Source organism: Phascolarctos cinereus, unplaced genomic scaffold, assembly GCF_003287225.1.
Source record: "Phascolarctos cinereus isolate Bilbo 61053 unplaced genomic scaffold, phaCin_HiC Scaffold_4;HRSCAF=312, whole genome shotgun sequence".
Classification (NCBI taxonomy): domain Eukaryota; kingdom Metazoa; phylum Chordata; class Mammalia; order Diprotodontia; family Phascolarctidae; genus Phascolarctos; species Phascolarctos cinereus.
Genome location: NW_027555847.1, coordinates 270,975,112 through 271,031,436, shown reverse-complemented (window position 1 = coordinate 271,031,436; position 56,325 = coordinate 270,975,112). Strand labels below are relative to the sequence as shown.

At 37.6% G+C, this 56,325-nt stretch overlaps 6 protein-coding genes across 6 annotated transcripts; all 6 read left to right on the top strand.

The window, feature by feature from the left end:
* The first annotated feature begins 7,561 nt into the window (after positions 1-7,561).
* LOC110199254 (interferon tau-2-like) lies at positions 7,562-8,113 on the top strand. The gene has a single exon (XM_020974012.1). It carries the CDS (start codon positions 7,562-7,564, stop codon positions 8,111-8,113), a length of 552 nt encoding a protein of 183 aa, XP_020829671.1.
* Positions 8,114-25,749: 17,636 nt separating this feature from the next.
* Positions 25,750-26,334, top strand: LOC110199213 (interferon beta-like). Its single transcript, XM_020973953.1, has one exon. It carries the CDS (start codon positions 25,774-25,776, stop codon positions 26,332-26,334), a length of 561 nt encoding a protein of 186 aa, XP_020829612.1. The 5' UTR covers positions 25,750-25,773.
* Positions 26,335-34,203: 7,869 nt separating this feature from the next.
* Positions 34,204-34,755, top strand: LOC110199255 (interferon tau-2-like). The gene has a single exon (XM_020974013.1). It carries the CDS (start codon positions 34,204-34,206, stop codon positions 34,753-34,755), a length of 552 nt encoding a protein of 183 aa, XP_020829672.1.
* A 4,922-nt stretch (positions 34,756-39,677) lies between these two features.
* Positions 39,678-40,262, top strand: LOC110199216 (interferon beta-like). Its single transcript, XM_020973954.1, has one exon. The coding sequence runs from the start codon at positions 39,702-39,704 to the stop codon at positions 40,260-40,262; it is 561 nt and encodes a 186-aa protein (XP_020829613.1). The 5' UTR covers positions 39,678-39,701.
* An 8,742-nt stretch (positions 40,263-49,004) lies between these two features.
* Positions 49,005-49,556, top strand: LOC110199253 (interferon tau-2-like). The gene has a single exon (XM_020974011.1). The coding sequence runs from the start codon at positions 49,005-49,007 to the stop codon at positions 49,554-49,556; it is 552 nt and encodes a 183-aa protein (XP_020829670.1).
* Positions 49,557-54,468: 4,912 nt separating this feature from the next.
* Positions 54,469-55,053, top strand: LOC110199211 (interferon beta-like). The gene has a single exon (XM_020973951.1). It carries the CDS (start codon positions 54,493-54,495, stop codon positions 55,051-55,053), a length of 561 nt encoding a protein of 186 aa, XP_020829610.1. The 5' UTR covers positions 54,469-54,492.
* Positions 55,054-56,325: the final 1,272 nt, after the last annotated feature.

Here is a 56,325-nt window from a genome sequence, read left to right as displayed (position 1 = left end):
ATTAAGTTTAAAAATTTAGTTTAGCAACTATTGTGCACTAGGTATAATGCCTCCATACATTTTTTCTAATTCAGAAATTTCTTATTCATTAAGTTTCTTTTTCTAGAGTTTTCTGGAGCTCTTCATTTTATCTTTGTGTTCTCAGAAAAAAGAGAGGAGCCATGAATTTAGAAAGCAAAGTCAGAGGAATTCCTTTCTGGACTTTCCTGCCATATTTAGGCTTAGACACCTCTAAAATATGTATTTATATTTTAAAATATAAGACATGGCCCTTGTCTTTAAGGAGCTTACAGTCAAGGGAAACCCTCTCTACTCCCCAAGCACTCCTCCCCCTTCCCACACATGCTTCTTACCAATTGAAAATAGAGTACATGTGGGAAAGATGCCAAGAAAAGACAGAGTTATTATAGTAAAGGGGAAGCTTGAGGTAGAAAGCTCCTTCACTGTCATTTTTGCCTCTGTGTCATGCCTATTACCTTCCATGGCATCCAGTTTTAGATTTTATGTAGTCATTTTTTCCTGTTTCATAAATTTTCAGTTTAAAATCTACTTTTACTTTTGTGTATTTTTCTTTCCTCACCAAATTTCAGTATAAAATATTCTGTGCTAACATCTACTTCAGGTAACAGAGTAAGCCATCCCCCTAAAAGTGCTGATTTTTCCTGTTACCTTTCTGTGTTTCTCAAAATCTGCATTTCCACATTTACCTTCTAATGAGCTATTTCCCTGTTGTGTTTGCAGGTACACATAAAAGGTTCATTAGTAATTCAATGTGTTAAGAAACCTTTGGTTCTTGCAAGTTATACCTGAGTGCTGTGCTGTGGTATAAGAAAAAGCAAAATCTTGTCCAGCTGACCCAGCATTGAATTAGGAGAGAGAGGATCTGGGTTAGAGATCCAGACAACAATACAGCCAGCTGCTTGACTCATTACATTTATACTCATCATCTTGAATCCTAGGAGAATTTGGGGGAGGGGATGATCAAATATTTTCTTATTATTAAAATTACAACCTTCGTAAATTCATCAATTACTTTAGAGGACCCATTCTAGCTTTTCCCCATAATATATATATATATATACATAAGACATATGAACATATATATATCTTACATATGTATAAGATATGTCCATAAGATTTGTGTGTCCATATCAGTGTATGTGTGTGTGCATGTGTATTTTCAAACCAAGTCTCCCAAGTTGAAATAAATATCAAAGCTATGGGCTCTAAAATTTATTAACAATGTAACAAAACATAAAAAAATTATTTACCATGTTTTAGCTGTGAAAAAGCTGATAGTGAGAACCATTCCGGACTATCACTGTAATAGCAGATGACTTCTGATCACTTTCAAGAACGTAGTCCCACCATTTAATTCACTTAGGATACCAATTAAAGCCTCTTATCAAGAATTCACTTCATCCTCTTCAAGAGATGCTATTGTAGTTACATCAGGAAAGATCTCTTCATCCTCTTTCTCTTTGTCCTCTACAGCTTCTCTCAAGCCATAACTCACCAGTTTCTCCAAAATGACAGGGACATTACCAATAACTGAAGATGTCATCTGGTTCTTAAAGTTACAACAACTCTAGCCTCTTCAGATTCCCTCTCCCATCCTTCATCAGGCCAGTCAGGGCTGGTGATCACTACCACCTTTTATATTAACAGGAATCAATTTATAAGCAGGGAAATGACAGGAACTGATCAGAGAAGGAGTTCATTTGAGAACTGGCTTGAGCTGCCAGTGATAGGGACAGTGATAGGCCCCTTCTACACCTTCCCTCTCTGAGAGGAAGGGAAAACAAGAAGTGAAGAGTTTGGAGCGATAATGGTGATTGGCTTCCCCCACCTCTTTGGACAGAGAGGGGAAAAAAGATGTTGTGGCTTGGCTTTTGTGTCTCACCCGCCTCAGCCATTGTCACTTTAGCCTTTCTGTTCTGGCTATGTGTTCTACTTATGCCTGACCTGCATCAGCAAACTATTCCATCTTTACTAAGAATCATCAGCAAAGAGACCTGGAAGGCCCATGCACTATCTGGGCCTCTTCTGGTATCCTGCTCTGCTTCCACAGTAACATCATGGGTATTGGGCACCTCTGGGTTACAATGCCAATTCAGTGACATTGGGATACTTTGTGAACCGTGTATTTCCAAGAAAATTATGAGTGGACGGTTGTAGACATCATCCCCTTTGTACTTAAATTCAACTCAATTTAACCAACTTTGCCCTGAATCTCTGTGTTGTTTGCTTCCCAAAGCCAGCTCATTTCTTTTTCCTTTTAATAATAAAAATGATTTTTATTGGAAAAACAAAACAAAATAATACATCCAACTGTATTTGTACTCTTCTAGGCATACTTATCTTGCCCTCATATAAGACGAAATGCATTACTTCAATTTTTAAAAGAATTGACTCCTTGTAGGAAAGTCCCAAGTTTAGAATTTCTTGCTAAAAATTTTAACCAATCACCCTCTTAATGGAATTCAGTGAGGGAACCAGATCCTGAGAATGTGAGAAGGCATGAGAGATAATAACTTAGAATTATGTTAAAAGCTTAAATTTTGATAGTATTTCACCTTTGAGGTTACAAAAAACCCCACAAACAAACTTCTAAGATCCATTGAGGTGAACTGTTCTTAAGTGACTTCCTCAAGTGAGATCTTTTGCATTAAGAGATGAATGTTATTGACTCAGGAAATCTACTCCCTGGAGTTGAGTTAGGGTCTTTAGATTTTTTTGAAGGCCTGAGGGCATTTGTCTAGTCTCTAAGCAACACATGACAACGTGAACCAGTAGATGGCAGCATCATTTCAATCATGTAAGGACTGATTTTTGTAGAACTTGGCCTCACATGGAATAAGTGACTTTAGGTGGGACCTGGCTTGAACAGCAAGGAACATGTGACCAATTGGAGAGTGAGATGAGTGTTTGAGGTCCACCGTATTCTCATTGTTGATTTGTCTCCAACAAAATGACACCATAGTCTTAAACATTCCCCATGCTATCCATTCTCAGCTCTGGCCTTCTGGGATGCATAGGGCATTGGCTTCTCAGAGCTTACTGATGTGACCAAGACAACCACTCAGGTAGGAAAGCATCCTCCACCTGTCTCCCTCACTTCCATCTATTCCTGCTACAGCAGACACTGCTCAGTGTCTACAGCAATGACCAGTGAGGAAAACCACACACACATTTTCTTTTCCTTTTTCTTTTCTTTTTTTGGTGTGAAAGACTGGACAGGCATGGATAATGATTACATTATCTCTTCCTCCCTCAAGTTCGGCAAACATGCTCCTCTTCTAAACTGCCACACTAGGCCCAAAATTTTGATATGAATCGTTGACATCAATACCTCACTTTCCCCCACACCACATGTCCAATCAGTTGTCAAACCACATCATTTCTAGCCTCACAATATGTCTTATGTATGTCTCCACTCTATTCATCCCGCTTCTTCTAGTCCAAGCTATTACAATAGATTCGTAATTGGTTTCTCTGCTTCTAGTCTTGCTAGTCTGATCCATCCTACACAAGGCTGCCAAAAAGATTTTCCTCAAGCGCAGGCCCAACCATGTCACTGTCTTGCTCTATAAACTTCAGGGACTCTCTAATGTCTCTAGGATGAAATGTCATTTCATCTTTATTTTCCTTTCTTTTATTTGTATTTTTTCTGTTATAAAAATGTATAATTAGCAGTGTAGTAATTTGTGTATATAGCATAAATATATGATATTTGTAATATTGTGGGTAGGTGCCAAAAACATGCTTACTGATAAGAATGCACAATAAAAACGGGAAGACACCATTTTTGTAGAAGAAATGATAAAAGCCTCATGACCCAGCAGTTCACAGCAATTCTCCCTTCTCACTTGAAAGATACCAGGGAAAGACAGCATTTTCCCATTCATTTCAATGATATATATTCAAAATTAATTCTAACACAGTGCCCAGTTAAAAAACTTTTCATCATTGCCCAGTTGCAAATCAGAAAACAGTTACTAAACATCTGAGCAGCCTTTATTTCTGAGAAAGTGACCCTGTATCATGCCTAGAAGCAGACTTTGAATATAATGGCACCTAGCACAACATATTATGCATTTTCAAAGGTCTTTGGTCCTCACGGCCCACTCTACCCAACGTACAAGCACAGTTTATATCACAATTTTTTTTAGGAATTTATACTTTATTTATTTAGTGTTTTATTTTTATTACACATAAAAACAGTTTTTCAAATTGAGTTCCAAATTCTCTCTCTCTCCCTGCTTTCCACCCTCATTGACAAAGCAAGCAATTTGATATAGGTTATACATGTGTAGTCCCATGAAACATATTTCCATATTAGTTGTTGGTAAAATAAAACAGAAACCAAAATGAAAATTCAGGAAAAATAAAGTTTAAAAATGCTTCCATCTGTATTCAGATTCCATCAATTCTTTCTCTAGGGATGGATGGTATTTTTCATCATAAGTCCTTCAGAGTTGTCTTGAATCACTGTAATGCTGAGAATAGCTAAGTCATTCACAATTGTGTATCACAGTTTCTAAGACTCTTTCATGAGCATTTGCATTTCAAGAAAATAAAAGTCTACAAAAATTAATAAAGATGACTCGCTATTTTGTGGTAAAAAAGAATTGGAAACAAAGTAAATGCCCATCAGTCGGGGGAAAGGCTAAATAAATTGAGAGACATGGGTGTTATCAAATACTATTGAGTGTTCACTATGGAGAATACAAATAGGCATGGAAGACATATGAATAGATATAGAATGAAATACACAGAATCAGGCAAACAATATACACAATCACTACAATATAAATGGGAAGAACAACATAAATAGAAAAAAAAATGAGGATTGTAACTTTAAGGATCAAGTTGGCCCCAAAGAACAGAAGAAACTGTAAATATGCTTTTCTTCCTTCTTTGGAGAGGGGAGGAATATGAGTATGGAATGTTATATGTACAATCTGACTCAGTTAACGTGTTGGTAAACCTTGGTAAGCTTTTTTGTCTATTTCTTAGTTATAAAGAAAAAGAATAGCCAGCATTTACATGGCCTCTGCTATGTACCAGACACTGTGCTAAGCATTTTGGACATAGAATTCCATTTTTACCCTCGCAGCCATCCTGGGAAGTAGATAGTAAAGTTATAGTCATTTTACAGATGAAGAAACTGAGGTAAAAGGAGGTTAAGTGACTTGTCCATGGTCATGTAGCTTTCAAGAATCTGAGGACAGATTTGAGCTCAGTTCTTCCTGACTCTGGGCCCAGCATTGCATCCACTATGCCACCTAGCTGCCTTTATTACAAAGGACAGCTCACTAAAGTGAGGGGAGGAAATATATTTTTTTTTCTTCAGAAATTTATATGTACATATATATGTACATGTATATAAATATTATGCACATATATTCACAAATAAAGATGAATAAAACATAACAATAAATGTTTTTAAATTGATGGTTGTAAAGATAGGTACCATTTTGAAATAATGCTAATATTATAATCATACTAATAGTAATAAATACTAAAACTTTAAGGGTTCTGGGTCTGGACCAGCTCTCTGCATCCTCATTATCTAGAGCCCTTTACCTGCTCCAAGTTTCTGTCACTCTTCCTCCATGTCACCCTTAGGCTTCCATAACACCAAAAGACCATATATCATTGCTGTAAAGGTGCCTTTGGGGTCATCCAGTCCAACCCCCTCATTTTAAACATAAGGAAACGAGACTTAGAATGCTAAAATGACTTGCTCATGGTCACCTAGGTAGGAAGTGATAGAGGCAGGATTGGACAGAGATCCTTCAACTCCACAGCCAGTCTTCTTTCCACTGAAACACAGTGAGGCTATAGTGGTGCACATTAAACATGATAAAAAAAAAAAAGAGAGAGAGAGAAAGTAAAAGTAATTTCCCCTCTGACCCTCAACAAAGAAAATCCTCGAAAGCTCAAGTGATGACACGGATCAGAAGGAAACTGAATGCACATTAAACATAATGAAAATGGAAGTAGAAAACGTGGTCTCCCCTCTGAACAAGTGGAAATTCAGCTTGCCAGAAAACAATGCGATGACATCAGCAGCTCAGAATGCAGAGGGAAGCCAAGACAAGAGACAAGCCAAGACTGCAATGTACTACCAAGGGAGAATCAGTGGATTCCAAATGAAAACAAAATTGTCAAATCTGTCCTCTACTACAGTCTAAGGTACCCCAACAGCTAACTCACAGCACTACTTGCACCCTGTTTTCCACATAGCAAGTCTCAAAGGGAAATCTATGGGGCTGAAATTTTCCATTTTACTTCACCATGTAAAGAAAATAAAAATTGAGCCCATCTTATTATTAAAAGTCATCCACGATTCATTGAAGATATAGTCATACCAATCTTATTTTTGATCAAATTTGGTTCTATCTTACCTAACAGGCATGAATCATAGAATACAGGAATGTTAGAAGGGTAAAGTACCTTGGAAATCATATCAGTTCCATTGTTCAGTTAAACAACCTAATCATGGAATATACACACACATACATGCATACCTACATGCATATATATATAGACATACATACATATTTATATGTACATATACATACACACATATTCATACATGCATATGTGAACAAATGTGGGTATGCATGTAAATATACACATGCATATATACACATATACATATACATACATGTGCATAAATCCATATATATATTGCATATATATATCTCATATATATGTATATTATATATATAGCTGACTATTATAGGCAAGGTACCATGAAAGGAAAGACACAGAGATGATATCATGGAGGAAATTACTCTTAAGTTGGGCACTAAACAAGTAAGATGCCGATAGATAGAAAAGTGGACGAAAGCAATTCAGAGACACACAAATACAAGGAAATAGAAGATGGCAGGATGGGACTAAAGTATTCAGATTTGGACAAAGTAAGCTAGAATACTTATCACCTGAGTATTCTTTGAGAAGTCACTGAAATCTGTGAGACTTTTACTTTTTCCTCAATAAAATCAAAATAATATTAGTTTAAACTACCGGGTGTTGACAAGAGTTTGCAGGAAGCATTTTTGAAAACCTTAAATGTCTGCATAAATATAAAGTATTATTATCAATGCAATTATTACAATGGTATAGGCAAAAGTAGATGAGGACAGACACTTTGGTGAATATAATGGGGGTGGAAAGAGCTATTTCATAGGTAACTGATAAGACTTGGTGTTTGTGCTACAATGTGCCAGATGCTGGAGAGATACAAGATTGCCAGGAGGAATTCCTTTTACACACAAAACTTAATCCAGAATATAACTAATGGTAAATTTAGTTGCCTTTTTACAAATAATCCAGATGATGACTTTTTGATGGTGTCTTCTAAAACTGATGTGGAAACTAAGTAAAAGAAAGCAGAAAGTGAAGGGAAATTACATTCTAAGAAGTGAAAACCACACTCAGCACTATTTAAGAGAGAGTGGCTTAGAGGCTAGATAACTCAAGAAGCTGAGACAAAGGCTCACTGGTCTCCCAGCTCAGCCAAACCCAAACCATCCTCAGTGTCATCATGACCTCCGGGACCTTTTTGCCAGTTGCCCTGGTGCTGCTCTGCTCCAGCACCCTCTGCTCCCTGGGCTGTGACCTGACTCAGGGCCTTCTGGAAGACTTCTCACTTCTGAACCAAATGAGCCCATTTTCCTTGGGACCATGTTGGAAGGACAGGACCAACTTCAACTTCCCAAAGGAAGCCACGGAAGGCAGCCAGCTCCAGAGGGAAAATGCCACAGTCATCGTTCATGAGATGCTCCAGCAGATCTTCACCATCTTCAGCCTGAGTGCCACTCCTGCAGCTTGGAATCAGACCCAGCTCATGCAACTGCTCAGTGGCCTGGATCAGCAGCTGGAACAGCTGGAGAGGTGTCTTGGGCAGGATGTGGAGTGGGAAGAGCCTTCCTTGGGAAGTGAGAACCCCAGGCTGGCCCTGAAGAGCTACTTCCAAGGAATAAGCCAGTACCTGCAAGGTAAAGAGTATAGCCACTGTGCCTGGGAAATTGTGAGAGTAGAGATCAGGAAGATCTTTCTGTTCATGAACAAGCTCACAAGAAAATTCAGGGACTGAGGATGAAGAAATGGACTCCAAGAACACATCAGCTCCTTGACCAATATCATGTTTCCTGAAACCCAGCATTTAAGAGTTAAAAAAAGACTGTAATTTCTGCATCAACTGAAAAAACATCTGAATTCATTGAGTTGTTTTTATTTTTTCTTTTGTTTTCTGTGAGGCAATTGGGGTTAAGTGTTTTTTCCAAAAAATATAAGGCCTAAGAATAGAGAGAAGTTTCATCTGTGCTCAGAAGCTGAATAGTAGTAATGTTTTATAATTGATACTGATATTTATTATATTTATATGATTTTTATATTTATATTATATTTATAATTGATATGTATTTATGCTGGTCAAATTAATATTTATTGAAGAGGCATATATTTATACAGTATTAATTATATCCTATTCTTATATTAAATGTAAGTTAAAAAAACCTTGTGCCCCATTATTTTTACTAAATAAACTCTCATTGAAAAGCTGACTATATGTTCCCAAGTGAACGGATAATAGATTCAATGGAACAATTCAATTTAAGCAACATTTATGAAGCACTTACTTTAGAACAAGGCACTAAAGGAGATGCTGGTAACATAGAGAAGAAAAATTATCCAGTTACTTCCCTCAGAAATCTAATAATCTAAAGGAGGGTTTCTTGACTTTGAATTCATAAGGTCTGCGGATAAATTTCAAGATGTTCTGGAATCTGGATAAGGAAAATATTACATTTTCATTTTCTCTAACCTTTAATTCAAATTTGGCATTATCCAGTATAAAAAAAAATTATTCTGAGGCGTCCATAGGCTTCATTGTCCTTTCCAAGGAGCCCAAAACACACACAGAAATAAAGAATCCCTGTTCTAATGGAATTATGCAACACTTACCCAATTACACGTGATCTAAGAGAAGATGAAATCAAGGCAAAAAGCGAGAGGGCCAAAAAAAGAGTGGTCCAATAAAATTTTCTGAAAGAGAGAACACCTTTAGCTGAGAGAGTGAAGGGCAGCTTCCTGGAGGAGGTGGCACTGAAACTGGACCTTAAAAAAAAGAATATTCCAGAACTATTCTTTGTGAGATGCTCCAGCAAATTGTGTGGTTCAAAAACAAACCTCAAAACATAAAAAAAAATAGTTTTTAGGAAAAAATTTATTAAGTTAATTCAGTTAATTTATTAAGTTAATTCAAAGGAGGGAGCCAGAAAAAGTGTGACTCCCTCCCTCAAATCTCTTTTAAATTTCTTATTATGTAGAGTTCAAACAATGGTGCAAATTGGGTCACCTGCATATGGATCGGTTTCTTGAGATATATATCAGAATGTAAGTATAAACATTCAACAAAATTTGGATGAAGCCAAAACACAAGCTATTGGGGAGCCCAAAACACAAGCTTTTGGGGCAGACCCAAAGATTCAGGTGAGCAGATGCAAAAGAAGCATGCTGGCTTCCCTGGACAGTTTCTGAGGTCAGCATGACCTACAGTTTGGGGTTAGACAATTTCTAGACACATAAAGCTAGGTTCAAACAATATTAATAAGTAATCAAGTATTTTTTCCCAACAACCTTTAAGCATTTAAACCAGAATGCTTCTTCTGCTGCTTGGAATATATTGCTCAGCAGATTGGATCAGCAGTTGGAATAGCCAGAGAGGAGTTTTGAGCAGGAGATGAAATGGGAAGAGCCTTCCTTGCAAAGTTAGAACCCCAGCCTGGCCCTGAAGAACTATTTCCAAGGATTAAGTCAGTATTTTAAGATTGAAAAGTACAGATTAAAAAGTACTCCACCTGGGAATTTATCTGAGTCAAAATCAGGGGAGGCATTTTCTGTCATGAGGAAATTAAGGAAGACAAAATTAGCTTTCTGAACATTTCAGTTCCTTAGCTAAGTGAGAAATGAGAGTACAGGAGAGGATGGGTGAATAGTGTGGCTTAGAATCCTTGAAGGGGAACAATGTGAAACAAGATAGATATATGGAGGCAGATTGTTGAAGGCTATAAATGCAAGCACAATAAGTTGATATTCTATCCTGATGGCAATAGGGAGCCATTGAAGGTTTGGGAACAGAGGAATGGCATCATCAAAGCATTGTACTAGGAAGATTGTTTTGGCATATGGGCTATATGAGCTAAGATTGTTGTCAAGAAGAAGACTCAGATTGCTCTTACAATAGGGGAGAACTGATGAGGGCCTCAACTAGGTGGTAGTTGACTTTAAAAGAGGAAGAGGAGAACTTCTGATCAGATGGATGAGTCTCATGCTATTAACCTGGTGTGATTACAGGGAATGGAACTTTGTCAGGAGGTGGGATAACCCCTCACATAGCTAGATATTGCCCTAGTACCTTGCCTTGTATACACTGGACATCCTGCTTGGTCCCCAACAATTGAGGTTACCTTGAAGGTGATTAGAAACTGAAAATCAGGGGAGAAAGGATCTTGTCAATGGAACCTCCCTCCCTCAGTCTCCTCTAGGGTCTGTAAGAGTCAGCAGTAGAAATGACTTCGCCCCCTTCTTATTTTACTCCTATTTTTTCTCTCATGAATTTTTAGGTTGTAGTGCTACAAGAAGGGATGGAGAATTTCTCTTCCTCCCACCAAACCCTGCTAACTCACAGGGAGGCATATAACAGTGGGAGATTCATTTGCTGAGATAACCTTGATACTAGAATCCCTCAACCGCACACTTCTAGCTGTTTTCCTCAGCTTTTATGTTTCTCTTCCTGAATACAGGTGAGAGAATAGCTAATCTCCCATCCACAGCCACCACCAACTATTCCAACTTTGTCATTTCTGTCCTCCATTCTATGATTAACAGGTTTATGAACACAGCACCAACCTCTCCCCTGAGCGTCAATCCTGAATCACCAGTTTCCTATTAGATATTTTAAATTGGATGTAACAGAAACATCTCCAATTCAACCTGTCCAAAAGAGAACTCATTATCTTTTCTCAAATACCTTCTCCCAAAGTTCTCTGTTTTTGTGAAAGACACCTACATTCCCTTAGCTTCACAAGTTCATAACCTCAGCCTTCTTTGACTCCTCAATCTTCCTCACCACACAGATATAAATCAGTTGAAACTTCCTGTTTCTATTTCCACATCTGTTACATCTAATCCCTTCTTTGTTGGTATTGTTGGTGTTTGTCCTTCATTTTCAAAGAGGACCAATGATATCATGGGGTGATGTCTTGACACTGCCTTAATTCATCCCCTCATACCTCTATCTGTGGCAGCTTGGTGGCACAGCGGATACAGCACAGGGCCTGGATTCAGGAGGATCTGCGTTCAAATCTGACCTCAGACCAAATACTTAACACTTACTAGCTGTGTGACCCCGGGCAAGTCACTTAACCCCAACTGCCTAAAAAAAACCCAACCCCCCCCCAAAAACATATCTCTATCCTAGATTGTTGCTAGCAATCCTAATTACTCCCCCTGTCCAGAGTGTTTCTCTACTCCAGGCCAATCTTCAAGGCTGCCAAGAGTGATTTTCCTGAAGTGCAGATCTTACCATGTCATTCATTACTCAATCAACTCCCCTGGCTCTCTATTGCCTGTAGAGTCATATGGAAGACTCCACTATTTAGTTTTTAAAACATTCACAAACTAGCTCCAACCTACATTCCCACCCTCATTTCACATTACTCCCCTTTTCACGGTCTGTGAAGGCCAGACTTGCCTTCTCTTTGTCCCTCACATACCACCTCTGTCTCTATGCCTTTGCACTGGCCACCTACCCTCCATGTCCTTCCTCCTCACCTCTGCCTCATAGAATCCTTCTCTTTAAGACACAGCTCAAATACCATCTTCTATATGAAATCATTCCTAATACCTCCAACTGTGAATGCCCTCCCTTCCAAACTACCTTGTATTTAAAACTGCTTTGTATTCCTTGTATTTATATTTAATCTGTATGTAATTATATACATATTTCTTGTCATGACCACCTGGAAAGAAGAGAATATGTAGAAGATGAGGGTAATTACTATTGTCAAAGACTGAAGAGAGGTCCCAACGGATGAAGACTTAGAAAAGGACATTAGATTTGGAAATTTAGTGTTCACTACAATTTTTAGAAAGAGCAGTTTCATTTGAATCATGAGGTTGGAAGCCAGATTACAAAAGGTTTAGAATCAAGTAAGAGGAGAGGAAATGAAAATAATACTTGTATATGGCTTTCTCCTGTTTACTCAAGTAGAGACAAAGAGCTAGAAGATAGGAAGATAGCTAGAAGATATGGTAGCATTAAAGTTGGGGAGAGTAGTGGACTTATTTGTAGTGAACAAGGAAGGATTCAACATAGAGAGACTGAAGATAAGAAAGGAAATAGAAATGATAGAAAGGAAGGTCTTCTGGACAAGTCAGGAAGAAATGGGACCAAGAGTATTATAGAGGGCTTTGTCTTGGTAAGTAAAAGGGCAACCTTTTCATTTGAGACAGGGCTAAATGGAAGAGATAGTAAGCACCAATATCACTAGGAGATATGGAAGAACAAGGAGTAAAGAAAAGGAAATTGTCATCAAGTGATTTCAAATTTTTTCAGTAAATTAGGTGGCAAGTTTCTGAGCTGAGAAACTGAAGGGAAGGGTGCTACAGGAAGCTTGAGGAAGTATGAAAAGTTTTGGAATAGTTTGTGGGATGAGTAGGAAAGCAAAATCCATTAGTTATTCTGTCCATTTAAGTCTATTACTTCTTAAATTACAATCTTTATTACATTCTGTTCTAAAAGGGATATATGCAGAATTTCTACCCTTTTACATTTGTTTGAAGTAATTTCTTTATGCCCTAACACCTGGTCAATTAATACTAAAATGTGTATTCATTTCTTGTTCCATTTGAAAGGTAACGGACGTTGTTTAACTCTAAATTCTCCAACAATTTGTTCATTTCTATACTTTTCCTTCTACTTATCTTTCTGTTAGATTTGTTCAACTCTGAGAGATATAATTAAGCCTCCTATTATTATGTTTCATATAAATACACATACATATTTGTGGGTACATATATATTTGTAGATGCATACATATATATACATAGATATGTAATTTTTTTTAAAAAGTGCTGTATAAATCCAGATGCTTAGTGATTTGGAACACATAATTTTTAATACAGATATGGAAAAAAATAAACTGAAGAAAACAAGTCCCTAACAATACAATTGGCCAAATGGGGGAAAAAAAGTACACTGAAGAAAAGAACTCCTTAAAAAGAAGAATTGGCCAAATGGGAAAGGAGGCACAAAAACTCACTGAAGAGAAGAATCCTTAAAAAGTAAAATAGGTTAAATGGAAAAGGAGTTACAAAATCTAAAAGGAAAAACTAATTTGTCAAAAATTGGAATTGGGCAAATGGAAGCTAATGATTCTATGAGAGATTAAGAATCAATTAAACAGACACCAAAGAATAAAAATAAAATAAGAAAATGTAAAATACCTCATTGGTAAAGTAACCGACCTGGAAAATAGAAGAGACAATTTAAAAATCATTTGTTTACCTGAAAAAACATGATGAAAAAAAGAGTCTGGACAGCATCTTTCAAAAAATTATCAAGGAAAACTAACCTGATATTCTAGAACCAGAGGGGAAAAAAAAGAAATGGAAAGAATCCACCAATCACCTCCTGAAAGAGATCCCAAATTGGAAATGCCAAGGAATATTATAGCCAAATTCCAAAATTTCCAAGTCAAAGAGAAAATACTGTGAGCAGCAAGAATGAAACAATTTAAATATCATGGAACCTCAGTCAGGATTACGCAGGACCTTGCAGCTTCTAAGTTAAAAGTTTGTAGGGCATGGAATACAATATTCCATAAAGCAAAGGAGCTTGGATTACAACCAAGGACCAACTACTCAGAGAAAATGAGCATAATCTTTCAGGGTAGGATATGGATATTCAATATAATAGGGGACTTCTAAACCTGCCAGATGAAAAGACCAGACCTCAACAGAAAATCTGATCAAATACAAGACTCAAGAGAGGGATAAAAAGGTAAACAGGAAAGAAAAAAAGCAATAACATGTTACTAATAAGAGCAAACTGTTTACATCCCTACAAAAGAAGACAACACTTGTAACTCTTGAGAAATGTATTGTTTCTAAGACATTTAAAAGGAATATATATATATATATATATATATATATGTATACACACACACATATATATATACACATATATATGTACACACATATATATATACACATATATACATATATATACATATATAAACATATATATACATATATATATATATATATATATATATATATATATATATATATATAGGGAGAGGGAGAGAGAGAAGGGGGGGCTTGGGTATAAGCTGACTTTGATGTGATGATAAAAAAATCTAATTAAGTGGTGAAAAGGGATGGTACTGAGAGAAGAGGAAAAGAGGAGGCAGACAAGAGTAATTACATCACATGAAAAGGCACAAAAACCTATTAGAGCAGAGGGAAAGAAGGGAGGGAGATGAACATTGTTGGAACCTTGATCTCATCAGGTTTGGTTCAAAAAGGAAATTACATCCTCAGTTAGGTATATAAATCTAACTTCCCCTATAGGAAGTAGGAGGGGCAAGGGAAAAGAAAAGGGAGGGAGTGAATAGAAGGGAGGGAAGAAGCAATAAGAGTAAAGGAGAAGAAAATGGAGGGGGCAAATAGAAAGGAGGGCCGACTGAGGGAGGCAATGATTGAAAGCAAAACTCTAGTGAGGAGGGAAAGGGAGAAAGGAGAGAGAAAAGCAGAAAAAGGGGGGGGGCAAATAGGGTGCAGAAAAAGACACAGATATTAATCATAACTGTGAATGTGAATGGGATGAACTCTCCCCTAAAACAGAAGGGAATAGCAGAGTGGATTAAGAATCATAATCTTACAATACATTGTTTACAAGAAATACATTTGAAGCAGAGGAATACACACAGAGTAAAGGTAAAAGCCTGGAGTAGAATATATTATGCTTCAGCTGAAGTGAAAAAAGCAGGGATTGCAATCCTGATCTCAGACAAAGCAAAAGCAAAAATAGATCTAAATAAAAGAGATAAGGAAGGAAACTGCATCCTGCTAGAAGGTAACATAGACAATGAAGTAATATCGTTACTAAACATATATTCACTGAGTGGTATAGCATCCTAATTCATAGAGGAGAAGTTAAGGGAGTTGCAGGAAGAAATAGATGACAAAACTATACTAATGTGGGACCTCAACCTCCCCCTCTCTGAACTAGGTAAATCTAATGACAAAATAAACAAGAAAGAAGTTAAGGAGATGAATAGCATTTTAGAAAAGTTAGATATGGTTAACCCCTGGAGAAAATTGAATGAGGATAGAAAGTCTTCCTTAAAATGATAGCTAGAATCATCTAAAACCATCAGCTAGCATTATATGTAATGGGGATAAGCTAGAAGCATTTCCAATGAGATTGGGGGTGAAACAAGGATGTCCATTATCACCACTGTTATTCAATAATTGTACTAGAAATGTTAGCTTTAGCAATGAGAGAAGAAAAAGAAATTGAAGGAATTAGAATAGGCAAAGAAGAAACAAAGCTATCACTCTTTGCAGGTGATATGATGGCATACTTAGAGAATCCTAGAGGATGAAATAGGAAAGTAATTGAAATAATAAACAACTTTAGCAAAGTTGCAGGATACAAAATAAACCCACAAATCAGTGGAATAGGTTAGTTATGGAAGACACAGCAGTGAATGGCTGTAGTATTCTAGTATTTGATAAATCTAAAGACTCCAGTTTCTGGGATAAGAATTCAGTATTTAACAAGAACTACTGGGAAAACTGGAAAATAATATGTGAGAAACTAGGCATAGATCAAGATCTTACACCCTATACCAAGATAAAGTCAAAATAGGTATGTGATGTAGATATAAAGATTGATACTATAAGCAAAGTAGGAGAGCAAGGAATAGTTTACCTATCAGATCTATGGAGAAGGGAAGAATTTATGACAAAACAAGAGAAAGAGAACATTATGAAATGCAAAATGGATGACTTTGATTGTGCTAAATTGAAAAGGTTTTGCACAAACAAAGCCAATGCAACCAAGAATAGAAAGGAAGAAGAAAGCTGGGTAACAATTTTTACAGCCAGTGTCTCCGATAAAGGCCTCACTTCTAAAATATATAGAGAACTGAGTCAAATGTATAAGAATATAAGTCATTCTCCAATTGATAAATGGTCAAAGGATATGAACAGGCAGTTTCCAGATGAAGAAATTAAAGCTATGTATAGGTACATAAAAAATGCTCTGAATCACTATTGTTAGAGAAATGCAAATCAAAACAACTTTGAGGTACCACATCATACCAGGCAGGTTGGCTAATATGACAAAACAGGAAAATGATAAATACCGGAGATGTGGGAAAATTGGAACATTAATGCATTGTTGGTAGAATTGTGAACCAATTCAAACCTTTTGGAGAGCAATTTGGAACTATGCCCAAAGGATTATAAAAATGTGCATGCCCTTTGATCTAGTGATACCACTTCTAAGTCTGTATCCCAAAGGAATTATAAAAATAGGAAAAGTACCCACATGTACAAATGTATTCATAGTAGTTCTTTTTGTGATGGCAAAGAATTGGAAACTGAGGGGATACCCATCAATTGGGAATGGCTGAAGAAGTTGTAGTATAGGAATGTAATGGTATCCTATTGTGCTATAAGAAATGGACTTCAGAAAAACCGGGAAAGACTTATATGGACTGATGCTGAGTGAAATGAGTAGAACCAGGAGAACATTGTGCACAGTAACAGCCACATTGTGCAATGACTGACTTTAATAGACTTAGCTCTTCTCAGCAATACAAGGATCTAAGACAACTCTAAAAGACTCACAATGGAAAATTCTATCCACATCCAGAGAAAGAACTATGGAATCTGAATGCAGACGGAAGCATAGTACTTGCTTTCCTTTTCTTTTGTTGTTCTGTTTTGATTCTTGTTTCTCGTGCTTCCTCCCATTGGTTCTAATTCTGCTTTACATCATGACTAATGTGAAAATATTTTTAATATGAATATATAAGTAGAGCTTATATCAGTTTGCACACCTTCTTTGGGAGGGGCAATGAGAAGGAGAATGAGAAAATTTAAAACTCATACTGAAAACTAAAAATAAATTATTTATGAAAAAACTAAAAGGCAAGAAATGGGGGCTGGAAAAGCAAACAAAGAATAACAAAAAAGAACCTGACCATAAAAAGCTACTATGGTGACAGAGAAATTCAAAGAAGACCATGATGTCAAAAGAGCTACAAGCAAATCCTCTAAGAAAAAAAAACCTGAATTGGACAGAAGCCAAACAAGAATTCCTGAAAGAGCTCAGGAAGGTTTTAAAAAATCAGATAACAGAGGTAGAAGAAAAATTTGTCAAAAGAGAGTCATCAACTTGGTAAAAGAGGCACACAAAAAATTGTAAAGAAAATAACAGCTTAAGAAACCAAAATTGTCTGAATGCTAAAACAGGCACAAAAAATGCATTAAAGAAAATTCTGTAAAAAGCAGAGTTGGTCAAATTTAAAAAGAGGTACAAAAATTTACTGAAGAAAGGAGTTCCCTTAAAGTTGGAATTGGACAAGTGAAAGCTAATGTTTCCATGAGACATCGGGAAACAATAAACAAAATCAAAAAACTGAATAAGTAGAAGGAAATGTGAAGTATTTCATTGTAGAAACAACTGACTCTGAAATTAGATCGAAGAGAAATAATTTTGAAATTTTTGCACTACCTGAAAGCCATAATAAAAAATCATATTTCAAGAAATTATAAAGGAAAACTTATGTAATATCTTAACTCCAGAGGGTAAGAGAGAAATTGAATGAATTCACCAATCACTTACTAAAAAAGATTCCACAATTAAAATTTTGAGGAAACTTATAGCCAAATTCCACAGCTCCCAGGTCAAGGAGACAATATTTCAAGCTGCCAGAAAGAAACAGTTCAATTATAATGGAGCCACAGTCAGAATTGGGGGCAGTTAGGTGGCACAATGAATAGAGTGCCAATCCTGGAATCAGCAGGACCTGAATTAAAATTTGGCATCAAGACACTTACTAGCTATGTGAGCCTGGGTAAGTCATTTAAGCCTATTTGCCTCAGTTTCCTTATATACAAAATGAGCTGGAGAAGGAAATGGCAAACCACTCCAGTATCTTTGCCAAGAAAAGCCCAAATGGGGTCACAAAGGGTTGAAAATGACAAATGGGGGGTGAGTGGAGCCAAGAAGCTGGACCAAAGGCTGGGACTCACTTGAGCTCTCCCCCAAATCCCTCTAAATGCCTGTAAAAATTACTCTAAATAAATTCTAGAGCAGTAGATCCCACAAAAAAGGGAGTGTTAAAAAAAATTTCCAGCCCAAGACAACCTGGATGGTCAACTTGAAAGGTCTGTTATGCTGGGATAGGAGAGGAGCACAGCCCAGCATGGGTCACAGCCGCACAGTAACGGGCTGGGAAAATGAGCAAATAGCAGAAAAAAACTCAGACTATAGAATCTTACTTTGGTGACAAGGAAGATCAAAGCATACATTCAGAAGAAGACAGCAGACTCAAAGTTCCTACATACAAAGCCTCCAAGAAAAAATATAAATTGATCTCAAGCAATGGAAGAGCTCAGAAAGAATTTTGAAAATAAAATAAGAGAAGTAGAGGAAAAATCGGTAAAAAAAAAAATTTGATGCAAAAAAATCACGAAAAATGAATCAACAGCTTGCTAAAGGAGACTCAAAAAAATAGTAAAGAAAATAACACCTTAAAAATAGATTAAATTAAATGGCAAAAGAGGTCCAAAAAGCCAATGGGAAAAAGAATGCCTTAAAAGGCAGAATTGGCTAAATGGAAAAGGAGATCCAAAAGGTCACTGAAAAAAATGATTCCTTAAAAATTAGAATGGAACAAATGGAAGCTAATGACACTATGAGAAATCAAGAAATTGTAAAAACAAAACCAAAAGAATGAAAAAATGGAAAACAATGTGAAATATCTCATTGGAAAAACAACACACCTGGAAAATAGATCCAAGACACATAATTTAAAAATTATTCCACTATCGGAAAGCCATGATCAGGAAAAGTGCCTGGACATCATCTTTCAAGAAATTATCAAGGAAAACTGCCCTGATATTCTAGAACCAGAGGGTAAAATAGAAATTGAAAGAATCCACCAATCACCTCCTGAAAGAGATTTCCCCCCCAAAAAAAAAACACAAAAAAGCCTCACAAGATTTTTATAGCCAAATTCCAGAGTTCCCAGGTCAAGGAGAAAATGTTGCAAGCAGCCAGAAAGAAATAATTCAAGTGTTGTGGAAACACAATCAGCAAAACACAAGATTTAGCAGGCTCTACATTAAGGGATCAGAGGGTTTGGAATATGATATTCCAGATGTCAAAGGAGCTTGGATTAAAACAGAGAATCACCTACCCAGCAAAACTAAGTGTAATCAATGAAAGGGGAAAATTGTCATTCGATGATGTAGGGGAATTTATTTAATGCATCCCTGAGAAAAAACCAGAGCTGAATAGAAAAATTAAATTTCAAATACAGGACTCAAGAGAAGCATGAAAAGGTAAACAGGAAAGAGAAAATGTAAAGGGACTTATTAAAGTAGAAAGGTTTACATTCCTATGTGGAAAGATGATATTTGTAACTCATGAGACCTTTCTCATTATTAGGATAGTTGGAGGGAATATATATAGACAGAAGGCACAGGGTGAATTGAATATGAAGGTATGATATCTAATAAATAAAATTAAGAGGTGAAAGAGCAATATACTGGGAGAAGGAGAAAGGGAGAGGTAAAATGGGGTAAATCATCTCACATAAAAGAGGCAAGAAAAAGCTTATACAGTGGAGGTGAACAGGGGGAGGTAACAGAGAATGAGTAAACCTAACTCTGATTAGATTTGGCTTAAGGAGGGAATAACACACACACTCAAATACATGTTGAAATCTATCTTACCCGACAGGAAAGAAGGGGGAAAGGAGATAAGAGAGGGAAGTTGATAGAAGGAATGGCACATTGGGAGAGAGGGTAATCTGAAGCAAACACTCTTTTTTTCAGCCAAAGACAAAGTTTATTATCATTGTCACATCTGGCAGACTGAGTCACATAGGAGTGTGAACATGAGTAAGCAGTGGCTAGATTTTAAGAATCTGAGCCCGAAGCAAACACTTTTGAGGAGGGAAAAGGTGAAAGGAGAGAATGTAATAAATGGGGAGGATAGGATGGAAAGAAATATAGTTAGTCTTTCACAGCATAACTGTTATGGAAGTGTTTTGTATGACTACATGTGCATAACCTATGTCGAATTGCTTGCCTTCTCAATGAGGTGGGTGGGAAGGGAGAAAAGGAGATAATTTGGAACTCACAGTTTTAAAAACGAATGTAAAAAATTGTTTTTACATGTGACTGGGAAATAAAATACACAGGCAATGGGGTATAGAAATCTATCTTACCCTACAGGAAAATAGAAAAGGAAGGCAACAAGAGGGGGTTAGTGATAGAAGGAGTACACACTGGGGGAATGAGTAATAAGAATACATTAAATCTTGGGGTGGGGAGAAGGCAGAGATGGGGAGAAAATTGGGAACACAAAGTCTCGTGGAAGTGATTGTTGACAGCTAACTAAACAAATAAACATTAGAAAAAGAAAATAACAAAAGAAAATCTAATAGGAGTTCCCCTGTCACATCTGATCCAAACTAAGGGTACCTGTCCTTGTGATTCCCAGGCCAGTGCACAGAAAAGACCAGGTTTTATTAAGCTTATGTGCTTACTTCCTTGAGAACTAAAAGCAGCTCTAGAATGTGAGTTTTTAAATTCATTTAGTTCTACTCAGCATTCTTAGCACTGCGCCAGCGAGTAAGAACTTGCCTTGTCTTTCTGTGTGTGTGTGTCTGTGTGTGTGTCTGTCTCTCTCTCTCTCTGTGTGTGTGTGTGTGTGTGTGTGTGTTTTCCTCCCATTCTGATTCTGCTTCCTTTTCATTTATTGCATCACCTCTTTGGTTATCCTCAGCTTCTGTCTTATATTGAGAGTGGCTGATTATGTAAACCCACATTTTTCTTTTTACTGATTCTATAAAACCCCAGACAGAATTTCCATCTGATGTTCCACTTTACCTTTGGTTGCTTTACTTTTAGGTAATGGCCAGAACCTACTAGAGAGCCGAGAGAAAACTGCACACACATTCAAAAGCTGGGGGATGGGAAACAAGCAAATGACAAGCAGATCACTTCAAAGGGCAGAAGTAATGAAACTATAAAAAGCTAAAGACAACACGTAGAATGAAAAGCTTGAGGAGTCTATTATTATTGGACAGAAATCAACTCTGACTCTGTCCTTCCTCTCATATTTCCTTGAGTCAATCAGTTGAAAAGTCCAGTCCATTCGACTTCATTTTAGAGATGAGAAAATTCAGAGAGGTCTATGGCTTCACTCAAGGTCATACAAATAGGTCTAACAATAGGAAGCACATTTGAGCCCAAGAAGATGAGCCACTGCAGCCAATCTCTTTCTATGATGGGACCCACCTGCTCTGGACCCACACATGTTCTGGGTCGAGTTAAGTCCTGGGAAAGTCTGGCCTCTGATTAGAGAGGTTAAATTCTCTTCCCTCACACTATTAAGTGAATTACACCCTGTTCCTGGGGGTAAATTGTTTAAGGCTTAGATTTTCTATTATTCCTAAGGCCTCCCCAAAGAGAGAAGTAGAAAGGTGCTTAGCATACAACATACACCAAATATGGGACAGGTATTCATTTCCTACACACAAAAGAAATGTTACACCAAAAACACTCAAGTTTTCCAAAATGACTTAAACCCTATTCAGTAACAATTGATAGCTCTGATTACACACTCCCCTGGAAACTGAGGCTTAAACCTTATTAGGAGGTTGTAGAATAAATTGTGGAACTGCCAAATAAGCACTGTCACATTTCACCTAGGCTCTGGACTGTCTCCTTAAAGTCCATGTCTGCTGTCCAGCCAGTACTCCTCCTCTTCTTGTCTGTGGTCATCTTTTTCATCAGCGATGTTTATGCACCAGCAGAAATTCCCCTGACCCATCAGATGGACCCAGCACCTCTGGACCTCTCTAACTGTCAAAGTTGCCTCCCAATGTGGATACGTCTGTCTCAAGATCAATAGTTGATCACCCGTTCAGGAAAGGCATCACAAGAAAGAAAAAATACACAGGAACTCCAGCTGAAGCAAGCCTAGTTGCGTCTGCTTGTTCTAGCAAGTCATGTGGAAGTGGTCACTAGTATAGTTGGGGGGGGGGAAATGAACCATCTCTCTAGGGATAGCTCTGGAAATTTGTTGTTGTTCAGTTATTTCAATCCTGGCCAACATGTTGTGATCCTATTTTGGGTATTCTTGGCAAAGATACTGTAGTGGTTTGCCATTTCCTTGTGTAACTCATTTTATGGATGAGGAAACTGAGTGAAAGAGGGTTAAATGACTTGCCCAAGGTAACACAGCTAATAGGTGTCTAAGATTAGATTTGAACCTGTGGCCTGGAGCTCTATCCACTGTACCATGTAGTTGCTTTGAAAGTAATACTTGTCTTGAGTGATTTAGGGGACCATGAGGAGGCAGGTGAGTGGTGACAATGTGGGCTTAGGGGATCAAATTGAACTCTCACCTTGGAAGCTTATTGGCTACATTAGAGGCTGCATGATGGCCTGAGGATGTGGGTTCAAATCTTGCCTCAAACACTTAGCAGCTGTGTGACCTTAGGCAAATCACTTAACTTCTCTGAGCCTCAGTTTCCTCATCAATAAAATGAGGGAGCTGGATTCAATGGCCTCTGAAGTCCTTTCCAGTTTTAAATCTATAATCTCATTATTTTAATCAGTGGCAAATTACTTACTGGCCAGTACCTCTGTTTCCTCATCTGTAAACATGGGCTGGTTAGACTTGGGAATCTCAAAATGCATCGTATCATAGGATCATGATTTTACAACTTGAAAGATATTAATAGGCAGCATTGTTGTCGTACTTTACAAGCATTGTGCAGTGTGTTTTACCAATATTATCTCATTTAGTAATTGCAACAATTCTGGGAGGTAGGTATGCTTTTATTAATACCATTTTATAGATGAGGAAACTGAGGCAAACAAGATTATGTGACTTGACAAAGGGCACACAGCTCGTAGGTGTCTGAGACCAGACATGAATTCAGAACGATGAGTCCTCCTGACTTCAGGTTCAACGCTCTGCCCACTGGGCCACCTAGCTGGCTTCTTTTCCAGATCATAATATTTTTTGATTCTAAGTGTCTACATGAAACATGTAGTTGCATTAAAAGTGACCTACTCCATATTTAGTTCAAGTAACTAAGCTTCACTTTTTTAATACTTGTAAAATTTCCCAAAAATTTTAAAATATTGTAGAATTTAAAAAAGTTATCCAGCCATCTCATTCCCTGTTAAACTTAATATCCTTAATTTTAGGATCATTTAGAGTAGCGCTTGTTGTTGTTGTTCAGTAATGTCTGACTCATCATGACTTCATTTGGGGTTTTCTTGGCAAAGATGCTGGAGAGGTTTGCCATGTCCTTCTCCAGTTCATTTTATGGAAGAAGAAACTGAAGCAAAGTGACTTGCCCAAGATCACACAGCAGGTAAGTGTCTCAGACTGGATTTGAACTCAGGTCTTCCTCACTCCAGGTTAGGTGATCTATCCACTGGACCACCAAGCTGTCCCTAGGAGCAGCAGTAGGTCGACACACCCAGAATTTGACAACCAGTGAATCACACATCCAAACCAAATCTCCATGTACAGTTTTGCATACTGATGGATTTGAGCAATTGATGTTGCAAACTAAAATTTTCTTAAGTTAAAGTGTTAATATTCAAGTAGAGGAAACAAGATATTTTTACATATCATGTGGGGTATAATATAGATTTCTAGGCTCAAAAAGTACCTTTTAAACATGAGCGATAGAATTGTTTCTAGAGTTACTTTTATTTCATTGCTGTAGGGATTTTGTGACCTGTCGGTCAGTCAGTAAGCATTTCTTAAGCATCTGCTACATGTGCCAGACACTATGCTAGTCGCTGGGAATACAAAGACAGGCAAAAGACAGTCCCTCCCCTTGAGGCACTCTCAATCTAATGGAACAGGCAATACAGAAACAACTATGTAACAAGAAGTAGCATACAGGATAAACAGCTGATAACCAAGAGAGGGAAGGCACTAGAATTAGGAAGGATCAGGAAAGGCTTCCTGCAGAAGGTGGGATTTTAACTGGGACTTAAAGGAAGCCAGGGAAGCCAGCAGGGGGAGATGAGAAGGAACAGCATTCCAGGCATAGGGAACAGCTAGTAAAATGCCTGGAGTGGATGGACAGACTGACTTGCCTGAGGAACAGCAAGGAGGCCAGTGTCACTGACTCCCAGAGGAAATGTGGTGGGAATGGGAAGAGGGGGCAAGAAGAAGGGCAGGTGAGAAATTGAAGAAATTACAATGTAGGTCATTGTAATTAAATTCTCTCTGAATTATTAGAGTCTTAAAGACTTGACTGAGGCACTAAGAAAGTAAATGATTTGCCTAGGAACATATGCAGTAGAGGCAGGATTTGATTCCAGGTCTGCCCTCACTCTGAGATCAGTTGTCCATTCACAAAGCCACGTTTCGTTCAACACAAATGGAAGAAAAGAATAAGAAAGGGAAAAAAAAGAAAATTATATTTATTTCAGAAAGCATGTAATAATAATGGTTGTATGTGTGTGTGTTTTTATCAATTTCACACTCTCTAACCATTTACAACCCATATATTATGCACTCTGGCCTTCCTCCTCTCACAGGAACTTGGACTCTACCATTTCAGATGATCATATTATTAAAAAATAAGTCTGATATACTGAATACCATAAAGTTTTCTTGATGCAAAGGATATTTATTATGAATAGCGACATAGTTAGCATTCATCCAGCCCTTTCAGGTTTGCAAAGAGCTTTACAAATATTACCTCATTTTATCCTCACAACAATCCTGGCATGTAGGTGTAACTATTATCCCCATTTTACAGATGAGGAAACTGAGTCAGATAGAGGCTTAGTGACTTAACCAAGGGTCACCTCAAAAGAAAGCATCTGAGGCCAAATTTGAACTCAGCTCTACCTGATCCCAAGTCCAGTGCTCAATCCTCCAGCTGTCTCTTTAATCAAATTGTTTTGAGATAAAAGCACTAACTGGAAATTAATTAGTAATGAAAGTGAGGATACTATAAACCAATAATTTCATTGAAAAAGCCAAAGCAAAAAGTGAACCTTGCTATACTAAAAAGAAGTGCTCTTTATTATAGACATTCCTTCTGCCATATAGGCTTTCTCTGAGCAGAGATAGTTCATTGTGATAATTAGCTCCTTCTCTGTTATTAATGCTTACTGAACACCTACAAAACCCTTGTGGTTTTGTGGTATACCCATATGTAAAGCAGCAAGACCACGTAAATTTCTAAGCACCTAAGAGAAAACAGCAAAACAGTAAGAAAAAATGTAGATGACATAACAAAAGTGAAAATAAGAACTGAAAAGTGGGAAATTCCTGTGATCAAGAAAAAGATGGATGGCATCTCTCAATAAATAGCTGACACCCATGGAGGAAAGCCATTCACCCTGCAGACCTTGGAAGTGTCTACACAGCCAGCTCCTTACAAGTTCACTATGGCCAACGGCAGTGTCTTACAATTGGCTCTTCTCCTGCTCCTCTCTGCTGCTGTCTCTTCTAAAGGCTCACTTCGCTTCCATCAAAGAAGAACCAATCACAGGAGTTTGAGTCTCCTGAATAAAATGATTGGAAAACTTCATCCAGAATGTCTACCGGAGAAAATGGACTTCAGGATCCCTCGGGAAATTGCACAGCCTAAGCAATGCCAGAAGGAGAATGCCACCATGGTCATCCATGAGGTGCTCCAGCAAATCTTCCTCCTGTTCAGTGGCAAAAATGCCAGCCCTGGTGTGGATAAGACCATCACTGAGACATTCCTCAGTGGAATCTATCAGCAAATGGTGCATCTGGAAATGGCTTTGGAGGAAGAGATGGACCAGGCCAACAACACCTGGGGGAGTGAAGACAGCATCTCGCATCTCAACATTTATTATCAAGGAATAACGAACTATCTGAAAAGCAAAGAGTACTCCAGCTGTGCCTGGAAGAGAGTCCAGGTGGAAATCAGAAAGAATTTTTTCTTCCTTTTCAAATTGACGGAATGTCTAAAGAACTGATGGACTTGGAGTTTGTACTTCAGAAACTAGACAGCATGGACAAATGTTACAAGTGTTGCTGAAACCATCTCTTTTTTGTTTGGAATAGGTGGTATCCAACATATTGGATTTGAAGTGAGCACAGGACATTTTGCAGCTTTATTTATTTTTAAAGTATGTATTTATTTAACAGATGTATTTAAACTATTTTTTTACATTTGGACAATAAATTATTTTGGAATCTAAATTTGTTCACTTGCTTTTTCAACTGAATTCCTTTTTTCATTAAGTTTAAAAATATTAGTTTAGCAACTATTGTGCACTAGGTATAATGCCTCCATACATTTTTTCTAATTCAGAAATTTCTTATTCATTAAGTTTCTTTTTCTAGAGTTTTCTGGAGCTCTTCATTTTATCTTTGTGTTCTCAGAAAAAGAAAGAGGAGCCATGAATTTAGAAAGCAAAGTCAGAGGAATTCCTTTCTGGACTTTCCTGCCATATTTAGGCTTAGACACCTCTAAAATATGTATTTATATTTTAAAATATAAGACATGGCCCTTGTCTTTAAGGAGCTTACAGTCAAGGGAAACCCTCTCTACTCCCCAAGCACTCCTCCCCCTTCCCACACATGCTTCTTACCAATTGAAAATAGAGTACATGTGGGAAAGATGCCAAGAAAAGACAGAGTTATTATAGTAAAGGGGAAGCTTGAGGTAGAAAGCTCCTTCACTGTCATTTTTGCCTCTGTGTCATGCCTATTACCTTCCATGGCATCCAGTTTTAGATTTTATGTAGTCATTTTTTCCTGTTTCATAAATTTTCAGTTTAAAATCTACTTTTACTTTTGTGTATTTTTCTTTCCTCACCAAATTTCAGTATAAAATATTCTGTGCTAACATCTACTTCAGGTAACAGAGTAAGCCATCCCCCTAAAAGTGCTGATTTTTCCTGTTACCTTTCTGTGTTTCTCAAAATCTGCATTTCCACATTTACCTTCTAATGAGCTATTTCCCTGTTGTGTTTGCAGGTACACATAAAAGGTTCATTAGTAATTCAATGTGTTAAGAAACCTTTGGTTCTTGCAAGTTATACCTGAGTGCTGTGCTGTGGTATAAGAAAAAGCAAAATCTTGTCCAGCTGACCCAGCATTGAATTAGGAGAGAGAGGATCTGGGTTAGAGATCCAGACAACAATACAGCCAGCTGCTTGACTCATTACATTTATACTCATCATCTTGAATCCTAGGAGAATTTGGGGGAGGGGATGATCAAATATTTTCTTATTATTAAAATTACAACCTTCGTAAATTCATCAATTACTTTAGAGGACCCATTCTAGCTTTTCCCCATAACATATATATATACATAAGACATATGAACATATATATATCTTACATATGTATAAGATATGTCCATAAGATTTGTGTGTCCATATCAGTGTATGTGTGTGTGCATGTGTATTTTCAAACCAAGTCTCCCAAGTTGAAATAAATATCAAAGCTATGGGCTCTAAAATTTATTAACAATGTAACAAAACATAAAAAAATTATTTACCATGTTTTAGCTGTGAAAAAGCTGATAGTGAGAACCATTCCGGACTATCACTGTAATAGCAGATGACTTCTGATCACTTTCAAGAACGTAGTCCCACCATTTAATTCACTTAGGATACCAATTAAAGCCTCTTATCAAGAATTCACTTCATCCTCTTCAAGAGATGCTATTGTAGTTACATCAGGAAAGATCTCTTCATCCTCTTTCTCTTTGTCCTCTACAGCTTCTCTCAAGCCATAACTCACCAGTTTCTCCAAAATGACAGGGACATTACCAATAACTGAAGATGTCATCTGGTTCTTAAAGTTACAACAACTCTAGCCTCTTCAGATTCCCTCCCCCATCCTTCACTATGTCAGTCAGGGCTGGTGATCACTACCACCTTTTATATCAACAGGAATCAATTTATAAGCAGGGAAATGACAGGAACTGATCAGAGAAGCAGTTCATTTGAGAACTGGCTTGAGCTGCCAGTGATAGGGACAGTGATAGGCCCCTTCTACACCTTCCCTCTCTGAGAGGGAGGTGAAACATGAAGTGCAGAGTTTGGATCGATAATGCTGATTTGCTTCCCCCAGCTCTTTGGACACAGTGGGGAAAAAGATGCTGTGGCTTGGCTTTTGTGTCTCACCCGCCTCAGCCATTGTCACTTTAGCCTTTCTGTTCTGGGTATGTGTTCCACTTATGCCTGACCTGCATCAGGAAACTATTCCATCTTTACTAAGAATCATCAGCAAAGAGACCTGGAAGGCCCATGCACTACCTGGGCCTCTCTTGGTATCCTGCTTTGCCTCCACATTAACATCATGGGCATCGGGGAACTCTGGGTTACAATGCCAACTCAGTGACATTCATGTACTTTGTGAACCTTGTATTTCTAAGGTAATGCCATGAAAATTATGAGCTGAGGATTATAGTTATTATCCTCTTTCTACTTAAATTCAACTCAATTTAACCAACTCTGCCCTGAATCTCTGTATTATTTGCTTACCAAAGTCAGCTCATTTCTTTTTCCTTTTAAGAATAAAAATGATTTTTATTGGAAAAACAAAACAAAATAATACATCCAAGTGTATTTGTAGTCTTCCAGGTATACTTATCTTCCCCTCATGTGAGATGAGAAGCATTACTTCAATTTTTAAAAGAATTGACTCCTTGTAGGAAAGTCCCAAGTTTAGAATTTCTTGCTAAAACTTTCAACCAATCACCCTCTTAATGGAATTTCAGTATGAGGGAACCAGATCCTGAGAATGTGAGAAGGCATGAGAGATAATAACTTAGAATTATGTTTAAAAGCTTAAATTTTGATAGTATTTCACCTTTGAGGTTACAAAAAACCCCACAAACAAATTTCTAAGATCCATTGAGGTGAACTGTGCTTAAGTGACTTCCTCAAGTGAGATCTTTTGCATTAAGAGATGAATGTTATTGACTCAGGAAATCTACTCCCTGGAGTTGAGTTAGGGTCTTTAGATTTTTTTGAAGGCCCGAGGGCATTTGTCTAGTCTCTAAGCAACACATGACAACGTGAACCAGTAGATGGCAGCATCATTTCAATCATGTAAGGACTGATTTTTGTAGAACTTTGGCCTCACATGGAATAAGTGACTTTAGGTGGGACCTGGCTTGAACAGCAAGGAACATGTGACCAATTGGAGAGTGAGATGAGTGTTTGAGGTCCACCGTATTCTCATTGTTGATTTGTCTCCAACAAAATGACACCATAGTCTTAAACATTCCCCATGCTATCCATTCTCAGCTCTGGCCTTCCTGGGATGCATAGGGCATTGGCTTCTCAGAGCTTACTGATGTGACCAAGACAACCACTCAGGTAGGAAAGCATCCTCCACCTCTGTCTCCCCTCACTTCCATCTATTCCTGCCTACAGCAGACACTGCTCAGTGTCTACAGCAATGACCAGTGAGGAAAACCACACACACCATTTTCTTTTCCTTTTTCTTTTCTTTTTTTGGTGTGAAAGACTGGACAGGCATGTAATATGATTACATTATCTCTTCCTCCCTCAAGTTCGGCAAACATGCTCCTCTTCTAAACTGCCACACTAAGCTCAAAATTTTGATATTAATCATTGACATCAATGCCTCACTTTCCCCCATGCCACATGTCCAATCAGTTGTCAAACTACATCATTTCTAGCCTCATCATATATCTTATATATGTCTCCACTCTATTCATCCAGCTTCTGCTAGCCCAAACTATTACAATAGATTCGTAATTGGTTTCTCTGCTTCTAGTCTTGCTAGTCTGATCCATCCTACACAAGGCTGCCAAAATGATTTTCCTCAAGCACAGGTCCGACCATGTCACTGTCTTGATCAATAAACTCCAGGGACTCCCTAATGTCTCTAGAATGAAATGTTATTTCATCTTTATTTTCCCTTCTTTTATTTGTATTTTTTCATGTTATACAACATGCATAATTAGCAATGTAGTAATTTCTGTATATTACATATAAATACATGATATTTGTAATATTGTGGATATGAGCTCAAAAAATTCTTACTGGTAGAAACGCACAATAAAAACAGAAGAGACCATTTTTGTAGAAGACATGCTAAAAGCCTCATGACCCAGCAGCTCACAGCAATTCTCCCTTCTCACTTGAAAGATACCAGGGAAAGATAGCATTTTTCCATTCATTTCAATGATATATTTTCAAAATTAATTCTAACTCAGTGCCCAGTTAAAAAACTTTTCATCATTGCCCAGTTGCAAATCAGAAAACAGTTACTAAACATCTGAGCAGCCTCTATTTCTGAGAAAGTGACCCTGTATCAGGCCTAGAAGCAGACTTTGAATATAATGGCACCTAGCATAACATATTATGCATTTTCAAAGGTCTTTGGTCCTCACGGCCTACTCTACCCAACATACAAGCACAGTTTATATCACAATTTTTTTTAGGAATTTATATACTTCTTTATTTAGTGTTTTATTTTTCCCTCATTACACATAAAAAGTTTTCAACATTCATTTTTCAAATTGAGTTCCAAATTCTCTCTCTCTTGCCCTGCTTTCCACCCTCATTGACAAAGCAAGCAATTTGATATAGGTTATACATGTGTAGTCCCATGAAACATATTTCCATATTAGTTGTGTGGTAAAATAAAACAGAAACCAAAATGAAAATTCAGGAAAAATAAAGTTTAAAAATGCTTCCATCTGTATTCAGATTCCATCAATTCTTTCTCTAGGGATGGATGGTATTTTTCATCATAAGTCCTTCAGAGTTGTCTTGAATCACTGTAACGCTGAGAATAGCTAAGTCATTCACGGTTGTGTATCACAATTTCTAAGACTCTTTCATGAGCATTTGCATTTCAAGAAAATAAACGTCTACAAAAATTAATAAAGATGACTCGCTATTTTGTGGTAAAAAAGAATTGGAAACAAAGTAAATGCCCATCAGTCGGGGAAAGGCTAAATAAATTGAGAGACATGGGTGTTATCAAATACTATTGCAGTGTTCACTATGGAGAATACAAATAGGCATGGGAAGACATATGAATAGATATAGAATGAAATACACAGAATCAGGCAAACAATATACACAATCACTACAATATAAATGGGAAGAACAACATAAATAGAAAAAAAAATGAGGATTGTAACTTTAAGGATCAAGTTGGCCCCAAAGAACAGAAGAAACTGTAAATATGCTTTTCTTCCTTCTTTGGAGAGGGGAGGAATATGAGTATGGAATGTTATATGTACAATCTGACTCAGTTAACGTGTTGGTAAACCTTGGTAAGCTTTTTTGTCTATTTCTTAGTTATAAAGAAAAAGAATAGCCAGCATTTACATGGCCTCTGCTATGTACCAGACACTGTGCTAAGCATTTTGGACATAGAATTCCATTTTTACCCTCGCAGCCATCCTGGGAAGTAGATAGTAAAGTTATAGTCATTTTACAGATGAAGAAACTGAGGTAAAAGGAGGTTAAGTGACTTGTCCATGGTCATGTAGCTTTCAAGAATCTGAGGACAGATTTGAGCTCAGTTCTTCCTGACTCTGGGCCCAGCATTGCATCCACTATGCCACCTAGCTGCCTTTATTACAAAGGACAGCTCACTAAAGTGAGGGGAGGAAATACATTTTTTTTCTTCAGAAATTTATATGTACATATATATGCATATATTGTATATATAAATATTATGCACATATATTCACAAATAAAGACGAATAAAACATAACAATAAATGTTTTTAAATAGTTAGATGGTTGTAAAGATAGGTACCATTTTGAAATAATGCTAATATTATAATCATACTAATACTAATAAATACTAAAACTTTAAGGGTTCTGAGTCTGGACCAGCTCTCTGCATCCTCATTATCTAGAGCCCTTTACCTGCTCCAAGTTTCTGTCACTCTTCCTCCATGTCACCCTTAGGCTTCCATAACACCAAAAGACCATATATCATTGCTGTAAAGGTGCCTTTGGGGTCATCCAGTCCAACCCCCTCATTTTAAACATAAGGAAACGAGACTTAGAATGCTAAAATGACTTGCTCATGGTCACCTAGGTAGGAAGTGATAGAGGCAGGATTGGACAGAGATCCTTCAACTCCACAGCCAGTCTTCTTTCCACTGAAACACAGTGAGGCTATAGTGGTGCACATTAAACATGATAAAAAAAAAAAAGAGAGAGAGAGAAAGTAAAAGTAATTTCCCCTCTGACCCTCAACAAAGAAAATCCTCGAAAGCTCAAGTGATGACACAGATCAGAAGGAAACTGAATGCACATTAAACATGATGAAAATGGAAGTAGAAAACGTGGTCTCCCCCCTGAACAAGTGGAAATTCAGCTTGCCAGAATACAATGCGATGACATCAGCAGCTCAGAATGCAGAGGGAAGCCAAGACAAGAGACAAGCCAAGACTGCAATGTACTACCAAGGGAGAATCAGTGGATTCCAAATGAAAACAGAAATTGTCCAATCTGTCCTCTACTACAGTCTAAGGTACCCCAACAGCTAACTCACAGCACTACTTGCACCCTGTTTTCCACATAGCAAGTCTCAAAGGGAAATCTATGGGGCTGAAATTTTCCATTTTACTTCACCATATTAAAAAAACAAAAATTGAGCCCATCTTATTATTAAAAGTCATCCATGATTCATTGAAGATATAGTCATACCAATCTTATTTTTGATCAAATTTGGTTCTATCTTACCTAACAGGCATGAATCACAGAATACAGGAATGTTAGAAGGGTAAAGTACCTTGGAAATCATATCAGTTCCATTGTTCAGTTCAATAACCTAATCATGGAATGTTCTTAGGTTCAGACATATACACAGACATACATGCATACATATATATGTACACATACATGTTTATACATACATATACACACATATATTCATATATACACATGTGTACAAATGTGGGTATGCATGTAAATATACATATGCATATATACATATACATATATGTGCATACATCCACATATATATTACATATATATAATATATTTATGTATATTATATATATAGCTGCCTATTATAGGCAAGGTACCATGAAAGGAAAGACACAGAGATGATATCATGGAGGAAATTACTCTTAAGTTGGGCACTAAACAAGTAAGATGCCGATAGATAGAAAAGTGGACGAAAGCAATTCAGAGACACACAAATACAAGGAAATAGAAGATGGCAGGATGGGACTAAAGTATTCAGATTTGGACAAAGTAAGCTAGAATACTTATCACCTGAGTATTCTTTGAGAAGTCACTGAAATCTGTGAGACTTTTACTTTTTCCTCAATAAAATCAAAATAATATTAGTTTAAAACTACCGGGTGTTGACAAGAGTTTGCAGGAAGCATTTTTGAAAACCTTAATGTCTGCATAAATATAAAGTATTATTATTAATGCAATTATTACAATGGTATAGGCAAAAGTAGATGAGGACAGACACTTTGGTGAATATAATGGGGGTGGAAAGAGCTATTTCATAGGTAACTGATAAGACTTGGTGCTTGTGCTACAATGTGCCAGATGCTGGAGAGATACAAGATTGCCAGGAGGAATCCTTTTTACACGCAAAACTTGATCCAGAATATATTAACGGTGAATTTAGTTGCCTTTTTACAAATAATCCAGATGATGACTTTTTGATGGTGTCTTCTAAAACTGATGTGGAAACTAAGTAAAAGAAAGCAGAAAGTGAAGGGAAATTACATTCTAAGAAGTGAAAACCACACTCAGCACTATTTAAGAGAGAGTGGCTTAGAGGCTAGATAACTCAAGAAGCTGAGACAAAGGCTCACTGGTCTCCCAGCTCAGCCAAACCCAAACCATCCTCAGTGTCATCATGACCTCCGGGACCTTTTTGCCAGTTGCCCTGGTGCTGCTCTGCTCCAGCACCCTCTGCTCCCTGGGCTGTGACCTGACTCAGGGCCTTCTGGAAGACTTCTCACTTCTGAACCAAATGAGCCCATTTTCCTTGGGACCATGTTGGAAGGACAGGACCAACTTCAACTTCCCAAAGGAAGCCACGGAAGGCAGCCAGCTCCAGAGGGAAAATGCCACAGTCATCGTTCATGAGATGCTCCAGCAGATCTTCACCATCTTCAGCCTGAGTGCCACTCCTGCAGCTTGGAATCAGACCCAGCTCATGCAACTGCTCAGTGGCCTGGATCAGCAGCTGGAACAGCTGGAGAGGTGTCTTGGGCAGGATGTGGAGTGGGAAGAGCCTTCCTTGGGAAGTGAGAACCCCAGGCTGGCCCTGAAGAGCTACTTCCAAGGAATAAGCCAGTACCTGCAAGGTAAAGAGTATAGCCACTGTGCCTGGGAAATTGTGAGAGTAGAGATCAGGAAGATCTTTCTGTTCATGAACAAGCTCACAAGAAAATTCAGGGACTGAGGATGAAGAAATGGACTCCAAGAACACATCAGCTCCTTGACCAATATCATGTTTCCTGAAACCCAACATTCAAGAGTTAAAAAAAGACTGTAATTTCTGCATCAACTGAAAAAACATCTGAATTCATTGAGTTGTTTTTATTTTTTCTTTTGTTTTCTGTGAGGCAATTGGGGTTAAGTGATTTTTCCAAAAAATATAAGGCCTAAGAATAGAGAGAAGTTTCATCTGTGCTCAGAAGCAGAATGTAGTAATGTTTTATAATTGATGTTGGTATTTATCATATTTATATTGTTTTTATATTTGTATTATATTTGTAACTGATATGTATTTATGCTGGTCAAATTAGTATTTATTGAGGAAAGTATATTTTTGTATAGTATTAATTATATCCCATTCTTATATTAAATGCAATGTAAAAAATTTTTTGCCCCATTATTTTTACTAAATAAACTCTCATTGAAAAGCTGGCTACATGTTCCCAAGGTAATGGATAATAGATTCAATGGAACAATTCAATTCAAGCAACATTTATTAAGCACTTACTTTAGAACAAGGCACTAAAGGAGATGCTGGTAACACAGAGAAGAAAAATTATCCAGTTACTTCCCTCAGAAATCTAATAGTCTAAAGGAGGGTTTCTTGACTTTGAATTCACAAATTCTGTGGATAAATTTCAAGAAGTTCTGGAATCTGGATAAGAAAAATATTACACTTTAATTTTCTCTAACCTGTAGTTAACATTTGGCATTATCCACTACCAAAAAAAAGTTTGTTCTGAGGAGTCCACAGGCTTCATTGTCCTTTCCAAGGAGCCCAAAACACACACAGAAATAAAGAATCCCTGTTCTAATGGTATTATGCAACACATGCCCAATTACACCTGATCTAAGAGAAGATGATTTCAAGGCAAAAAGGGAAAGGGCCAAAAAAAGAGTGGTCCAATAAAATTTTGTGAAAGAAAGAACACCTTTAGCTGAGAGAGTGAAGGGCAGCTTCCTGGAGGAGGCGGCACTGAAACCAGACCTTAAAAAAAAAGAATATTCCAGAACTATTCTTTGTGAGATGCTCCAGCAAATCGTGTTGTTCAAAAACAAACCTGTGGGGAAGGGGGTAATCAGAAGGAAATACTTCTGAGTAGGAACAGGGTCAAAAGAAAGAACTGAATAAATGGGAGGACAGGATAGGATTAAGGGAAATAGAGTTAGTTTTTCACAACAGGTCTCCTATGGAAGTGTTTTGCATAACTGCACATGTATAACCTATATTGAGTCGTTTGCCTTTTCAGTGAGGTGGGTGGGGAGAGAGGAAGAGAAAAAATTTGAAACCTAAAGTTTTAAAAACATATGTTTAAAAAAATGTTTTCACATGCTACTGGGAAATAAGAAATACAGGAGATGGGGTATAGAAGTCTATCCTGCCCTACAGGAAAATAGAAGGGGAAGGGGATAAGAGAAGGGGGGAGAGATAGAAGAGAGGACAGACTAGGGGAAGGAATATTCAGAATGCATGCCATCTTGGGGTTGGGGGTAAGGGGGGAGATGGGGCAAAAATTTGGAACTCAAAAACTTGTGAAAGTGAATGTTGAAAACTAAAAATAAATACATTTATATTATATAAAAAAGGAAAAAACCCACAAAACATAAAAAATCATTTTCAGAAAAAATTTTATTAAATTGATTCAGCAAAGGAGGGAGCCAGAAAAGGTGTGACTCCCTCCCCCAAACCTCATTTAAATTTCCTATTATGTAGAGTTCAAACAATGGTGCAAATTGGGTCACCTGCATATGGATCAGTTTCTTGAGATATATATCAGAATGTAAGTATAAACATTCAACAAAATTTGGATGAAGCCAAAACACAAGCTATTGGGGAGCCCAAAACACAAGCTTTTGGGGCAGACCCAAAGACCTAGGTGAGCAGATGCAAAAGAAGCATGCTGGCTTCCCTGGGCAGTTTCTGAGGTCAGCATGACCTACAGTTTGGGGTTAGACAATTTCTAGACACATAAAGCTAGGTTCAAACAATATTAATAAGTAATCAAGTATTTTTTCCCAACAACCTTTAAGCATTTAAACCAGAATGCTTCTTCTGCTGCTTGGAATATATTGCTCAGCAGATTGGATCAGCAGTTGGAATAGCCAGAGAGGAGTTTTGAGCAGGAGATGAAGTGGGAAGAGCCTTCCTTGCAAAGTTAGAACCCCAGCCTGGCCCTGAAGAACTATTTCCAAGGATTAAGTCAGTATTTTAAGATTGAAAAGTACAGATTAAAAAGTACTCCACCTGGGAATTTATCTGAGTCAAAATCAGGGGAGGCATTTTCTGTCATGAGGAAATTAAGGAAGACAAAATTAGCTTTCTGAACATTTCAGTTCCTTAGCTAAGTGAGAAATGAGAGTACAGGAGAGGATGGGTGAATAGTGTGGCTTAGAATCCTTGAAGGGGAACAATGTGAAACAAGATAGATATATGGAGGCAGATTGTTGAAGGCTATAAATGCAAGCACAATAAGTTGATATTCTATCCTGATGGCAATAGGGAGCCATTGAAGGTTTGGCAACAGAGGAATGGCATCATCAAAGCATTGTACTAGGAAGATTGTTTTGGCATATGGGCTATATGAGCTAAGATTGTTGTCAAGAAGAAGACTCAGACTGCTCTTACAATAGGGGAAAACTGATGAGGGCCTGAACTAGGTGGTAGTGTGACTTTAAAAGAGGGAACAGAGGAGCAAGGATGACCAGGAGAACTTCTGATCAGATGGATGAGTCTCATGCTATTAACCTGGTGTGATTACAGGGAATGGAACTTTGTCAGGAGGTGGGATAACCCCTTACATAGCTAGATATTGCCCTAGTACCTTGCCTTGTATACACTGGGACATCCTGCTTGGTCCCCAACAATTGAGGTTACCTTGAAGGTGATTAGAAACTGAAAATCAGGGGAGAAAGGATCTTGTCAATGGAACCTCCCTCCCTCAGTCTCCTCTAGGGTCTGTAAGAGTCAGCAGTAGAAATGACTTCGCCCCCTTCTTATTTTACTCCTATTTTTTCTCTCATGAATTTTTAGGTTGTAGTGCTACAAGAAGGGATGGGAGAATTTCTCTTTCCTCCCACCAAACCATGCTAACTCACAGGGAGGCATATAACAGTGGGAGATTCATTTGCTGAGATAACCTTGATACTAGAATCCCTCAACCGCACACTTCTAGCTGTTTTCCTCAGCTTTTATGTTTCTCTTCCTGAATGCAGGTGAGAGAATAGCTAATCTCCCATCCACAGCCACCACCAACTATTCCAACTTTGTCGTTTCTATCCTCCATTCTATGATTAACAGGTTTATGAACACAGCACCAACCTCTCCCCGAGCGTCAATCCTGAATCACCAGTTTCCTATTAGATATTTTAAATTGGATGTAACAGAAACATCTCCAATTCAACCTGTCCAAAAGAGAACTCATTATCTTTTCTCAAATACCTTCTCCCAAAGTTCTCTGTTTTTGTGAAAGACACCTACATTCCCTTAGCTTCACAAGTTCATAACCTCAGCCTTCTTTGACTCCTCAATCTTCCTCAGCACACAAATGTAAATCAGTTGAAATTTACTGTTTCTGTTTCCACATCTGTTACATTCAATCTCTTCTTTGTTGGTATTGTTGTTGTTTGTCCTTCATTTTCAAAGAGGACTAATGTGGGGGAATGGGAATAGGGGTCAAGAAGAAGGACAGGTGATAAGTTGAAGAAATTACAATGTAGGTCATTGTAATTAAATTCTCTCTGAATTATTAAAGTTTTAAAGACTTGACTGAGGCACTAAGAAAGCAAATGATTTGCCTAGGAACATATACAGCACAGGCAGGATTTGATTCCAGCTCTGTCCTCACTCTGAGATCAGTTCTCCATTCACAAAAGAACGTTTCCTTCAACAGAGATGGTAGAAAAAAACAAGAAAGTAAAAAGAAAAAGAAAACTACATTTATTTCACAAACCATGTAATAATAATGGTTGTATGTGTGTGTGTTTTATCAATTCCACACTCTCTAACCGTTTGCAACCCAAATAATATGCACTCTGGCCTTCCTCCTCTCACAGGAACTTGGACTCTACCATTTCAGATGATCATATTATTAAAAAATAAGTCTGACATACTGAATATCATAAAGTTTTCTTGATGCAAACAATATTTATTATGAATAGCAAAATAGTATTCATCGAGCACTTTCAGGATTGCAAAGAGCTTTACAAATATTACCTCATTTTATCCTCACAACAATCCTGGCATGTAAGTGTAACTATTATCCACATTTTTATAGATGAGGAAACTGAGTCAGATAGAGACTTAGTGACTTAACCAAGGGTCACCTCAAAAGAAAGCATCTGAGGCCAAATTTGAACTCAGCTCTACCTGATCCCAGGTCCAGTGCTCAATCCTCCAGCTGTCTCTTTAATCAAATTGTTTTGAGATAAACGCGCTAACTGCAAATTAATTAGTAATAAAATGAGGATTACTATAAACCAATAATTTTATGGAAGAAGCCAAAGCAACAAGTGAACCTTGCTATACTAAAAAGAAGTACTCTTTATTGTAGACATTCCGTCTGCCATATAGGCTTTCACTGAGCAGAGATAGTTCATTGTGATAATTAGTTCCTTCTCTGTTATTAATGCTTACTGAACACCTATAAAACCCTTGTGGTTTTGTGGTATACCCATATGTAAGGCAGCATGACCACATAAATTCCTAAGCACCTAAGAGAAAACAGCAAAACAGTAAGAAAAAATGTAGATGACATAACAAAAGTGAAAATAAGAACTGAAAAGTGGGAAATTCCTGTGATCAAGAAAAAGATGGATGGCATCTCTGAATAAATAGCTGTCACCCATGGAGGAAAGCCATTCACCCTGCAGACCTTGGAAGTGTCTACACAGCCAGCTCCTTACAAGTTCACTATGGCCAACAACAGTGTCTTACAATTGGCTCTTCTCCTGCTCCTCTCTGCTGCTGTCTCTTCTAAAGGCTCACTTCGCTTCCATCAAAGAAGAACCAATCACAGGAGTTTGAGTCTCCTGAATAAAATGATTGGAAAACTTCATCCAGAATGTCTACCGGAGAAAATGGACTTCAAGACCCCCCGGGAGATTGCAAAGCCTAGGCAATGCCAGAAGGAGAATGCCACCATGGTCATCCATGAGGTGCTCCAGCAAATCTTCCTCCTGTTCAGTGGCAAAAATGCCAGCCCTGGTGTGGATAAGACCATCATTGAGACATTCCTCAGTGGAATCCATCAGCAAATGGTGCATCTGGAAATGGCTTTGGAGGAAGAGATGGACCAGGCCAATAGCACCTGGGGGAGTGAAGAGAGCATCTCGCATCTCAACATTTATTATCAAGGAATAACGAACTATCTGAAAAGCAAAGAGTACTCCAGCTGTGCCTGGAAGAGAGTCCAGGTGGAAATCAGAAAGAATTTTTTCTTCCTTTTCAAATTGACAGAATGTCTAAAGAACTGATGGACTTGGAGTTGTACTTCAGAAACTAGACAGCATGGACAAATGTTACAAGTGTTGCTGAAACCATCTCTTTTTTGTTTGGAATAGGTGGTATCCAACATATTGGATTTGAAATTTAAACTGGACAGTTTTGCAGTTTTATTTATTTTTAAAATTATTTATTTATTTAACATATCTATTTAAAGTATTCTTTTTTACATTTGGACAATAAATTATTTTGGAATCTTAATTTGTTCAGTTGCTTTTTCAATTCAATTCATTTATTCATTAAGTTTATAAATATTAGTTTAGCCACTATTGTGTACTAGGTATAATGCCTCTGTATCTTTTCTCTAATTCAGAAATTTCTTATTCATTAAGTTTCTTTTTTTTCCCCTAGAGTTTTCTGGAGCTCTTCATTTTATCTTTATGTTCTCCGAAAAAGAAAGAGGAGCCATGAATTTAGAAAGCAAAGTCAGAGGAATTCCTCTCTGAACTTCCCATGCCATGTTCAGGCTTAGAGAGCTCTAAAATGCATATCTATAGTTTTAAAACATGACATATTCCTTGTCCTTAAGGAACTTACAGTCAAGGGAAACCCTCTCCCCTCCCCAAGCACCTCTCCCCTTCCCACACATGCTTTTTACTAGCTGAAAATAGGGCACAACTATTAAGGACCTATAATGTGTACAATATGCCATGAGAAGACAGGGTTATTATAGTAAAGGGGAGGCTTTAGATAGGTAGCTCCTTCACCGTCATTCTTGCCTCTGTGTCATGCTTACTATCTTCCATGGCATCCAGTTTTAAATTTTATGTAGTCATTTTTTTCCCCTTCCTCATACATTTTAAGTTTAAAATCTTCTACTTTTAGATTTTATGTATTTTTCTCTTTCATCATCAAATTTCAGTTTAAAGTATTCCACACTAACACCTACTTCAGCTAACAGATTAAGTCATTCCCTTAAAAATGCCGATTTTTATTTTATTTTAATTTTATTTTAGTTTTAGTTTTTTATGTTTTATGTTTTATTTATTTTTAATATTTTTTTGTTTTTTTTCCATTTTATTTATTTTTATTTTTCAATATTCACTTCCACAAGATTTTGAGTTCCAAATTTTCTCCCCATTGTCCCTCCCCCCACCCCTTCCCCTAATCTGCCCTCCTTTCTATCTCCCCCCACCCTTCTCTTATCCCCTTTCCCTTCAATTTTGCTGTAGGGCAGGATAGATTTCTATACCCCATTGCCTGTGAGATATACAGGCAATTCCATTTGCACGTGAAAACAAATTTTTAACATTTGTTTTTAAAACTTTAAGTTCTAAATTTCTCCCTTCCTCCCTCCCCATCCACCCTCATTGAGAAGGCAAGCCACTTGATACAGCTTATACATGTGTAGTCATGGAAAGCACTTCCATAGTAGTCATGTTGTAAAAACTAAGTATATTTCCCTTAATCCTACCCTGCCCCTCATTTATTCTACTCTCTCTTTTGACCCTGTCTCTCCTTGGAAATGTTTGCTTCTGATTATCCCCTCCCCTAACCTGTCCTCCCTTCTATCGTCCTCCTGCTCTCTTGTCCTTCCCTCCCTCCCCCCCATTTTCCTGTAGGGTAAGATAGCCGTTGCCCTGGGGCTGTGCTCTGTGACTGGAGCTGAGATCAAGCTTCTTTCTCACCTTGGTCACAGACTTTTCCTACTGACCTTCTAAGTTGTCTTTGCTATTTGTCTTGGGCTGGAAATTTGTTTCACTCTTTCTTTTTGTGGGTTCTGCTGCTTTAGAATTTGTTTAGAGCCATTTTTTACATGTATTTGGAGAGGTTTGAGGGAGAGCTCAAGCAAATCACTACTTTTACTCCGCCATCTTCAAAAATGCTGATTTTTTCTGTTGCCTTTCTCAATTTTTCAAAGTAATCGACTTCTCACTTCTCAAAATCTGCATTTCCACATTTACCTTCTAATGAACTATTTCCCTGCTGTGTTTGTAGGTACACATAAAAGGTTCATTAGTAATTCAATGTGTTAAGAAACCTTTGGTTCTTGGAAGTTATACCTGAGTGCTGTGCTGTGGTATAAGAAAAAGCAAAATCTTGTCCAGCTGACCCAGCATTGAATTAGGAGAGAGAGGATCTGGGTTAGAGATCCAGACAACAATACAGCCAGCTGCTTGACTCATTACATTTATACTCATCATCTTGAATCCTAGGATAATTCGGGGGGAGGGGAAGGTTAAATATTTTCTTATTATTAAAATTACAACCTTCATAAATTTATCAATTACTTTAGAGAACCCATTCTACTTTTTTACCATTTTTTATATATATGTACATATACATATCTTACATATGTATAAGGTATGTACATAAGATTTGTTGTGTGTGTATATGTGTGTGTGTCGTGTATTTTCAAACCAACTCTCCCAAGTTGAAATAAATTTCAAAGTTATGGGCACTAAAATTTATTAACAATGTAACAAATTATAACCAAATTATTTACAATGTTTTAGCTGTAAAAAAGCTCATAGTCATAACTAGTCCAGAGTATCACCATAATAGCAGATGACTTCTGATCACTTCCAAGAACATAGTCACTTAGGATACCAATTCAAGTCTCTTCTCAAGAATTCACTTCATCCTCTTCAAGAGACACTATAAAAGTTACATCAGGAAAGATCTCTTCATCCTCTTTCTCTTTGTCCTCTACAGCTTCTCTCAAGCCATAACTCACCAGTTTCTCCAAAATGACAGGGACATTACCAATAACTGAAGGTTCCATCTGGTTCTTCAAGTTACAACAACTCTAGCCTCTTCAGATTCCCTCCCCCAGCCCTTCATCAGGGCTGGTTGTCACTACCATTTTTTATACCAACAGGAATCAATTTATAAACAGGGAAATGACAGGAACTGATCAGAGAAGGAGTTCATTTGAAAATTGGCTTGGGCTGTCAGTGATAGGGACAGTGATAGGCCCCTTCTACACCTTCCCTCTCTGAGAGGAAGGGGAAACAAGAAGTGAAGAGTTTGGAGCGATAATGGTGATTGGCTTCCCCCACCTCTTTGGACAGAGAGGGGAAAAAAGATGCTGTGGCTTGGCTTTTGTGTCTTACCCGCTCACCCATTGTCACGTCGGCCTTCCTGTTCTGGCTATGTGTTCTACTTATGCCTGACCTGCATCAGGAAACTATTCCATCTTTACTAAGAATCATCAGCAAAGAGAGCTAGAAGGCCCATGCACTACCTGGACCTCTCCTGGTGTCCTGCTCTACTTCCACATTAACGTCATGGGCATGGGGGAACTCTGGGTTACAATGCCAATTCAGTGACATTCAGATACTTTGTGAACCATGTATTTCCGGTAATGCCATGAAAATTATGAGCTGACGGTTGTAGATATCATCCCCTTTGTACTTAAATTCAACTCAATCTAACCACTCTTCCCTGAATCTGAGTTGTTTGCTTCCCAAAGCCAGCTGATTCTTTTTCTTTTAAGAATAAAAATTATTATTATTGGAAAACAAAACAAAATAATACATCCAACTCTATTTGTAGTCTTCCAGGCATACTTATCTACCCCTCATATAAGGTGAAAAGCATTACTTCAATTTTTAAAATTGACTCCTTGTAGGAAAGTTCCAAGTTTAGAATTTCTTGCTAAAACTTTCAACCAATCACCCCTCTTAATGAAAGTTCACTTTGAGGGAACCAGATCGTGAGAATGTGAGAAGGCATGAGAGATAATAACTTAGAATTATGTTTAAAAGCTTAAATTTTGATAGTATTTCACCTTTGAGGTTACAAAAAACCCCACAAACAAACAAACTTCTAAAATCCATTGAGGTAAACAGTGCTTAAGTGACTTCCACAAATGAGATCTTTTGCATTAAAAGATGAATGTTATTGACTCAGGCAATCTACTCCCTGGAATTGAGTTAGGGTCTTGACATTTTTTTGAAGGCCCGAGGGCAACACGTGACAACTTGAACCAGTAGATGGCAGCATAATTTTGATCATGTAAGGACTGATTTTTGTAGAACATTGGCCTCACATGGAATAAGTGACTTTAGGTGGGACCTGGCTTGAACAGCAAGGAACATGTGATCAATTGGAGAGCGAGACGATTGTTTGAGGTCCACCGTATTCTCCTTGTTGATTTGTCTCCAACAAAATGACACCATAGCCTTAAACATTCCCCATGCTATCCCTTCTCAGCTCTGGCCTTCTTGGGATGCATAGGGCATTGGCTTCTCAGAGCTTACTGATGTGACCAAGACAACCACTCAGGTAGGAAAGCATCTCACTCTGTTTCTCCTCACTTCCATCTATTCCTGCTACAGCAGACACTGCTCAGTGTCTAGAGCAAAGACCAGTGAGTAAAACCACATGCACAATTTTCTTTTCCTTTTCCTTTTCTTTTTTTGGTGTGAAAGACTGGACAGGCATGGATATGATTACATTATCTCTTCCTCCCTCAAGTTGGCAAACATGCCCTCTTCTAAACTTCCACAGTAGGCTCAAAATTGTGATATTAATCGTTGACATCAGTGCCTCACTTTCCCCCATGCCACATGTCAAATCAGTTGTCAAACCACATCATTTCTAGCCTCACAATATGTCTTATGTATGTCTCTACTCTATTCACCCAGCTTCTTCTAGTCCAAAGTACTACAATAGATTCCTAATTGGTTCTCTGCTTCTAGTCTTGCTAGTCTGATCCATCCTACACAAGGCTACCAAAATGATTTTCCTCAAGCACAGGTCCGACCATGTCATTGTCTTGATCTATAAACTCCAGTGACTCCCTAATGTCTCTAGGATGAAATATTATTTCATCTTTATTTTCCCTTCTTTCATTTGAATGTGTAATTATCAGTGTAGTAATTTTGTATGTAATGTATAAATAAACTCATATTTGTAATATGTGGGTATGTTCTCAAAAAATGTTTACTGATAGGAACGCACAATAAAAACAGGAAGAGACCGTTTTTGTAGAAGAAATGCTAAAAGCCTCATGACCCAGCAGCTCACAGCAATTCTCCCTTCTCACTTGAAAGATACCAGGGAAAGATAGCATTTTCCCATTCATTTCAATGATATATATTCAAAATTAATTCTAACTCAGTGCCCAGTTAAAAAACTTTTCATCATTGCCCAGTTACAAATCAGAAAACAGTTACTGAACATCTGTGCAGCCTCTGATTCTGAGAAAGTGACCCTCTATCATGCCTAGAAGCAGACGTTGAATGTAATGGCACCTAGCATAACATATTATGCATTTTCAAAGGTCTTTGGTCCTCATGGCCTAGTGCACCCAATATATAAGCACAGTTTATATCACAATTTTTTAAAAGAATTTATGTACTTATTTATTTAGTGTTTTATTTTTCCCCAACTACACATAAAAACAGTTTTCAACACTCATTTTTCAAATTGAGTTCCAAATTCTCTCTCTCTTGTCCTGCTTTCCACCCTCATTGACAAAGCAAGCAATTTGATATAGGTTATACATGTGTAGTCCCATGAAACATATTTCCATATTGGTTTTGTTGTAAAATAAAACAGAAACCAAAATGAAAATTCAGGAAAAATAAAGTTTAAAAATGCTTCCATCTGTATTCAGATTCCATCAATTCTTTCTCTGGGGATGGATGGTATTTTTCATCATAAGTTCTTCAGAGCTGTCTTGAATCATTGTAATGCTGAGAATAGCTAAGTCATTCAGAGTTGTATATCACAATTTCTAAGACTCTTTCATGAGCATTTGCATTTCACAAAAATAAATGTCTACAAAAATTAATAAAGGTGATTCGCTATTTTGTGGTAAAGAAAGAGTTGGAAACAAAGTAAATGCCCATCAGTCGGGGGAAACACTAAATAAATTGAGAGACATGGGTGTTATCAAATACTGTTGGAGTGTTCACTATGGAGAATACAAATAGGCATGGAAAGACATATGAACAGATACAGAATGAAGTGCACAGAATCAAGCAAACAATATACACAATCACTACAATATAAATGGGAAGAACAACATAAATAGAAAAAAAATGAGCATTGTAACTTTAAGGATCAAGTTGGCCCCAAAGAACAGAAGAAACTGTAAATATGCTTTTCTTCCTTCTTTGGAGAGGGGAGGAATATGAGTATGGAATGTTATATGTACAATCTGACTCAGTTAACGTGTTGGTAAACCTTGGTAAGCTTTTTTGTCTATTTCTTAGTTATAAAGAAAAAGAATAGCCAGCATTTACATGGCCTCTGCTATGTACCAGACACTGTGCTAAGCATTTTGGACATAGAATTCCATTTTTACCCTCGCAGCCATCCTGGGAAGTAGATAGTAAAGTTATAGTCATTTTACAGATGAAGAAACTGAGGTAAAAGGAGGTTAAGTGACTTGTCCATGGTCATGTAGCTTTCAAGAATCTGAGGACAGATTTGAGCTCAGTTCTTCCTGACTCTGGGCCCAGCATTGCATCCACTATGCCACCTAGCTGCCTTTATTACAAAGGACAGCTCACTAAAGTGAGGGGAGGAAATACTTTTTTTTTTCTTCAGAAATTTATATGTACATATATATGCATATATTGTATATATAAATATTATGCACATATATTCACAAATAAAGACGAATAAAACATAACAATAAATGTTTTTAAATAGTTAGATGGTTGTAAAGATAGGTACCATTTTGAAATAATGCTAATATTATAATTATACTAATAGTAATAAATACTAAAACTTTAAGGGTTCTGGGTCTGGACCAGCTCTCTGCATCCTCATTATCTAGAGCCCTTTACCTGCTCCAAGTTTCTGTCACTCTTCCTCCATGTCACCCTTAGGCTTCCATAACACCAAAAGACCATATATCATTGCTGTAAAGGTGCCTTTGGGGTCATCCAGTCCAACCCCCTCATTTTAAACATAAGGAAACGAGACTTAGAATGCTAAAATGACTTGCTCATGGTCACCTAGGTAGGAAGTGATAGAGGCAGGATTGGACAGAGATCCTTCAACTCCACAGCCAGTCTTCTTTCCACTGAAACACAGTGAGGCTATAGTGGTGCACATTAAACATGATAAAAAAAAAAAAGAGAGAGAGAGAAAGTAAAAGTAATTTCCCCTCTGACCCTCAACAAAGAAAATCCTCGAAAGCTCAAGTGATGACACAGATCAGAAGGAAACTGAATGCACATTAAACATGATGAAAATGGAAGTAGAAAACGTGGTCTCCCCCCTGAACAAGTGGAAATTCAGCTTGCCAGAATACAATGCGATGACATCAGCAGCTCAGAATGCAGAGGGAAGCCAAGACAAGAGACAAGCCAAGACTGCAATGTACTACCAAGGGAGAATCAGTGGATTCCAAATGAAAACAGAAATTGTCCAATCTGTCCTCTACTACAGTCTAAGGTACCCCAACAGCTAACTCACAGCACTACTTGCACCCTGTTTTCCACATAGCAAGTCTCAAAGGGAAATCTAAGGGGCTGAAATTTTTCATTTTACTTCACTATATAAAGAAAATAAAAATTGAGCCCACCTTATTATTAAAAGTCATCCCCGATTCACTGAATATATAGTCATACCAATCTTGTTTTTGATCAAATTTGGTTCTATCTTACCTAACAGGCATGAATCACAGAATACAGGAATGTTAGAAGGGTAAAGTACCTTGGAAATCATATCAGTTCCATTGTTCAGTTCAATAACCTAATCATGGAATGTTCTTAGGTTCAGACATATACACAGACATACACGCATACATATATATGTACACATACATGTTTATACATACATATATACACACATATATTCATATATACACATGTGTACAAATGTGGGTATGCATGTAAATATACATATGCATATATACATATACATATATGTGCATACATCCACATATATATTACATATATATAATATATTTATGTATATTATATATATAGCTGCCTATTATAGGCAAGGTACCATGAAAGGAAAGACACAGAGATGATATCATGGAGGAAATTACTCTTAAGTTGGGCACTAAACAAGTAAGATGCCGATAGATAGAAAAGTGGACGAAAGCAATTCAGAGACACACAAATACAAGGAAATAGAAGATGGCAGGATGGGACTAAAGTATTCAGATTTGGACAAAGTAAGCTAGAATACTTATCACCTGAGTATTCTTTGAGAAGTCACTGAAATCTGTGAGACTTTTACTTTTTCCTCAATAAAATCAAAATAATATTAGTTTAAACTACCGGGTGTTGACAAGAGTTTGCAGGAAGCATTTTTGAAAACCTTAATGTCTGCATAAATATAAAGTATTATTATTAATGCAATTATTACAATGGTATAGGCAAAAGTAGATGAGGACAGACACTTTGGTGAATATAATGGGGGTGGAAAGAGCTATTTCATAGGTAACTGATAAGACTTGGTGCTTGTGCTACAATGTGCCAGATGCTGGAGAGATACAAGATTGCCAGGAGGAATCCTTTTTACACGCAAAACTTGATCCAGAATATTATTAACGGTGAATTTAGTTGCCTTTTTACAAATAATCCAGATGATGACTTTTTGATGGTGTCTTCTAAAACTGATGTGGAAACTAAGTAAAAGAAAGCAGAAAGTGAAGGGAAATTACATTCTAAGAAGTGAAAACCACACTCAGCACTATTTAAGAGAGAGTGGCTTAGAGGCTAGATAACTCAAGAAGCTGAGACAAAGGCTCACTGGTCTCCCAGCTCAGCCAAACCCAAACCATCCTCAGTGTCATCATGACCTCCGGGACCTTTTTGCCAGTTGCCCTGGTGCTGCTCTGCTCCAGCACCCTCTGCTCCCTGGGCTGTGACCTGACTCAGGGCCTTCTGGAAGACTTCTCACTTCTGAACCAAATGAGCCCATTTTCCTTGGGACCATGTTGGAAGGACAGGACCAACTTCAACTTCCCAAAGGAAGCCACGGAAGGCAGCCAGCTCCAGAGGGAAAATGCCACAGTCATCGTTCATGAGATGCTCCAGCAGATCTTCACCATCTTCAGCCTGAGTGCCACTCCTGCAGCTTGGAATCAGACCCAGCTCATGCAACTGCTCAGTGGCCTGGATCAGCAGCTGGAACAGCTGGAGAGGTGTCTTGGGCAGGATGTGGAGTGGGAAGAGCCTTCCTTGGGAAGTGAGAACCCCAGGCTGGCCCTGAAGAGCTACTTCCAAGGAATAAGCCAGTACCTGCAAGGTAAAGAATATAGACGCTGTGCCTGGGAAATTGTGAGAGTAGAGATCAGGAAGATCTTTGTGTTCATGAGCAAAATCACAAGAAAACTCAGGGACTGAGGATGAAGAAATGGACTCCAAGGACACATTAGCTCCAATTTCATGTTTCCTGAAACCCAACATTCAAGAGTTAAAAACAGACTATAATTTCTGCATCAACTGAAAATCATTTGAATTCATTGAGTTGTTTTTGTTTTTCTTTTGTTTTCTGTGAGGCAATTGGGGTTAAGTGATTTTTGTAAAAATGTAAGGCCTAGGAATGGAGAGAACTTTCATCTGTGCTCAGAAGCAGAATGTAGTAATGTTTTATAATTGATGTTGGTATTTATCATATTTATATTGTTTTTATATTTGTATTATATTTGTAACTGATATGTATTTATGCTGGTCAAATTAGTATTTATTGAGGAAAGTATATTTTTGTATAGTATTAATTATATCCCATTCTTATATTAAATGCAATGTAAAAAATTTTTTGCCCCATTATTTTTACTAAATAAACTCTCATTGAAAAGCTGGCTACATGTTCCCAAGGTAATGGATAATAGATTCAATGGAACAATTCAATTCAAGCAACATTTATTAAGCACTTACTTTAGAACAAGGCACTAAAGGAGATGCTGGTAACACAGAGAAGAAAAATTATCCAGTTACTTCCCTCAGAAATCTAATAGTCTAAAGGAGGGTTTCTTGACTTTGAATTCACAAATTCTGTGGATAAATTTCAAGAAGTTCTGGAATCTGGATAAGAAAAATATTACACTTTAATTTTCTCTAACCTGTAGTTAACATTTGGCATTATCCACTACCAAAAAAAAGTTTGTTCTGAGGAGTCCACAGGCTTCATTGTCCTTTCCAAGGAGCCCAAAACACACACAGAAATAAAGAATCCCTGTTCTAATGGTATTATGCAACACATGCCCAATTACACCTGATCTAAGAGAAGATGATTTCAAGGCAAAAAGGGAAAGGGCCAAAAAAAGAGTGGTCCAATAAAATTTTGTGAAAGAAAGAACACCTTTAGCTGAGAGAGTGAAGGGCAGCTTCCTGGAGGAGGCGGCACTGAAACCAGACCTTAAAAAAAAAGAATATTCCAGAACTATTCTTTGTGAGATGCTCCAGCAAATCGTGTTGTTCAAAAACAAACCTGTGGGGAAGGGGGTAATCAGAAGGAAATACTTCTGAGTAGGAACAGGGTCAAAAGAAAGAACTGAATAAATGGGAGGACAGGATAGGATTAAGGGAAATAGAGTTAGTTTTTCACAACAGGTCTCCTATGGAAGTGTTTTGCATAACTGCACATGTATAACCTATATTGAGTCGTTTGCCTTTTCAGTGAGGTGGGTGGGGAGAGAGGAAGAGAAAAAATTTGAAACCTAAAGTTTTAAAAACATATGTTTAAAAAAATGTTTTCACATGCTACTGGGAAATAAGAAATACAGGAGATGGGGTATAGAAGTCTATCCTGCCCTACAGGAAAATAGAAGGGGAAGGGGATAAGAGAAGGGGGGAGAGATAGAAGAGAGGACAGACTAGGGGAAGGAATATTCAGAATGCATGCCATCTTGGGGTTGGGGGTAAGGGGGGAGATGGGGCAAAAATTTGGAACTCAAAAACTTGTGAAAGTGAATGTTGAAAACTAAAAATAAATACATTTATATTATATAAAAAAGGAAAAAACCCACAAAACATAAAAAATCATTTTCAGAAAAAATTTTATTAAATTGATTCAGCAAAGGAGGGAGCCAGAAAAGGTGTGACTCCCTCCCCCAAACCTCATTTAAATTTCCTATTATGTAGAGTTCAAACAATGGTGCAAATTGGGTCACCTGCATATGGATCAGTTTCTTGAGATATATATCAGAATGTAAGTATAAACATTCAACAAAATTTGGATGAAGCCAAAACACAAGCTATTGGGGAGCCCAAAACACAAGCTTTTGGGGCAGACCCAAAGACCTAGGTGAGCAGATGCAAAAGAAGCATGCTGGCTTCCCTGGGCAGTTTCTGAGGTCAGCATGACCTACAGTTTGGGGTTAGACAATTTCTAGACACATAAAGCTAGGTTCAAACAATATTAATAAGTAATCAAGTATTTTTTCCCAACAACCTTTAAGCATTTAAACCAGAATGCTTCTTCTGCTGCTTGGAATATATTGCTCAGCAGATTGGATCAGCAGTTGGAATAGCCAGAGAGGAGTTTTGAGCAGGAGATGAAGTGGGAAGAGCCTTCCTTGCAAAGTTAGAACCCCAGCCTGGCCCTGAAGAACTATTTCCAAGGATTAAGTCAGTATTTTAAGATTGAAAAGTACAGATTAAAAAGTACTCCACCTGGGAATTTATCTGAGTCAAAATCAGGGGAGGCATTTTCTGTCATGAGGAAATTAAGGAAGACAAAATTAGCTTTCTGAACATTTCAGTTCCTTAGCTAAGTGAGAAATGAGAGTACAGGAGAGGATGGGTGAATAGTGTGGCTTAGAATCCTTGAAGGGGAACAATGTGAAACAAGATAGATATATGGAGGCAGATTGTTGAAGGCTATAAATGCAAGCACAATAAGTTGATATTCTATCCTGATGGCAATAGGGAGCCATTGAAGGTTTGGAACAGAGGAATGGCATCATCAAAGCATTGTACTAGGAAGATTGTTTTGGCATATGGGCTATATGAGCTAAGATTGTTGTCAAGAAGAAGACTCAGACTGCTCTTACAATAGGGGAAAACTGATGAGGGCCTGAACTAGGTGGTAGTGTGACTTTAAAAGAGGGAACAGAGGAGCAAGGATGACCAGGAGAACTTCTGATCAGATGGATGAGTCTCATGCTATTAACCTGGTGTGATTACAGGGAATGGAACTTTGTCAGGAGGTGGGATAACCCCTTACATAGCTAGATATTGCCCTAGTACCTTGCCTTGTATACACTGGGACATCCTGCTTGGTCCCCAACAATTGAGGTTACCTTGAAGGTGATTAGAAACTGAAAATCAGGGGAGAAAGGATCTTGTCAATGGAACCTCCCTCCCTCAGTCTCCTCTAGGGTCTGTAAGAGTCAGCAGTAGAAATGACTTCGCCCCCTTCTTATTTTACTCCTATTTTTTCTCTCATGAATTTTTAGGTTGTAGTGCTACAAGAAGGGATGGGAGAATTTCTCTTTCCTCCCACCAAACCATGCTAACTCACAGGGAGGCATATAACAGTGGGAGATTCATTTGCTGAGATAACCTTGATACTAGAATCCCTCAACCGCACACTTCTAGCTGTTTTCCTCAGCTTTTATGTTTCTCTTCCTGAATGCAGGTGAGAGAATAGCTAATCTCCCATCCACAGCCACCACCAACTATTCCAACTTTGTCGTTTCTATCCTCCATTCTATGATTAACAGGTTTATGAACACAGCACCAACCTCTCCCCGAGCGTCAATCCTGAATCACCAGTTTCCTATTAGATATTTTAAATTGGATGTAACAGAAACATCTCCAATTCAACCTGTCCAAAAGAGAACTCATTATCTTTTCTCAAATACCTTCTCCCAAAGTTCTCTGTTTTTGTGAAAGACACCTACATTCCCTTAGCTTCACAAGTTCATAACCTCAGCCTTCTTTGACTCCTCAATCTTCCTCAGCACACAAATGTAAATCAGTTGAAATTTACTGTTTCTGTTTCCACATCTGTTACATTCAATCTCTTCTTTGTTGGTATTGTTGTTGTTTGTCCTTCATTTTCAAAGAGGACTAATGTGGGGGAATGGGAATAGGGGTCAAGAAGAAGGACAGGTGATAAGTTGAAGAAATTACAATGTAGGTCATTGTAATTAAATTCTCTCTGAATTATTAAAGTTTTAAAGACTTGACTGAGGCACTAAGAAAGTAAATGATTTGCCTAGGAACATATACAGCACAGGCAGGATTTGATTCCAGCTCTGTCCTCACTCTGAGATCAGTTCTCCATTCACAAAAGAACGTTTCCTTCAACAGAGATGGTAGAAAAAAACAAGAAAGTAAAAAGAAAAAGAAAACTACATTTATTTCACAAACCATGTAATAATAATGGTTGTATGTGTGTGTGTTTTATCAATTCCACACTCTCTAACCGTTTGCAACCCAAATAATATGCACTCTGGCCTTCCTCCTCTCACAGGAACTTGGACTCTACCATTTCAGATGATCATATTATTAAAAAATAAGTCTGACATACTGAATATCATAAAGTTTTCTTGATGCAAACAATATTTATTATGAATAGCAAAATAGTATTCATCGAGCACTTTCAGGATTGCAAAGAGCTTTACAAATATTACCTCATTTTATCCTCACAACAATCCTGGCATGTAAGTGTAACTATTATCCACATTTTATAGATGAGGAAACTGAGTCAGATAGAGACTTAGTGACTTAACCAAGGGTCACCTCAAAAGAAAGCATCTGAGGCCAAATTTGAACTCAGCTCTACCTGATCCCAGGTCCAGTGCTCAATCCTCCAGCTGTCTCTTTAATCAAATTGTTTTGAGATAAACGTGCTAACTGCAAATTAATTAGTAATAAAAATGAGGATTACTATAAACCAATAATTTTATGGAAGAAGCCAAAGCAACAAGTGAACCTTGCTATACTAAAAAGAAGTACTCTTTATTGTAGACATTCCGTCTGCCATATAGGCTTTCACTGAGCAGAGATAGTTCATTGTGATAATTAGTTCCTTCTCTGTTATTAATGCTTACTGAACACCTATAAAACCCTTGTGGTTTTGTGGTATACCCATATGTAAGGCAGCATGACCACATAAATTCCTAAGCACCTAAGAGAAAACAGCAAAACAGTAAGAAAAAATGTAGATGACATAACAAAAGTGAAAATAAGAACTGAAAAGTGGGAAATTCCTGTGATCAAGAAAAAGATGGATGGCATCTCTGAATAAATAGCTGTCACCCATGGAGGAAAGCCATTCACCCTGCAGACCTTGGAAGTGTCTACACAGCCAGCTCCTTACAAGTTCACTATGGCCAACAACAGTGTCTTACAATTGGCTCTTCTCCTGCTCCTCTCTGCTGCTGTCTCTTCTAAAGGCTCACTTCGCTTCCATCAAAGAAGAACCAATCACAGGAGTTTGAGTCTCCTGAATAAAATGATTGGAAAACTTCATCCAGAATGTCTACCGGAGAAAATGGACTTCAAGACCCCCCGGGAGATTGCAAAGCCTAGGCAATGCCAGAAGGAGAATGCCACCATGGTCATCCATGAGGTGCTCCAGCAAATCTTCCTCCTGTTCAGTGGCAAAAATGCCAGCCCTGGTGTGGATAAGACCATCATTGAGACATTCCTCAGTGGAATCCATCAGCAAATGGTGCATCTGGAAATGGCTTTGGAGGAAGAGATGGACCAGGCCAATAGCACCTGGGGGAGTGAAGAGAGCATCTCGCATCTCAACATTTATTATCAAGGAATAACGAACTATCTGAAAAGCAAAGAGTACTCCAGCTGTGCCTGGAAGAGAGTCCAGGTGGAAATCAGAAAGAATTTTTTCTTCCTTTTCAAATTGACAGAATGTCTAAAGAACTGATGGACTTGGAGTTGTACTTCAGAAACTAGACAGCATGGACAAATGTTACAAGTGTTGCTGAAACCATCTCTTTTTTGTTTGGAATAGGTGGTATCCAACATATTGGATTTGAAATTTAAACTGGACAGTTTTGCAGTTTTATTTATTTTTAAAATTATTTATTTATTTAACATATCTATTTAAAGTATTCTTTTTTACATTTGGACAATAAATTATTTTGGAATCTTAATTTGTTCAGTTGCTTTTTCAATTCAATTCATTTATTCATTAAGTTTATAAATATTAGTTTAGCCACTATTGTGTACTAGGTATAATGCCTCTGTATCTTTTCTCTAATTCAGAAATTTCTTATTCATTAAGTTTCTTTTTTTTCCCCTAGAGTTTTCTGGAGCTCTTCATTTTATCTTTATGTTCTCCGAAAAAGAAAGAGGAGCCATGAATTTAGAAAGCAAAGTCAGAGGAATTCCTCTCTGAACTTCCCATGCCATGTTCAGGCTTAGAGAGCTCTAAAATGCATATCTATAGTTTTAAAACATGACATATTCCTTGTCCTTAAGGAACTTACAGTCAAGGGAAACCCTCTCCCCTCCCCAAGCACCTCTCCCCCTTCCCACACATGCTTTTTACTAGCTGAAAATAGGGCACAACTATTAAGGACCTATAATGTGTACAATATGCCATGAGAAGACAGGGTTATTATAGTAAAGGGGAGGCTTTAGATAGGTAGCTCCTTCACCGTCATTCTTGCCTCTGTGTCATGCTTACTATCTTCCATGGCATCCAGTTTTAAATTTTATGTAGTCATTTTTTTCCCCTTCCTCATACATTTTAAGTTTAAAATCTTCTACTTTTAGATTTTATGTATTTTTCTCTTTCATCATCAAATTTCAGTTTAAAGTATTCCACACTAACACCTACTTCAGCTAACAGATTAAGTCATTCCCTTAAAAATGCCGATTTTTATTTTATTTTAATTTTTATTTTAGTTTTAGTTTTTTATGTTTTATGTTTTATTTATTTTTTAATATTTTTTGTTTTTTTTCCATTTTATTTATTTTTATTTTTCAATATTCACTTCCACAAGATTTTGAGTTCCAAATTTTCTCCCCATTGTCCCTCCCCCCACCCCTTCCCCTAATCTGCCCTCCTTTCTATCTCCCCCCACCCTTCTCTTATCCCCTTTCCCTTCAATTTTGCTGTAGGGCAGGATAGATTTCTATACCCCATTGCCTGTGAGATATACAGGCAATTCCATTTGCATGAAAACAAATT

Excerpts from the sequence above, each read along its gene's own strand:
- LOC110199254 (XM_020974012.1), top strand. The coding sequence starts at position 7,562 with ATGACCTCCGGGACCTTTTTGCCAGTTGCCCTGGTGCTGCTCTGCTCC.
- LOC110199213 (XM_020973953.1), top strand. The coding sequence starts at position 25,774 with ATGGCCAACGGCAGTGTCTTACAATTGGCTCTTCTCCTGCTCCTCTCT.
- LOC110199255 (XM_020974013.1), top strand. The coding sequence starts at position 34,204 with ATGACCTCCGGGACCTTTTTGCCAGTTGCCCTGGTGCTGCTCTGCTCC.
- LOC110199216 (XM_020973954.1), top strand. The coding sequence starts at position 39,702 with ATGGCCAACAACAGTGTCTTACAATTGGCTCTTCTCCTGCTCCTCTCT.
- LOC110199253 (XM_020974011.1), top strand. The coding sequence starts at position 49,005 with ATGACCTCCGGGACCTTTTTGCCAGTTGCCCTGGTGCTGCTCTGCTCC.
- LOC110199211 (XM_020973951.1), top strand. The coding sequence starts at position 54,493 with ATGGCCAACAACAGTGTCTTACAATTGGCTCTTCTCCTGCTCCTCTCT.